This window comes from Sphaeramia orbicularis, chromosome 13 (assembly GCF_902148855.1).
Source record: "Sphaeramia orbicularis chromosome 13, fSphaOr1.1, whole genome shotgun sequence".
Classification (NCBI taxonomy): Eukaryota; Metazoa; Chordata; class Actinopteri; order Kurtiformes; family Apogonidae; genus Sphaeramia; species Sphaeramia orbicularis.
The window spans coordinates 1,271,022-1,343,110 of record NC_043969.1 but is presented as its reverse complement, the minus strand read 5'-3'; the positions used below and the strand labels follow the sequence as shown (position 1 = coordinate 1,343,110).

General features: G+C 40.0%; 2 protein-coding genes and 2 long non-coding RNA genes across 8 annotated transcripts in view; 1 reads left to right on the top strand and 3 right to left on the bottom strand.

The window, feature by feature from the left end:
• Window positions 1-528, bottom strand: part of bcas3 (BCAS3 microtubule associated cell migration factor) — a 521,508-nt gene extending 520,980 nt beyond the window's left edge. For 3 of the 5 annotated variants that reach the window (XM_030152118.1, XM_030152121.1, XM_030152122.1), the window contains exon 1: window positions 423-528. The gene's annotated coding sequence lies outside the window, so the exon portion shown is untranslated. Of the gene's footprint in view, window positions 1-411 lie in introns of all 5 variants that reach the window. The other 2 variants (XM_030152119.1, XM_030152120.1) reach the window with 2 other exon arrangements.
• Window positions 529-20,680: 20,152 nt separating this feature from the next.
• Window positions 20,681-41,613, top strand: LOC115432065 (uncharacterized). Its single transcript, XR_003937162.1, has 3 exons — window positions 20,681-20,747; window positions 21,102-21,192; window positions 41,465-41,613. It is a non-coding gene; the product is annotated as an uncharacterized LOC115432065 (long non-coding RNA).
• A 25,901-nt stretch (window positions 41,614-67,514) lies between these two features.
• Window positions 67,515-71,359, bottom strand: LOC115431708 (uncharacterized). The gene is made up of 5 exons (XM_030152330.1): window positions 71,345-71,359; window positions 70,929-71,172; window positions 70,101-70,421; window positions 68,007-68,092; window positions 67,515-67,909 (listed from the first exon to the last, which is right to left on the bottom strand). The coding sequence occupies exons 1-5, from the start codon at window positions 71,357-71,359 to the stop codon at window positions 67,835-67,837; spliced, it is 741 nt and encodes a 246-aa protein (XP_030008190.1). The 3' UTR covers window positions 67,515-67,834.
• A 452-nt stretch (window positions 71,360-71,811) lies between these two features.
• LOC115432206 (uncharacterized) overlaps window positions 71,812-72,089 on the bottom strand; it is a 5,817-nt gene continuing 5,539 nt past the window's right edge. Inside the window, exon 3 of the long non-coding RNA XR_003937174.1 lies at window positions 71,812-71,853. This is a non-coding gene — a long non-coding RNA (uncharacterized LOC115432206). The remainder of the gene's footprint in view (window positions 71,854-72,089) is intronic.

Here is a 72,089-nt window from a genome sequence, read left to right as displayed (position 1 = left end):
TCTCTATCATATCAGGGCTTGCACGTCCCCTAACAAAGCATGTGTGGATTGTTGCGATATCAACGAACCAACGCTCATGCAACGATGTATACAACTGCAGCAGCACAGGCTAGAAGCTATAGAAGCTGTTAGCGTTTCCATGGCTTGAGATGAGCCTCTGCAACGTGCCACAATGAAAACCCTAATATTAGATCACCTATTCTGCACTACTATCAAACAGCAACACATATGTGAGGGCAATGTGTGACAGCTGTCAGCTCAACACAAAACCGTTAAGTATTGGGTAGCTGAGGACACACTGAAGCTATCTGAGCTAGCTAGCCATAGCTGATAAAAACTCCTTTAGTGATAACACGCCACAGAGAATTAGGTAACGCAAAAGGTGAGCTTGTCATGTAAAGATGACATTCCTCCATACTTACGAACCGAGGGGTTGAACTCTCACAGTCGCCAAGCTTGTGAACTTAAGAGGTGGTCTGAGGAGATCTCCTCAAAAACACAAACAGACTAGATTTGCGGAAGTGTTTTGTAATTGAAAGCCAATCAGAACGCAACTTCGCTTTCCTAAAGCCAATAAACAGGCTGCAAAGGCGGGCCTTAAGAACACGTCAGCTTTTAGAAACAAATTGGTTACCCTGCAGCAGACTAAATAAATAAATAAATACCCTCCAGCAGACTTAGGTCAGAGACATAGCAATTAAACGCAGTAAAGAAATTAAAAAAGCAATTAATGCAAAGGAATAAGAACTTATGGAAAATTTGAAAACTTTACTGGAAGTAGTACATCTTTCAGATAATGACAGATTGAAATTAATACAATTACAGGACGAAATTGATAAACTATGTACAGATGCTGCTAAAGGAGCTTTCATACGTGCAAAATGGGTAGAAAATGGGAAAAACACACACACACACACACACACACACACACACACATATATATATATATATATATATATATATATATATATATTTATTTTTTTTTTTTTTTTTTTTTTTTTTTTCATTGGAAAAACGCAACTGCAGTAGAAATAATCTGTGAACTTTGAAAATTGTTGATAATATTAGCACCGGTCCTAAAGAAATAGCAGACTATGCAGGATCATTCTATAAAAAATTATATGAATCTAATTTTGACTCCCAGTCCTGTGAAACTTTTTTAGGTAGTATTCAAAACCATATTCCCACTATTTCAGACTGATTCAAAACAGACTGTGAAAGACCTTTTTCAGTTATTGAATTTGTTGAAGCCTTGAAACATATGAAATTTGGAAAATCCCCTGGAATTGATGACCTGCCCTAACAGTTTTACTTCTGTTTTTGGAACCTTACTGAAGCCCCTCTTATGGGAACGTATAGAGAATGTATTAATAAAGGGGAAATGACAACAACTATGAAACAAGGTCTAATTAGCTTGATATCAAAACCTAATAAAGATCCTCTATCAGTTGAAAATTGGAGACCAATTACCCTTTTGAATGCAGATTACAAATTACTGGCACTTGTATATGACAAACGTTTCAAAAGAAATCTTGAAGAAATTAGAAATGAAACTCAGTCTGCTTCATGTCCAATCGCCACATTAGTAACAATATAAGACTGATTTTTGGTTTACTTCATTATTCAGAATCTGTGGAGTCAGAAGCAGTTGTTTTACTTGACTTTTACAAATCATTGGATACAGTGGAAAACCTGTTTAAATATAAAATCTTAAAATTATTTGTATTTGGGGAAAATTTTAGACATTTTAGACAATTTTTCAGACATTAAAATGTTTTACAAGGACATCAATAGCAGTTTAATGATTTATCCCAACACCTCGCAGAGATTTCCAGCTAATCAATCTGTACGTCAAGGTTGTCCAATTTCTCCCTTTTTAGTTTTAATTGTTGTATAATTACTTCTTTAACCTCATAAGACCCAGGAAATGTCAGCAAAGTACAAGCTTTTTTGTTTTTTTATTAATAAGTGCCTCTATTGGAAACATCATGATGCAACAGTTTGTTCAGATGCAGTTTTTAAAATTTTTATGGAATGTCCTTTGTGGTGGACAGTTTTCTTTCTTTTTTTTTTTTTGTATAAAGTTGTGAAAGTCTTGTCCACAAATGTGGACAGAAAACCTGTAGCTGAGTCTTAGGAGGTTAAAGGTCCTGAATTCTCCCATAATACGTGGCTTATCTATTTTTCAAAGGGAAATCCATATCACTCAACTAGCTGACGATACAGTTTTGATTTTAAAGAACAAACATCAAACTGAATCTAGTACACAAATAATTAATGAGTTTTCCAATGCTTCAGGGTTGCATCTTAATATTAAAAAATGTGAAATGATAAGTTTGACTGAGTCAGATGACAATATCATTTGCAACATTTCCGTGAAAAAAAAAACAGTAAAATACTTGGGTATTGAAGTAACTAAAGATATGATCTCCAGGCAAAAACTTAACTTTATCCCTAGACTTAAGAAGACAAAAATATTATGAAGATGTGGCTGCAAAGGGATTTGTCTATATTTGGGAGAATTCTTTTGACCCAGGCTGAAGGTATTCCAGGACTTGTTTACCCTGCTCTATCAATGTTTGTTCAGGATTGTCGTGCCTGCCACCAGATGTTAGTCTGGCTTTGTCTGTCTTGTGTGTTTGTCTGTCACTTCCTGTTTTATTTTGTTAAGTTCTCCTCGTGTGTCATGTCTGGTGTCTTTGCTTCCTGTCCCTAATTGTGTCCACCTGTGTGATTACCTGTCCCCGCCCTGATTTGTTCCACCTGTGTCTCTTTGTCTTCCCTCCCTCTTGTGTATTTAAGCACTGTGTTTTCCCTTGCTCATTGCTAGTTCGTATTTTCCTTGTGAGATACTTACCAGTGTTTTTTGGCTCCTGTCTGCCTGCCTGTGTTTGACCTGGTTTGCCATCTCTGTTTTTTGCCTGTTTGCCTAACTCCTGTCTGTGCTTCTGCCTCCAACTGACTGAATGTGTGTTCGACCTTATCGCCTGTTTAACGGTACGTGAGCTAGCCTGTTCCATATGTCCTGTTGCCTTTCCGTCTGCCTGTCCGTGTATGACCTGGTTCTGCCACTGACCTCCCTCTGCTTTTCCCTAGTCGGATTCCTGACATGCTTTACCGATCCGGACTGTGGGTTTTCGTCTCCGGTCCGATTTACTATCCCCGAGAAGAACCCGGGACTCTGTGTTCTCAAGATTTTGTTCATATTCATTATCAGAGAACTGTCAGTGAACTTTGCGTTTAATAAACACTGTGAACTTTTACGTCTGTCTCTGGGTCGTGCATGTGGGTTCAGTTTACGTACTCAGTCCATTACAAGGATGCAACATCCAAAGAAATCAATTGAATCCTTACCAACTTTGCCTGGAAAAATAAGCACCATCATCTAAAAAGATACTCTCAGGGCCTAGGGATCAAGGTGGATTCGAACTTTTGAATTTTTCTGATTTGAACAACATGTTTAAAATAAACTGGATTAAGGAATGTCTCACAACACCAAACTCCATGGGGTACTTGACCCCAAATAATATTTTTAGACGTTTGGGTGGTCTTTCTTTTCTTCTGACCTGCAACTTTGATGACACAAAATTACCTGCAAAGTTGTCTAAGTTTTACCAGCAAGCTCTCTTGGCAAATTATGTTATCATTTTTTCCTCTCATAAGACTATTATTTGGAATAATGGAGACATTTCTTTTTTGTTTTGTTTTTTAAATCTTTTTATTTCACACAAGAGAATCCTCCAGATACAGTACAAAGTCATACTGGGTCTCACTTTTTACAATTCTCCTTTGTGCATTCTTCCCACCTCCCATCCCTAAAGAAATAAATCAACTAAACACACAAAAGTAAAAGGCCAAAAATATACATGTCTACAGAAAAAAAAAATTATAATTTTTAAAAAATCATTATCATTCTCACAATAACATTAATAAGGGTAACAACATAAGCATGAGCATAATTATGCATGCTGTAACATAAATCGCAATAATAGGGCAATGTTCACGATCTACAAACTCAAACTTTCTCCATACCCGAAAGTAAAGGCAACCAAAATTCATTAAAGAGATGGCCCCGATTGTATTTATCCAACATCAGTTTTTCTAAAGGTAAAAAAGAAGACAGTTGATCATGGAAGATCTTAAAAGATGGAGGGGAATCATTCTTCCAAAATATAAGTATGCATTTCTTTGCGAAGTAAGTGATCAAAATTAGTATCCTGCATTTTTTATGATCTAACTGTAAATTATATGTGTCATTTAATAAATACAAACTGCTACTTAAATCAAATTGTAAATCCAAGACTGATTGAGTGAAAGAGTGAATTGAGTTCCAATAACTTTTTAAAAGGTCGCAGTCCCAGAACATGTGCATGAATGTCCCTTCCCTCTTTTTACATCGATAGCACACTGATGAGATATCCCTTGATATTCTATGCATTTTTATTGGAGTTAGGTAGATTTTGTGAATGAATTTAAAATTGGCTTCCTTAATTTTATTACTTGTAAAACAAAACTGAATTCTTTCACAGATGTTTAACCAGGCATTATCTTCTAATGTTCTGCCTAACTCCTTCTCCCAGATTTTTTTAACAGTTGGAAGGAAGACTGGTCCTCTCTTATCAGAATATTATAAAATTCACTCATCTTTCCTTTTATTGTGTCTGAGGATAGCAAAGTGTCCTCCAATTCAGATAATCCAAGACGTAACTTCTTTTCCTTAATAAGACTACTTGTGATGCTCCAAATTTGTAAATATTTTAAAAAGTGTTTATTAGAGATGTTAAATTCCGATCTTAGATCTTTCAATGATTTTAGCTGCATGTTCACATTTAACAAGTCTTTGAATTGTATTAAACCAGAGTTTGTCCACTGACATGTATTAACCCAAGTGATTTGAGTGTTTAGGTCTGGATTTTGAAAGATTGGAGAGTGTATAGAGCTACAAGAGATGATTCCATTTTTTTTCCTACAGTCTTTCCAAGTTTTCAAGGTATTGATTACAGAAAAACATTTGTCCATATTTGTTATCTTCTCAAAATGATTTATAAATAGGAGGGAAATAAGAGGCAGAGGTTCGAATGGTTTTGATTCCATCTGGATCCACAAGGATTCTTGTCTTCCCATTGACCATGAAATCAGATTCCTTATTTGGGCTGTAAAATGGAGACATTTCTGTTGGGAAGAAATCTATTTTCAGTGAAAATTGGTTTGATAAAGGTGTTATTTATGTGTGTGATCTCTTTGACAACAATGGTTGAATGCTTAGTTATGAACATTTTCTTCTCATTGATTCTTCTCCCATAAAAAATAAGGAAGTCAGTCAGGTTACAAAAGCTATCCCTCATGGTCTGCGCTTTCTTATGAAAAGTCATCTCCAATGTGAAGAAGTGATAAGAATAGAGTCACATTTAATGATTAATGGTACTGGCATTTTGGATTCTAATAAACATTCTTAGAAATATATAAGAAACACATTCTATGAAAGGTGGAAAATAACTCCAAGAGGGAAAGCTTTTCAGGACAATGTCTTTTCATGTATTGGATGGCGAAGAGCATGGCTGTTACCATACAAATACTGCATCAACAAGAAGATAAGACAGATTCATGTCAAGATTTTACACAGTATTTTTAGCACTAATGCATATCTTTCTAAATTTTTAGATCTAGAAATTAAATGTAACTCATGTAATAATGAGCCTGAAACTTTACTACACTTATCCTATCAGTGCAACCGCTCTATTACCCTCTGGACTAAATTGGAAAGATATATATTGTGTAAAGTCAAACACCCCATTGTAATTGATAGTAAGCCTGTTATTACATGTTTCATTCACCAAGAGAGCAGCACTGAGTACACTGTTAACTTATTTATAATGTTTGGTAAATTCCATATCCATAACTGTTTATGTGTCAGCTTTATCGAAGCAAATGTGTCGCATCAGAGACTGAAAGGTTGTATTTTGCAATAAGTTTTTTTGAATGGTTGTATTTCATAATTTGAATTTTTTTATGGTTGAATTATTTTTTTTTAATGGTTGTATTTCACAATTTGATTTTTTTGATGATTTTTTTTTTTTTAATTGTTGAATTTTTACACATAGAGTTTCATATTCTGAATTCAATTATTTAAAAAAAAAATTATTTCAATATTCTCAAATACAATATGTTACAAATTCACGTGACGCTCAGGAAGTGGCGCAGGCGCGGTGATTCACACATGAAACGGTTGAATATAGATAGCCTATGAATTTCACAAAATCACCCCCCGTTTTTGCCTAAAAAACTTAGTTTCACCATTATCTCCTGCCTGTGTGTCTGTGTGTGTGTGTGTGTGTGTGGCAGCTTCCAGCGCGATGACGTAGGCACGTCCGGCTGCGCTCCAGTTAAAGCCTTCCCCAGGTGAGTTGTTGTAGAGCTGAGCTCTGCCAATAAAAGTTCATTAAAGTTATTATTCATGACTTAAAGAAGGCCAAACTCCTGTAACGTGTTGTTTGTAATATCCGACTCATCCTATAATAATTATGTTGAGTTTTCAGTTTGCTAATGTTAAATTTTTAATGAGTTTAGCATCCTTAGCTAACGCTAGCATGGGAAGTTAGCCCTCATGCTACCCTCTGAATGTGCTGCTGGTTAATGCTGAAATTTTGGCCGATTTCCAAACGGTTTGATTTGTTGAAAACATCACACATGTAGGTATGATACTAGATGCTTTGGCGTTTTAAAAAGATGTCGGCTTTAAAACTGAATCCAAATTCTATGTAATGTTTCCAACACACAATGTCCTGACAGAATCGTTGTGGGATAAAATACGGACCTTGTAAAATTTGGACCTAGTTGGAATTTGGGCATGCGCGAGCGCAGCCTTACCGGATGTCAGGTTCAGCGACCCCTAACCCAGCCTAAAAGCGCGCAATTCTACTCGCAAGGTACTTATTTCATAAGCCTCGCTGAACCTGACATCCGGTAAGGCTGCGCTCGCGCATGCGCAAATTCCAAATAGGTCCAAATTTTACAAGGTCCGTATTTTATGCCACACCGTAAATGATGGCGGACCTCTGTGGCGCTTATGGATGTTCTAACGAGTGGAACATAAACACCAGATCTGCTGGAATCACCTTTCACAGGTAAGGTGTAAGGAAGGAATACATTTGAGTGAGTAGGTTGGTAGTGATATAAATCAAGACTGGACTGACAGAAACCCTCTGCTCCGCATCCGGGCTCTACCAGCTCAATTTACTTTATGATACATACTAATCTGCCTTGGCGGAGGTCTGCGCTCTCCGAGTGTTTTTCTAGTTTCAATCGTTTTTCAATGGTTGATTGCATAATGCACCAAATTATAAAATTTTCTTTAAAAAAAAAAGTGCTACAGTCACATTTTGCAATAACTGTTGCAATACGTAATAAGTTATTACCTCCGCCAAGGAGGTTATGTTTTTGCCAGGGTTTGTTTGTTTGTTTGTCTGTCTGTTTGTCTGTCCGTTAGTGTGCAACATAACACAAAAAGTTATGGACAGATTTGGATGAAATTTTCAGGGTTTGTTGGAAATGGGATAAGGAAGAAATGATTAAATTTTGGTGGTGATCGGGGGTGGGGGGGCCCACGGGGGGGCCCATTTCCAACAAACCCTGAAAATTTCATCAAAATCTGTCCATAACTTTTTGAGTTATGTTGCACACTAACGGACAGAGAAACAGACAGACAAACAAACAAACCCTGGCAAAAACATAACCTCCTTGGCGTGGGGGGGCCCACGGGGGGGGCCACTGATTAGTCTTGGCGGAGGTCTGCGCTCTCCGAGTGCTTCTAGTTACAAAATGCAGCAAAGTTTATTACAAAATACGTTCAAGAATTTTATTACCAAATGCAGTGATATTACATAATGAGGTGAAAAATTATTACATTATTACATATTGCACTGTTATTACATAATGTGGAGCTACAATCCCACAGCTGCTTACAAGTGAGATAAAACTGAGGTTAAAATGCAATGGTATTTATCTATATTCTGCCTCTTGGTAAAAAAAAAAAAAAAAGAAAAACAGACCTTAGGTTGCAGTCATTGATCTGTTAGAATACAGCATTTAATAGATGGCAATTAATGGATGTATTCAATATGAAGGCCTATGGATTATGGACTAACCCTTTATGTGAATGGTGAACATTCTTTTTTGTTGTAGACAATTTTTTTTCTATCTCTGGAGACCTTTCTCACATTTCTAAGGTTTTCCAAAGACAGTTGTTTGAAAAGATAGGTAGAAAGGTGTAAATAACCAATGTCTATGATTCATATAACTTTGTAAGTATTGGATAACTACTTAATGCCACACGTTTCTAAACTTTTTTTCTGTCTGCATGTTTAGGAATTAAGTACTTCCAGATGCTTAATACTTTTCTTAAATTTTGTATTATGTTTCTTATTTTTAGCAGCACCATCAAGGACCACAAAAGCTTAGAGGAAAGCTGTAGAGAGCCTGCCGGTGGATTGACCTCAGCATTTCCATGAGGCTGACCCTCAGACTAATGTTGCAAGTATTTACATGTGATAATTCTCAAACACATGAGAGCATCAAGGCCCTGGTCACATTCAAACCTCCATCACAGTTGCTTTCTGCCACTCATTTTAGACCCACTCAAATCCACTTGAGCATCAATTTAAACCTACTGTAATTGTTGAATATGTGTTTCTGACACTAAGACGCTCATACCCAAGGTGCCCACAGTGGGACTGAGGGATGAAATGAGGCATGTGAGCCAGCAGTGGAAGTGAGGAGGTAGAAACATCAATCAATATTTTCCTCCCTTTTTCCATTAGGACCACAGTTCTGCTTTAGGTGATTCTCCCACTGCTCTGAAGGCCAGACTTATTGAAGCTCTGGTTAGAGTGGACAGTCTGAAGAACAGCATGATCCAGGAGCGAAGGATGAAGAAGAGTATGGATGATCCCGTGGAGGATCTGAGGGACAGAACCTCATATATGATGAGCTGAAAAACAGACTGGAATGATCCTCTGGTCAAATGGAATACTGATTTGAATATTTCATATAGGTTCTTAATGTTTATACTCAGTTAGACTCCTCCTTCCTTATTATTCAAAGGGGTTTTACCAGTTAGTTTATGCTAACTTCATTTCAGAAGTTAGCATAGAGAGAGTTCACCCTTTTGCTCCACCTTCATTGTCTGAAGGCAGATGTTTACTGGACACAGTCTGTCCATCTTCCTCTGCTCCATCCATCCCCACACATTACTGCAGTATTCTTCATGTTGCCTACTTGTTAAATACATGAACTACTTTAGTCCTACAGATTAGGTTTTGTCACAGACAGTCAAAAATAAAGCTCATATCAAATCATCACACCACATTACGCATTCTGATGCATTTTAAGGTTTCATATATTCCATTTTTTATTTATTTTTTATAAAGGTGAGGAAAGCAACACGGGGCAACACGGTGGTGCAGTGGATAGCACTCATGCCTCACAGCAAGAAGGTCCTGGCTTCGATTCCAACACCAGTCAACGGGGGTGGGACCTTACAGTGTGGAGTTTGCATGTTCTCCCCGTGTCTGTGTGGGTTCTCTCTGGTACTCTGGCTCCTCCCATCATCCAAACACATGCACTGATAGGTTAACTGGTTAATCTAAATTGCCCATAGGTGTGAATGTGACAGTGATTATTTGTCTCTATCTGTTCAGCCCTGTGATGAACTGGTCACATGTCCAGGGTGAACCCCGCCTTTGCCCATAAATAGCTGGGTTAGGCTCCAAGCGACCCCCGTGACCCTAGTGAGGATAAAGCGGGTTCAGAAAATGAATGAATGAATGAATGAAAGCAGCAGAGCAGGTGATTGGCTAGGTCCAATTAGGACAAACTCCCAAGGTGTCAGTATTAGCGCATGTTGTCCAGGAAGAGATTGACACAGAGGATGTAATTTTGCTCAGGGAACATATTGAAGAAACAGGATTTGGCATTGATAACCACCATTCACACCTACTGAGATGAGTACCTATGTTTCTCCAAATTAGGCTGCACCACTTTGACTGTAACAGTGACTTCAGGAATCAATTTATTGAACAACTTCAATGATAAATTGAAGGAAGTTACATCAAATAACACATTTAAAAGGTCAATAAAAAAAATGTTAAGAAAATATGACAAAAGTATTAGTTCAAATGTGTTACAGTATGATCAGTTTGATGTAAAACACTGTCATGAAATGGACAGAGTTTATTTCTGATGTGAGCAGCATTTTATGTTTTGTGCAGGCTTAGTCAGAATTTATTTGGTTATGTATAAGGTTTGTTAGGCTTATAGGAGCTGACATGGGAATGTATGGTTAGTAAAAATATAAGGTAAGGGGGAGGGAGTAAATAAGTTGAACTTCATCCTGCTCCTTTTTGAATAGGTTTTTTTAACATTGATTTTTCTTGTACTGGTTTTAAATGTTGATATTCGAAATAAACAATCAATCAAAGCTGTGCAAAACAGTTCTGTTTTCAGGGGTTTCAGCTTCCATAGGCCTGATTAATGAAAGGCAGCTCTGGTAAACATTCTTGTAAATTTGTAAATATTTTCTAGGGGGATTCTTTATGTTCTTGCACTCATCTCAAATATGTCAAAGTTATAATAAGGCAGTGATTATAGCAATATTAATTATGATTTTGGTTATAATAATAGTCAAATTATAATAGCACTATTTGTGATAGTGATAATAGTATTTTTATGATAATAATAATCAAATGCAATATATACCCTGAAAGCAATTCTTTAAAATAAAGACCTGAACACACCTTGACATTTTCTGAGTTCCTTTTGTTCTATTTATGTCTGTATCTGTCTATCTGTCCTCCATGTCTGACATTTGTAACAAACAACCCGTGTAAATATATGTTAACAATTGAGCGATTGATGATCCCTCTAATAGTGCAAACCAACACCTCTTTCCTCTACAGACTCAATGCACAGTGGCAGTGAGTAGCACTGTGCTACGATGGGCACCCTGTAGGCACGTTACTCTAATGGGCAGCAGCAGTGCATATATATGTCTGTGGCTTGATATGACAAAAAATTGTAAACTGTGCTGTTCTAAATTTTAAAAAAGTATATGTCTATGGCACTGCCATCTGAGCGTCACATGATATCTGGTGCGACGCATGATTGGGTGAAAGTTAGATCGAGTGGGTCGGTACTGTGTTGGTTTTGCCTGGTCAAGATGTTATGTCGAATTTTTTTAGGTTGAATTTTTTTAGATTGAATTTGAAACATTGTATTTGAGAATATTGAATTTTTATTTATTTATTTATTTATTTTGAGTAATTGAATTCAGAATATGAAACTGTAAAAATTCAACAATTAAAAAAAAAAATTCAACTATAAAAAACATCAAATTATGAAATACAACCATTAAAAAAATAACTACAAAATACAATCTCTGATGGCACACTTTGCATTGATATCTGTGTCTCATTGTTGGTGAAAATAACTCAATGACTGAACTCCGCCCACATCGTTGCGGGGCCAAACCCACTTCCTGTCTGACATCTGGCTCCTCCTGGGCCCCGCCCCTCTCCGGTGTCAGGCAGCAAACCAGCGCTTAAGTTTGATTGACAGCTAGTTGACCGTTTCATCTCGGGAGGGGGGCAGGACACTTGTAATTTTGATTGGGTGTAAATTTAGACCAGTTCAACTAAATGACCAATCAGCTTTGTGTTCTTATATTATTGACCCTCGGTGACCCACCCGTAGGCCGCGAGCACCGTGTTGGAGACGTGTGGACTAGTTCTATTTTTAGAACAGGCCTACCGATTCGCGTGGCCCCTTTGGACGCGCGTGCACCGGGTTGATCCACACTGTTGGCGCGGAAGCCCAGCGCATTTTCTCTGCACTACCAGCACTGGTGAGTGTGCTGCAGACGGCCTGCAGGCTTTAAACACATTTGGAGACCACAGGTGAACATGGAGGCACACACGAACAAGTTTGGACACAGCACACCTGACGCGCGTGCACCGGGTTGGTGAGCCCGCATTAGGTCCACACCGGCCCATACCCTCATAGTATTATAAGGAGGACGGACCCGACCGAGACCCCCCCAAACACACACACACACACACACACACACACAGCATTTGAAACATGCGCGTGCATCCCCGTTGCCAGGTTACTGGACAGAATGTAAAGAGTGGACGGTTCTTCTTCTTCCCTTTTCCATGTGAGCTAGCCACAGTAGTAGCAGTGTAGGACAGTACTGTACTAAGCTAACAGACAAAACACTTAAAAAACACCGGAAAAAAGTCAGCCACAGACGAAAAACTTCAGGACCAGGACCAAGACCAGACAGCGTCGAAGAACCAGGACCAGGACCCGGATCCGGACCCGGACCGACCGGGAGGAAGTTTTCCGCCATGGCAAAGGTAAGAACAACAGTCCTTTTATACCAGTCATGTCACCTAGATAACACTGAGAACAGGATGAAAACAGGACAAACTAATGGAAACCTGTGTCAGACTGGATCAGATTACCAAACCGGTACGCACAAAACATGCTAATATCTGTTTGTTTACTCTACTTAACCAGGAAATATGAAGACCACAGAAGGGTACCTGTAGTTTAAATAACAATATGCAGGTCTGATGGGTAGTTTGAGTAATCAGAGTAGCACACTTAAAGTTTCAAATGACAATATGCAGGTCTGATGGGTAGTTTAAGTAATCAGAGTACCACACCTATAGTTTTAAATAACCATATGCAGGTCTGATGAGTATTTTAAGTAATCAGAGTAGCACACATATAGTTTTAAATACCAATATGCAGATCTGATGAGTATTTTAAGTAATCAGAGTAGCACACCTATAGTTTTAAATACCAATATGCAGGTCTGATGAGTATTTTAAGTAATCAGAGTAGCACACCTATAGTTTTAAATACCAATATGCAGATCTGATGAGTATTTTAAGTAATCAGAGTAGCACACCTATAGTTTTAAATACCAATATGCAGGTCTGATGAGTATTTTAAGTAATCAGAGTAGCACACATATAGTTTTAAATACCAATATGCAGGTCTGATGAGTATTTTAAGTAATCAGAGTACCACACCTATAGTTTTAAATAACCATATGCAGGTCTGATGAGTATTTTAAGTAATCAGAGTAGCACACATGTAGTTTTAAATACCAATATGCAGATCTGCTGAGTATTTTAAGTAATCAGAGTAGCACACCTATAGTTTTAAATACCAATATGCAGGTCTGATGAGTATTTTAAGTAATCAGAGTAGCACACCTATAGTTTTAAATAACCAAATGCAGGTCTGATGAGTATTTTAAGTAATCAGAGTAGCACACATATAGTTTTAAATACCAATATGCAGATCTGCTGAGTATTTTAAGTAATCAGAGTAGCACACATATAGTTTTAAATACCAATATGCAGGTCTGATGAGTATTTTAAGTAATCAGAGTAGCACACCTATAGTTTTAAATACCAATATGCAGATCTGATGAGTATTTTAAGTAATCAGAGTAGCACACCTATAGTTTTAAATACCAATATGCAGGTCTGATGAGTATTTTAAGTAATCAGAGTAGCACACCTATAGTTTTAAATACCAATATGCAGGTCTGATGAGTATTTTAAGTAATCAGAGTAGCACACCTATAGTTTTAAATACCAATATGCAGGTCTGATGAGTATTTTAAGTAATCAGAGTAGCACACCTATAGTTTTAAATACCAATATGCAGGTCTGATGAGTATTTTAAGTAATCAGAGTAGCACACCTATAGTTTTAAATACCAATATGCACGTCTGATGGGTAGTTTTAGTAATCAGAGTAGTGTACCTACATTTTTAAATAACCATATGCAGGTCTGATGGGTAGTTTTAGTAACTTTTTAGTAAGTTTAGTAATTTCTTAGTAAGTTTTAGTGATTACTAAAACTACCCATCAGATCTGCATTTGGTTATTTAAGACTATAGGTGTGCTACTCTGATTACTAAAAATATCTATCAACCTGTATACAAAATTACTCAATTTACCCAAATAATACTCTAAAGAAAAGTAAAACTGATAAAAAAAAATAGAGATTTATTAAATAATCAGGCAAGTCTGAGATAAAACTAAGACTGATATTAGGATAAACTGAAGTAAATTTATGTAAATAACACTTACAGCAGGTGTAAAAGTGATGAAAAACTGATGTAAACCTTGTCGTATTATTTAATCAAACTCAAAATAAGGCTGACATTGAATAAAATCTGAGGTATATTTAGAAGAATAATTAATGGTACATGAAACTAAGACAAACACCACAGCAAAAATCACCCAAAATCACTGAATTTATTAATTAATTTTTAATTAATTTATTACTTTTGTTCCACATTCAATTTGTTGTGAATCCGTTCTTTATTCCAAAATCCATTTCCTCTAACTGTGCAGCAGTACAACAGGACAGATCAAAAATCACAATGAGTCATTTGTATGAAAAAGTGTGAAAAGGTTGAATACTGACTTGATTTGTGTGTTTTCCAGACCCTGCGAGGTTGGACCCGGCCCCTGCTTCGTTGGCCTCAGGCTCTGTCACCCATTCCTGAGGAGACCCCTGCCTCCGGCTGTCCAGCGCAGAGCCGCATCCCACGACCCATACGCTCTTTCCTGCGGTGTCTGCGCTCCAGCCGCAAGTACCAGGAGTACGTCCGAAGCAGAGCGGCGAACGCCCACCTTCAGCCTCCGGCTGTCCCCAGGACCCCGGCGCCCCCCCGCCTTCCGCCACCGGCTGTCCCAAGGACCCCGGCGCCCCCCCGCCTTCCGCCTCTGGCTGTCCCAAGGACCCCGGCACCCCCCCACCTCCCGCCTCCGGCTGTCCCGAGGACCCCAGCGGCCCCCCACCTCCTGCCTCCGGCTGTTCGGAGGACCCTGGCGAACCCCCGCCTTCCGCCTCCGGCTGTTCGGAGGACCCAGGTGGCCCCCTGCCCCCAGCCTCCGGCTGTGCCAAGGACCCCGGCGGCCCCCCGCCTTCCGCCTTTGGCTGTCCCGAGGACCCCGGTGGCCCCCCGCCTTCCGCCTCCGGCTGTACGGAGGACCCTGGCGAAACCCCGCCTTCCGCCTCCGGCTGTTCGGACGACCCAGGTGGCCCCCTGCCCCCCGCCTCCGGCTGTGCCCAGGACCCTGGTGGCCCCCCACCTTCCACCTCTGGCTGTCCCGAGGACCCCGGCGGCCCCCCGCCTTCCGCCTCCGGCTGTACGGAGGACCCTGGCGAACCCCCGCCTTCCGCCTACGGCTGTTCGCAGGACCCAGGTGGCCCCCTGCCCCCCACCTCCAGCTGTGCCCAGGACCCCAGCGGCCCCCCACCTTCCACCTCTGGCTGTCCCAAGGACCCCGGCGGACCCCCGCCTTGCGCCTTTGGCTGTATGGAGGCCCTGAGTGCCCAGGATGGAGCAGCACCCCCCTGCCCGCCACCCATTGGTGGCCCTCCGTCTCTTTTCTTTTACCGTCTCTCTCTCTCTCTTTTTTTCTTTCTCTCTCTTTCTCTTGTTCTTTCTCTCTTTCGTTCTTTTTCTCTCTTTCGTTCGTTCTTTCTTTCTTTCTCTCTTTCTTTCTCTTTTTCTTTCTTTCTTTCTCTTTCTCTTTCTATCTCTTTCTCTCTCTTTCTTTCTCTCTTTCGTTCTTTCTTTCTCTCTCTGTGTTTCTTTCTCTCTCTCTCTCTCTCTTGCTTTCTTTCTTTCTCTCTCGCTCATTCTCTCTTTCTTTCTCTTTTTCTTTCTCTCTCTTTCTTTCTTTCTTTCTCTCTCTCTTTCTTTCTCTCTCTCTCGCTTACTCTTTCTTTCTCTCTCTCTCTTTCTTTCTCTCTTTCTTTCTTTCTCTTTCTTTCTTTCTCTCTCTTTCTTGCTCTCTCTTTCTTTCTTTCTTTCTTTCTCTCTCTCTCTCTTTCTTGCTCTCTTTCTTTCTTTCTCTCTCTTTCTTTCTCTCTTTCTCTCTCTCTCTCTCTTTCTTGCTCTCTCTCTTTCTCTCTCCCTCTTTTTCTCTCTCTTTCTTTCTCTCTTACTCTCTTTCTCTCTTTCTTTCTCTCTCTTTCTCTTTCTTTCTTTCTCTCTCTCTTTCTTTCTTTTTCTTTCTCTTTCTTTCTCTCCTTCATTCTTTCTCTTTCTTTCTTTCTCTCTCTCTCTCTCTTGCTTTCTTTCTTTCTATCTTTCTTTCTTTCTCTCTCTTTCTTTCTCTCTCTCTTTCTTTCTCTCTTTCTCTTTTTCTTTCTCTCTCTCTTTTTTGCTCTTTCTCTTTCTTGCTCTCCCTCTTTTTCTCTCTCCCTTTTTCTCTCTCTCTCTTTCTTTCTTTCTTTCTTTCTCTCTCTGTCTCTCTCTCTTTCTTTCTTTCTCTCTCTCTCTCTCTCTCTTTCTTTCTTTCTTTGTCTCTCTCTCTTTCTTTCTTTCACCCCAACTGGTCAAGGCAGATGACCATCCTCCAGGAGTCTGGTTCTGCTCCAGCTTTTCTTCCTTGTTAGAAGGAAGTTTTTCCTGGCCACTCTCACACTAAGTGTTTGCTCCTGGAGGATTCTGTTGGGTTTCTGTAGATTAGCTCAAGAGTCTAGTTTACAACAAATTAATTTCATTTGGTCTGATTTGGTCTAATTTGATCTGATCTGATTTGATCTGATTTGGTCTAATTTGATCTGATTTGATCTGATTTGGTCTAATTTAATCTGATCTGATTTGATCTGATTTGGTCTAATTTGATCTGATTTGATCTGATTTGGTCTAATTTAATCTGATCTGATTTGATCTGATTTGGTCTAATTTGATCTGATTTGGTTTTATTTGATCTGATCTGATTTGATCTGATTTGGTCTAATTTGGTCTGATTTGATTTTATCTGATCTGATTTGGTCTAATTTGATTTGATACTTATTTCAATAAACTGCTTAAACTTCATCTTGTTCTTCTGTGTTTTGTTTGCTTGCTTTAATCGTACATGTCATTTCATGAGTGGATGGGACCTCACTGATCTCGTGCTTCGTAGTGGAAGATAGTGTTTAACCCTTAGCGCTCTGTCCATACTTTTCAGTTTGCCTTTATATAACACATCAAAATGGTAACCACATTTGTTATATATTTTTCAGCACTGTTTCACCTCCATGATATAATAATTCCTTTACACTTTACCTTATGTAACATATTGGACCCAATAATACCCAAAAATAGAATACAATTGGAAAAAACTCTATACTATTTATTCCACAGAAATTCCTAATCATGGTCAGTGATCTGTTTTAGAAGTAGAAAGAGTAAAGCAGGTTTGTATCTGAACAGATAAAGCTGTCTATCTATTAATCCTATCTCCAGGTTTTCATGGTTGATGAATCTCAAACAAAACCTTTTTTCTTTTCTCATGCTTCCATCACCCTGGAGGGTTAAAGAGCAGAGTTGAAGTGTTTGTCAAGGCGTCCACAAACTGTAGATTTACAAACTGTACATTTAGTGTTCAAGTGTAAACTGGTGAGGAAGGAAGTAGTTCATGCTGCTGTAATAGTTGGAAAAGCTCTTCCAATATTTAACAACAGTTGTGTCTGTAGCAGCTATTTGCCATCAAAATTAAATCAGCTTAAAGGTGACTGAACTTCAGACTTTAACACAACTCAAATACCCACTAGATGCACCATGGGTTTGTGGTTCACACAGTCAGAAATACAATGTCCATATCATAGATGTAGTTCAAGTGGTTTATTTTCAAGATTTTGTGGCAAACAACAGCTAAGGCCTTTTGTGCTGTCTGTCCTGCTCATTGTGTTGTGGATCCCATCATACTGATGCTCTGCAGCCATGTCAGCGTTTACACTAATGATCCCTGTGCAAAAACTAGGAGCACTATTATTTATTGGATAGTTTATCATCACACTAAAGAGGAAAGAACAATATAGAATTGTTATTTCTTTATAAAAATGCTTCTTATTGTAAAAGTGTTGATGTAAACAGTGCTGTGTGCCATTCTTCATGTATGTATTGGTGGAACAGAAGCAGGATGGATCAGCACCATACTCCAGATTGAACCTGTACAAATAAAACGTGATATGGAGGAGAGAATCTGGGAAGAAAAACTGGGGAATCCAAAAGAATAGAAGATTGGTTTTTCAAGTAAATTCAGTTCAAATAGAACTTGTCCATTTGTGACATGAAAATCTAGCATTAATTGTGCTGAAATTGTTCATTTTTGAGCTGAAAACATAGTTCATATGAGCATCAACATGTTGAACAGAACTGAAATCCTGTCCATTTGAAAAACTGTCGTTTACCAACACAAAGTTCCTTTGGATTCACTTACACTCACAGAAATGATTCATGGCAGAGTTAATTTTTATGCATTTACATCTATTTGATTTTCTTTAAAAACTCATATTCTTTAAATGTTTGCATTAAAATTAATTACAATCTGCCTAATTTAATCAGTTGTAAAATGTATTAAATGTAATTAGTTAATACATGCTAACATGGTTTAAATAATAAAAGTTGTAAAGCAAACAAGATCCTTTTGTTTAAATTTTATGTGATTGGTTTTCATAGAAGTTATGAGAAGTTTGAAATGGGGAAACCGGAAACGACTTCCTGCACTTCCGGTGGACGTCAGCACTCAGGCCCTGGTGGGATTAGGCGGTCGTCCATGTGATGGTAAGTAATCTACGTCCAGTTAGCTCCAAATGTGTCTAAATCGTGCAGTTTATATCACATCAATGTCAATTCATTTATGATCAAATCTACATATAGTTCGTGAGTATTTGAAGCAGTTTTATCTTGGTCACGTCGCGTGTACCGGACAATACCGGCGCCTGCTAGCATCATAGCTAATAACAAGCTAGCTATTTCACGGCATTTTAGCTAGCTTGGTCATACAGCTTGATACTGGACTAAACTAAGCCTTGCAGTCGGTTATCATGACTGACAGAAGACAGAACTGATCTACATGGACCTTCATGTTTGGGTTCATAGCTTATCTCCTCTTTCTGGTTTATGACTAGTGTGTGTGTTTGTGTGTATGTGCCCTTCCCGTGCGTGCGGCTGTGCGCGCCGCGGCCTTACGCGGTTACGCGCCCGACTGCACAAGTGCTTTATTTGGACCCGTTTAGCATCTTATTTGTATCTGTGTGGTACAGTACGAAGATAACATTGAATGAATGAGTAACACCCTTGGTATTTGCAAAGCCACTGTATTTTAAATCCCCTCAGAGAGGATCTGGAACGGAATAGAATTTCTGTTTCAGTTGACGTAATTTCTTCCAATCAAAAGAGAACATGATATTGGTGGGAGGGGGTTGTGGACGCAGGTTTGACCACGTACAGATTATTTTGTCTAGCATATACGACATCATGGACACGTTTGTAGAGGAAGGTGCTGAAGTGGGAACTATTGAGAGATGTGTGAAAAATAGATGGAGGTGGGCGTGGCTTGATGAGAAGGGAGACGATGGAACTGCAATTAGATCATGGTGCAAAAAAATGAAGCAGCCTGGTGCGTGCATGTGCAGAGTTTGCCACAAGAAAATTCTGTATGGTTCCAATGGTAAAAAAGTCCTGATCCGCCATCAATCTGAGAAGCTGAAGATTAGTTGGTTAGGGTTACGTTTACACAGACATTTTCCCCAAAATTCATGTGCATTTGGGGTTGGAGTTATGTTTTAGGAGTTCCTAAATTGTTAAATAAAAAGTTTTTCACTCATTTTTTGCAGTAAGATTTTCTTCTAGTTATTATTTTCACTTGCTTCAAAGGTTTTCATACCCTTTGAAATTAACCAGAGCACCAAAATTGACCTGAAGCTTTAAAAATTTTCTGGGGGAGGACCCCCAGACCCCCCACCAATACCACTCATGACATTTTTTCTATCCATGTTACTAATCTTCTACACCTGTACACTCTCCCATTCAGTGTGTTTTACAGTATTGCCAAATTTGACTATATATACTTGTACGCTATAGTAGTATCGTATTGCATCATTTTTAAAAGTGGCCAATGATTTTGAGCAGAAGAAAATTTTTGATGCACACACTCCACTACTTCCTGACTGGAAGACTGCATCTTTATTTCCTGTACCATACTATTGTTTGAAGTGATTTATCAGGTGCATGCTGGGTGTGCCCAGGCTCAACTCAAACATGTGAGAACAAGACTACTACACTGAAGGATAATTGTCAGATTTTTAATTGTTGTCACCTTAGAAAAGTGCACAATATTCAAGAGTAGTACTGCACACCTGATTAATGACTGAAACTTATAGTATAAACAGGAAATAAAGATCTTCCTGTCAGGAAGTAGTGGAGCTTGTGCATCAAGTCTGTTATCCCAGTGAGGAAGGGAAGAAGGAGAGAGAGAGAGGATGGCATGAGTGAGAAGGTTTGGAAAGAGAGAGGAGGTGAGTAGAGATGGTGGAGGGTAGAAGAGAGGGAAAGGGGGTTGGAGAGGTTTACCTCCTTTCCTTCAGTCCATTTTCCCTGCATCAATGAACAGTTTCTTATTTGACTCTAACAGCTACTGGCTACGTATTTACATCACTGATCTCTGAACAAAATGAGTGGGAGGTTGCTGGTTGTGTATTTTAATATATCTGTGTATTTATAGTTTGTTTGTTAGTGTGTTTTGTTAACTGCACTTTTTTACGGCAGGTCAAAGGCTTCATTGGGAAAAGAGCAGTGTCTGCATTCTCCCCAGAAATCCCTCCGTCTTAAAGAAGCACAGAACCTTACCCTCAGTGGAGGATCAACCCATAAACATGTGAGAACAAGACTACTACTTTAAAGGATAATTGTCACATTTTTAATAGTTGTCGCCTTGATAGAAAAGTGCACAATTTGAGAGTAGGCTGTGTATAATCTCATGTTAAAAAGAACACAAAATGCATCCTTGTCTTTTTTTTTTTTTTTTTTTTTCTTTAGGAGGTGATCAAAGGTCATAAGGTCATTGTTACCTTGAAGTTGAATTCATCACATTCTCATGAGCGCATATATACAGTGCCTTAAAGAAATATCTTCAAATTAACTCTCAGTTGGCCTAAGGATGAGCTACTTAGATTTCGGTGGTCAAGGTTAGGGTCACACAGCCCATTGTTGTGTTCTCTTTATATTCCAGGACACTGAATCCAGAGGACATTGCAGAGAAGACCATGGGCATCTATACAGTCCGAGCAGAGGGTCATGGTTCTGATGGATGCTTTGCTGATGTCGGTGTTGTGCTGGAAGGTGTGGAAGTTCTCCGTAACCTGCAGAGTGTCAGCCATGCATGCGTGATGCTTTATGGACTGATCTACGAACTCAACTTGAGCTATCCAAAAAGCCTGAGGGGTACCAGAAAATCCTGATGGACCTGGACTGAGCCAAGCTTTCACCAAAAGTACAGACACTGAAACTCAAATTGCTCCAGTGACTGGTAATAATGCACTTACACAGCCCCTACCTGATTTTTCTTCTTTTATTCCCCCCTTTTTCCCAGACAGGATCTTGTGTTTCAATGATCCCTTAGTTCTTAAAGGGTGCTTCAGGGAAATAGCTGTTTGATAAATGTGTATCTGTAAAAAAATTTTTTTTTCTTTTTTCATTTGGAGGTCTGATTGTTCTTATGCATCATTAAGATTGTTTGTACTGAATGGAAAATATGACATAAATGTGATACATTTGAATTAATTTGGTTTATTACATAAGCATAAATAACATGTAATTCAAACAAATATGCTATTTATCTTCTATAGATAACCTGATTATGATGCAATTCAAACAATAAACTCTATGTATCTTAAATAAATACTCTCATTATTATTGATTTAGAATAATTATACTTTATTAATGCTATATACATAAACCTGAGGATTATGCATTTCAAATAAATAGGCTTTATTCCACTATGCATATTCTGCCTGTACATTTAAGTTAGCTGCTGTTTTATAACTGTGTTCATTTGTAATGGTTTGGTGCCCTCTTGTGGTGAAAATAAATAGTGTTTTTGAGTTTTTACACAGAGTGTTCAGCGCATGTGCGGGGAATACTGCATGACGGGAATGTAATGAAGCGGGTTTGTGCAGAACATAGTACTTTTGTCTCAACATGTGTGGCCTTGGACATCATTTGTCTTTTTACACGTTCTAAAAGTGATGTCGGAAGACAATAAACAAGAGAAAAGGACTATCTTGTCATCATTGGAGCCTACATCACACGTGTTAGCTAGCTGTCTAGCATACGAAAAGAAGAGACTGGATGCGAGGGCAGTAAAATGCATATGCATTATGTAAGGTTTATTTGGTAGGTTTGTGTCAGAATTATCTAAAAAAAAAGTAAATGGGAATTTGTCATGTAAAAAAATTACATAAATCTTCAAAGTTGGGGTTAAATATTTCTGTGAGTGTAGATCGATTTCTTATGCACAAAGACACAAATAAGACCTCTAAGCACATTTTAGCCAAAACAGAAAACTGGACTCATTTGTGGAAGCACCCAAACTGAAAGGCTTCACTGAGTTATTCCAGGAGATGATTTCTCTTTAGTTTGTGGTCAAACTTTAACAGACGTTTCACTGAAATTCAAGAAACTGAACCATGAAATATCTGAACAATCCATCAATGACAAATAAGCACTGGCAAGATGAGCAGCTCAAAGATAAAATATATTTAATGTATTTTAAAAGCATGCAGTAGATTTGTTAAATAGTAAATTTGATGTTTTTTTTGTGGTTTTTCATTATGTTGAACTTTTCAGTCCTGTCTCTACTGTCTGCTAGTATAATGAACATGCTGATCTGAAAGAATTCTTTCTTTTCTTGATATGAAAGAAGCCAAACAGTGTGTATTCAAATCCAGAGGTGCTGGTGAGTTTCCTGTGGTCACATTCCAAAGGTTGGATGGGTTCAGTTTGAGTCTGGTTCTCCTGTTCCTCCACCAGCACTGCTCCTCCTCCACAGCAGGGCAGTGTCCAGTACACCTTCATGTGGACGCACTTTTCTTCTCCAACAAGAACCGACAGGAAAGAGCCGGTGCAGATGTATGTTGGTGTTTCCACTCTTTTTCCTTGAACAGACTTATTTCCATATCACAGTTCATTCCACAGGTATTCAGAGGCTTCCAAACATTTTTTCAAATAGTGTCTCTTTTACTCACCTTGAATAGGAAGTTTTTTCCAGCTCCAGTCTGAGCCCGGTAATAAATGACCACAAAGGTCCCAAAAATCTAGTGTGTTATTGCCTGGACTCTGGTCTGAGCTGTGAATGAAACCAAAAACAGCATGAAGTGAAGACCCAAGAACTGTTTGGCAAAGACAAAAAGGATACAAGAAACAACAGTGGTTTGTTTTTACCTGATAACACAGAATCTCCAGTCCCTCAGTGACCTCCTCAATGGGACCCAATCCTCCACAAGTGACCTGTTGTGATGAGGTCAAGCTGACCCTGAAGTTTGGATGCAAGTGGTCAGCCATCAGATGTTCACAGGAATAAACTGTTTTGTAAAATTAACCCTTTCATGCATACTGGTCACTCCAGTGGACAGTTCTTCTGCAGCTGTTCTCTGGTATATTCATGGGTTTTGTTGTTTTAGTTCCATATCAGCCAACACAGTGGACACTTATGCACCATCCCATAATACACTGACATTCAGACCATTACTGTAACTTTGCTGTTCTTGATAAACCTGATCTGCACTAACATGTTTGGGTGGAAATCAATAGCTAATTGCTATTAGACTGTAATTAACAGTTTTTTAATGAAAAAGATTTTTTTTCATATCATCTCCATGAAGTGAGTACTAACTAGTATTAGAGTATGTTCACATGTGAGAAAACATCAGATTAGCTGCATGAAAAATGTTTTTATTTCATAGTTTTCACACAGTTTATCACTTTCTGATGTTGGGTTGTAAATGTTTCTTTGCTTCAAAAATTTCTTCAAAAATTGTTCCCAGTTCCCAGGTTCAGCTGAGTTCACATTCAAGTGCTGATAATTAACCCTTTCATGCATGAATTATGAGAACCTTAATCAAGATTTTTTTCCTGAGTGTTTTTATTCCTATTTAGGCATGAAAAAAAACAAAAAACAAACAAACAAAAAAAAACAATGCGACTGAATATTTTTATGAATCTATTTTTCATGGAGTTACAAAAAATTCCACTCAGCTGGACACCATGTGTTCAATTTTTGCAGCAAAGACACATATATTTAAAACCATCATCAGAAAGTGATAAACTGTGAAAACTATGAAATAAAAACATTTGTAATACACCTAATCTGATGTTTTCTCACATTTTATCATACTCTAACACTAGATTTTACTCATTTCATGGAGATAATACATAAAAAAACCCAAAAACTTCTTTTTTGAGAAAATTAGCTGTTGATTTAGACTCAAACATGTTAGTGCAGACCAGGTTTATCAAGAACAGCGCAGTTACAGTCAGGGCCGGACTGAGACTCATTTTCAGCCCTGGAGTTTCATACCTCAGACCGGCCCACTTTAGATCACGACCGATTATTATTAAAATCATGCAATTCTAACCTTACATGTTAGGTCTACACACTGTTCTGCAAAGCCTTCTAATTCAGTGTATTTTCTAAAATATTTCCAATTCAGCGCAAGTAAAGGTTGCTTCACAATGTGGATTTATTTCAAAAGTGAGTGCACATTGACATCTCCAACATTATTATTCCTCACAACACAACAATAACAGAATCTATATTTTTGTTCTTATAAGTGTTAACATTTTTCAAACCTTTACAATGTTTGAAATGAAAGTATAAAAATATTAAAAATTAAAAAAAAAAAAAAAAAGCTTGCTGCACTTTCTAATAACTATCATCATTGTATCCTCTGCAACAAAAGATTTCCATCACAACTTACTTGCGGTTTGTTCCATCGATGCTATTGAAAATTTTTGGTTCAGTGATATTAGGGGTTTGATGAGGATGATCAGAAAAATATGTGTATCCTGTGACTGAGGGTGAGCAAAGCAATCAAAGCTAACAACAGGCTCCTCTTCATCTGTCTCCTTTGTGCCTAGTGGTTCAGGGTTGTGCTGCTGAGCTGCTCCTCTGTCATCAGTAGACTCTGCTCTCCCTTTCACACTTCCTCCAGTTTCTCTAGACTCACCTGCACCTGTATCACAATAAAAAATAATATCTACAGACATTTGGACTTACTGAACCAGTTCAGATCTTTACACTGGCTAAATATGCAGCTTTATTTAATATTACTTTATGCTATTGCCTTTCAGTTGTGGGCTTTGTGTATTTACTGTCTCACTTTTAATAATAAAAATTAAAATAGGTCAGGACTATCATTTGGGTCTAGAAAGTGGTTTCAGGAGAACTACTGCTTGTTCACACAGTCTGTTCCAACAGCTCACCTTCTCCTTCCATCCTGACAGGAACAATCCCCTCATCACTACTGGCTCCTGGCTCTGCTTCTGACACTAAAGCACATTTTAAAAATGCTCAGAATTCTCAGCACAAATCTTCTATTTTCAAAGCCTTGGTGTCAGTTTCATTCATGTAGTGCTGAATCCTGGAGCATCTCAGATACCTTTCATACTGAACAGGCCTACACCATACTCTTCATTGGAGCCTATTTATTAATAATCTTCCCTCTCTGAGCAGTCCTACCTGCCCACTCTGGACTTGTGGTGCTCATGGCTGCTGTCTGCTGCTGGATGTTCTTTCTGACTCTGAGGAGCTACAAGACAAAGTTTCCCACTTTCGTGGCGTCGTATCACACTATTATTTAAATGACATAACGTTATGTTACACGCCACAATGCCACACAATTCATTGACTCGATAATTAACTAGCTTGAAAGGTGGTTTACCCGGTTCATCGTCCTTATTAGTTTTCAAACGGGAGGTCGTTTTTGTGACAAAGTTGCAGATTTTGTCACATTTGGCTGCGTTTGCTTCCAGAGCTTTCCTCTTTTTAATTCTTGTCTTCTCTACACCACCTTTGCTCTTTCTATTATCCATGTTTCAAACAGCAAACACAGCTGAGCATCGACATAGCCTACAGAGCACAGATCATAAAAGCTCCACAGCTACAGTATAGAGCTACTAACCGTATGCAAGGACATGTTACGCCAGGTCACGGTGTGTCCGCAAAAAAAACAGGAAGAAAACAAACAGTTTGCTAGCAGAGGGGGTGGGGCCCAGGAACAGCGGCTGTAGATTACGTGATCAACTCAGTGCTATGACTGAACACCGGCCCCCAAAAAATAAATAAATAAAATATTAAATACATATTTAAAGTGAACTCCGGCCCTCGCGGCCCAAATATTATACCGGCCCACCGGGAATTGTCCCGGTCCTCCCGATTAGCCAGTCCGGGCCTGGTTACAGTACTGGTCTGAATATCAGTGTAGATGATGCATGAGCGTCCACTGTGTTGGATGAAATCCTCTTCAGATCCAGGAAAGTGAAAATCTTTAGCTTTTTTACATTAAACAGTCATCTTGATTGGAAACTGCAAAATGCAAGTTTTTTCAGATACATTTTAAAAATGATTTTCATTGATTTAGTTTTTAATGGAATGTCCTTTGCAATGAACAGTATTTTTATTTATTAAAAGTGTCAAACCTTTGTCCCTACAGAGGACAAAAGCATTGCTGGGTCTCAGGAGGATATGGAACTAAAACAACTAAAGCCATGAACATACAAGAGAACAGCTGGAGAACAACTGTCCAGTATAGTGACCACTATGCATGAAAGGGTTCAAGGTGACCAGAGGAAACCTGCTGTACAGTACATATAGTGGTTCTGTGTTGGCAGAAGGGCTTCTTTAGTTTGGTTCAGGGGCCGTTCCAGACTCAGAAATGCTTGAATTATTATCCCAAAGAAAATGGTTTCAGTTGTTCATCTAACTTTGTGCACACATTACATTTCCATTGCAATAACATACTTTTCTCCAACATGCTATAGATGTCATTCATCAACCTGAAAAACATCATTTTCCCATGAACGGACTGTTCCACACACAGAGCTGAAAAGCTGCATGAAAACATGCAGGTATATCATATGAAATCAAGTGGTGTTTTGAGGAAAAACACTGAAATAAGCTGGAACAAGCAGCGCTGCAGACCACTGTCACCAAATATTTCAGTCTAGATTTGTGAAACTTCGTCCCATCCAACATTTATTTCCAGACGTCTTAGTTAGCGCTGCTGCCGTCCACACTTCCATTCAACTCTGTGAACACACTCCTGCTTTTTCAGTCACTTTGTGTGTGTTTGAAGTTCATGTGTTTGAAGCTGATTTCAGTTTGGGAGGATGTGAATGGAAAACAGCGGTGCTAAAAAACAAACACTGCTTTAACCCTTTCATGATGAATTATGACAAACTTAATCAAGACTTTTTTTTTCCTGAGTGTTTTTATTCCTGTTTAGACCTGAAAAAAACAATGCGATGGAACATGTTCTTCTGAACCTGTGGTGCAGTGCTATATCTGCTGTTCCATCTTTCTACCAGTAGGTGTCGCATATGAGCACATATCTGCTGTAGGTGATCTGCAGGTGACTGTTGACTGGAGTAAACATACATGTCCTCCTCTGCTCCTTCGGCCTTCCTGTCTGTTTTCCTTCTGTACAACACAACATATTAGCGACGAGGTATGGCTTTGTTCGGGATATCGCCACCTCCGGCGTTTTTCCAGACTCCGGGTGTGCCCACGGTTCCTTTTGAATCCTGGATCCGTATGTTTGACAGCTACATGCTAGCTTTAGCCGACAAGATGGAGGACCAGAGGACACGTGCTGTTGATCCACACTGTTGGCGCGGAAGCCCAGCGCATTTTCTCTGCACTACCAGCACTGGTGAGTGTGCTGCAGACGGCCTGCAGGCTTTAAACACATTTGGAGACCACAGGTGAACATGGAGGCACACACGAACAAGTTTGGACACAGCACACCTGACGCGCGTGCACCGGGTTGGTGAGCCCGCATTAGGTCCACACCGGCCCATACCCTCATAGTATTATAAGGAGGACGGACCCGACCGAGACCCCCCCAGACACACACACACACACACACACACACACACACACAGCATTTGAAACATGCGCGTGCATCCCCGTTGCCAGGTTACTGGACAGAATGTAAAGAGTGGACGGTTCTTCTTCTTCCCTTTTCCATGTGAGCTAGCCACAGTAGTAGCAGTGTAGGACAGTACTGTACTAAGCTAACAGACAAAACACTTACAAAACACCGACAAAAGGAGCCACAGACGAAAAACTTCAGGACCAGGACCAGGACCAAGACCAGACAGCGTCGAAGAACCAGGACCCGGATCCGGACCCGGACCGACCGGGAGGAAGTTTTCCGCCATGGCAAAGGTAAGAACAACAGTCCTTTTATACCAGTCATGTCACCTAGATAACACTGAGAACAGGATGAAAACAGGACAAACTAATGGAAACCTGTGTCAGACTGGATCAGATTACCAAACCGGTACGCACAAAACATGCTAATATCTGTTTGTTTACTCTACTTAACCAGGAAATATGAAGACCACAGAAGGGTACCTGTAGTTTAAATAACAATATGCAGGTCTGATGGGTAGTTTGAGTAATCAGAGTAGCACACCTATAGTTTAAATACCAATATGCAGGTCTGATGAGTATTTTAAGTAATCAGAGTAGCACACCTATAGTTTTAAATAACAATATACAGGTCTGATAGGTAGTTTAAGTAATCAGAGTAGCACACCTATAGTTTTAAATACCAATATGCAGGTCTGATAGGTAGTTTAAGTAATCAGAGTAGCACACCTATAGTTTTAAATAACAATATGCCGGTCTGATGAGTATTTTAAGTAATCAGAGTAGCACACCTATAGTTTTAAATAACAATATGCCGGTCTGATGAGTATTTTAAGTAATCAGAGTAGCACACGTATAGTTTTAAATAACAATATGCAGGTCTGATGGGTAGTTTGAGTAATCAGAGTAGCACACCTATAGTTTTAAATAACAATATGCAGGTCTGATAGGTAGTTTGAGTAATCAGAGTAGCACACCTATAGTTTAAATACCAGTATGCAGGTCTGATGAGTAGTTTAAGTAATCAGAGTAGTGTACCCAAAGTTTCAAGTACCAATATGCAGGTCTAATGAATATTTTAAGTAATCAGAGTACCACATCTATAGTTTAAATAACAATATGCAGGTCTGATGGGTAGTTTAAGTAATCAGAGTAGCACACCTATAGTTTTAAATAACAATATACAGGTCTGATGGGTACTTTGAGTAATCAGAGTAGCACACCTATAGTTTAAATAACAATATGCAGGTCTGATAGGTAGTTTAAGTAATCAGAGTAGCACACCCATAGTTTTAAATAACAATATGCAGGTCTGATGAGTATTTTAAGTAATCAGAGTAGCACACCTATAGTTTTAAATAACAATATGCAGGTCTGATGGGTAGTTTAAGTAATCAGAGTAGCACACCTATAGTTTTAAATAACAATATGCAGGTCTGATAGGTAGTTTAAGTAATCAGAGTAGCACACCTATAGTTTTAAATAACAATATGCCGGTCTGATGAGTATTTTAAGTAATCAGAGTAGCACACATATAGTTTTAAATACCAATATGCAGGTCTGATAGGTAGTTTGAGTAATCAGAGTAGCACACCTATAGTTTAAATACCAGTATGCAGGTCTGATGAGTAGTTTAAGTAATCAGAGTAGTGTACCCAAAGTTTCAAGTACCAATATGCAGGTCTAATGAATATTTTAAGTAATCAGAGTACCACACCTATAGTTTTAAATACCAATATGCAGGTGTGATAGGTAGTTTGAGTAATCAGAGTAGCACACCTATAGTTTTAAATAACAATATACAGGTCTGATGGGTACTTTGAGTAATCAGAGTAGCACACCTATAGTTTAAATAACAATATGCAGGTCTGATGGGTAGTTTAAGTAATCAGAGTAGCACACCTATAGTTTTAAATAACAATATACAGGTCTGATGGGTACTTTGAGTAATCAGAGTAGCACACCTATAGTTTAAATAACCATATGCAGGTCTGATGGGTAATTTGAGTAATCAGAGTAGCACACATATAGTTTTAAATACCAATATGCAGGTCTGATAGGTAGTTTAAGTAATCAGAGTAGCACACCCATAGTTTTAAATAACAATATGCAGGTCTGATGGGTAATTTGAGTAATCAGAGTAGCACACCTATAGTTTAAATAACAATATGCAGGTCTGATGGGTAATTTGAGTAATCAGAGTAGCACACCTATAGTTTAAATAACAATATGCAGGTCTGATAGGTAGTTTTAGTAATCAGAGTAGTGTACCCAAAGTTTCAAGTACCAATATGCAGGTCTAATGAATATTTTAAGTAATCAGAGTACCACACCTATAGTTTAAATAACAATATGCAGGTCTGATGGGTAGTTTGAGTAATCAGAGTAGCACACCTATAGTTTAAATAACAATATGCAGGTCTGATAGGTAGTTTTAGTAATCAGAGTAGTGTACCCAAAGTTTCAAGTACCAATATGCAGGTCTAATGAATATTTTAAGTAATCAGAGTACCACACCTATAGTTTTAAATACCAATATGCAGGTCTGATAGGTAGTTTAAGTAATCAGAGTAGCACACCTATAGTTTTAAATACCAATATGCAGGTCTGATGGGTAGTTTGAGTAATCAGAGTAGCACACCTATAGTTTAAATAACAATATGCAGGTCTGATAGGTAGTTTTAGTAATCAGAGTAGTGTACCCAAAGTTTCAAGTACCAATATGCAGGTCTAATGAATATTTTAAGTAATCAGAGTACCACACCTATAGTTTTAAATAACAATATGCAGGTCTGATGGGTAATTTGAGTAATCAGAGTAGCACACCTATAGTTTAAATAACAATATGCAGGTCTGATGGGTAATTTGAGTAATCAGAGTGGCACACCTATAGTTTTAAATAACAATATGCCGGTCTGATGAGTATTTTAAGTAATCAGAGTAGCACACCTATAGTTTTAAATAACAATATGCCGGTCTGATGAGTATTTTAAGTAATCAGAGTAGCACACCTATAGTTTTAAATAACAATATGCAGGTCTGATAGGTAGTTTGAGTAATCAGAGTACCACACCTATAGTTTTAAATAACAATATGCAGGTCTGATAGGTAGTTTGAGTAATCAGAGTAGCACACCTATAGTTTAAATACCAGTATGCAGGTCTGATGAGTAGTTTAAGTAATCAGAGTAGTGTACCCAAAGTTTCAAGTACCAATATGCAGGTCTAATGAATATTTTAAGTAATCAGAGTACCACATCTATAGTTTAAATAACAATATGCAGGTCTGATGGGTAGTTTAAGTAATCAGAGTAGCACACCTATAGTTTTAAATAACAATATACAGGTCTGATGGGTACTTTGAGTAATCAGAGTAGCACACCTATAGTTTAAATAACAATATGCAGGTCTGATAGGTAGTTTAAGTAATCAGAGTAGCACACCCATAGTTTTAAATAACAATATGCAGGTCTGATGAGTATTTTAAGTAATCAGAGTAGCACACCTATAGTTTTAAATAACAATATGCAGGTCTGATGGGTAGTTTAAGTAATCAGAGTAGCACACCTATAGTTTTAAATAACAATATGCAGGTCTGATAGGTAGTTTAAGTAATCAGAGTAGCACACCTATAGTTTTAAATAACAATATGCCGGTCTGATGAGTATTTTAAGTAATCAGAGTAGCACACATATAGTTTTAAATACCAATATGCAGGTCTGATAGGTAGTTTGAGTAATCAGAGTAGCACACCTATAGTTTAAATACCAGTATGCAGGTCTGATGAGTAGTTTAAGTAATCAGAGTAGTGTACCCAAAGTTTCAAGTACCAATATGCAGGTCTAATGAATATTTTAAGTAATCAGAGTACCACACCTATAGTTTTAAATACCAATATGCAGGTGTGATAGGTAGTTTGAGTAATCAGAGTAGCACACCTATAGTTTAAATAACAATATGCAGGTCTGATGGGTAGTTTAAGTAATCAGAGTAGCACACCTATAGTTTTAAATAACAATATACAGGTCTGATGGGTACTTTGAGTAATCAGAGTAGCACACCTATAGTTTAAATAACCATATGCAGGTCTGATGGGTAATTTGAGTAATCAGAGTAGCACACATATAGTTTTAAATACCAATATGCAGGTCTGATAGGTAGTTTAAGTAATCAGAGTAGCACACCCATAGTTTTAAATAACAATATGCAGGTCTGATGGGTAATTTGAGTAATCAGAGTAGCACACCTATAGTTTAAATAACAATATGCAGGTCTGATGGGTAATTTGAGTAATCAGAGTAGCACACCTATAGTTTAAATAACAATATGCAGGTCTGATGAGTATTTTAAGTAATCAGAGTACCACACCTATAGTTTAAATAACAATATGCAGGTCTGATGGGTAGTTTGAGTAATCAGAGTAGCACACCTATAGTTTAAATAACAATATGCAGGTCTGATAGGTAGTTTTAGTAATCAGAGTAGTGTACCCAAAGTTTCAAGTACCAATATGCAGGTCTAATGAATATTTTAAGTAATCAGAGTACCACACCTATAGTTTTAAATACCAATATGCAGGTCTGATGAGTATTTTAAATAAAAAGAGTAGCACACCTATAGTTTTAAATACCAATATGCAGGTCTGATGGGTAATTTGAGTAATCAGAGTAGCACACCTATAGTTTTAAATAACCATATGCAGGTCTGATGGGTAATTTGAGTAATCAGAGTAGCACACCTATAGTTTAAATAACAATATGCAGGTCTGATGGGTAGTTTGAGTAATCAGAGTAGCACACCTATAGTTTAAATAACAATATGCAGGTCTGATAGGTAGTTTTAGTAATCAGAGTAGTGTACCCAAAGTTTCAAGTACCAATATGCAGGTCTAATGAATATTTTAAGTAATCAGAGTACCACACCTATAGTTTTAAATACCAATATGCAGGTCTGATGAGTATTTTAAGTAAAAAGAGTAGCACACCTATAGTTTTAAATACCAATATGCAGGTCTGATGGGTAATTTGAGTAATCAGAGTAGCACACCTATAGTTTTAAATAACCATATGCAGGTCTGATGGGTACTTTGAGTAATCAGAGTAGCACACTTATAATTTCAAATGACAATATGCAGGTCTGATGGGTAGTTTGAGTAATCAGAGTAGCACACCTATAGTTTTAAATACCAATATGCAGGTCTGATGAGTATTTTAAGTAAAAAGAGTAGCACACCTATAGTTTTAAATACCAATATGCAGGTCTGATGAGTATTTTAAGTAATCAGAGTAGCACACTTATAGTTTTAAATAACCATTTGCAGATCTGATGGGTAGTTTTAGTAACTTTTTTATAAGTTCAGTAATTTTTTAGTAAGTTTTAGTGATTACTAAAACTACCCATCAGATCTGCATTTGGTTATTTAAAACTATAGGTGTGCTACTCTGATTACTAAAAATATCTATCAACCTGCATACAAAATTACTCAATTTACCCAAATAATACTCAGAAGAAAAGTAAAACTGATAAAAAATAGAGATTTATTAAATAATCAGGCAAGTCTGAGATGAAACTAAGACTGATATTAGGATAAACTGAAGTAAATTTATGTAAATAACACTTACAGCAGGTGTAAAAGTGATGAAAAACTGATGTAAACCTTGTCGTATTATTTAATCACACTCAAAGTAAGGCTGACATTGAATAAAATCGAGGTATATTTCGAAGAATAATTAATGGTACATGAAACTGAGACAAACACCAAAGCAAAAATCACCCAAAATCACTGAATTTATGTAAATAATACTCAAAAGGAAGTAAAACTGATAAAAACAGAGATTGATTAAATAGTGTGACAAGTTTTAGATCAAACTGGACACCCACATTTCCTGAAGGAAATGTAGTTCCTGGTGTTTGTCTCTTGCTGGATTTGTGGACTTGTGTCTCGGTGCGATGTGCCTCTGAAAGTTCTGTTGTTCCACATTCAGTTTGTTGTGAATCCGTTCTTTATTCCAAAATCCATTTCCTCTAACTGTGCAGCAGTACAACAGGACAGATCAAAAATCACAATGAGTCATTTGTATGAAAAAGTGTGAAAAGGTTGAATGCTGACTTGATTTGTGTGTTTTCCAGACCCTGCGAGGTTGGACCCGGCCCCTGCTTCGTTGGCCTCAGGCTCTGTCACCCATTCCTGAGGAGACCCCTGCCTCCGGCTGTCCAGCGCAGAGCCGCATCCCACGACCCATACGCTCTTTCCTGCGGTGTCTGCGCTCCAGCCGCAAGTACCAGGAGTACGTCCGAAGCAGAGCGGCGAACGCCCACCTTCAGCCTCCGGCTGTCCCCAGGACCCCGGCGCCCCCCCGGCTTCCGCCTCCAGCTGTCCCAAGGACCCTGGCGCCCCCCCGCCTTCCGCCTCTGGCTGTCCCGAGGACCCCAGCGGCCCCCCACCTCCCGCCTCCGGATGTTTGGAGGACCCAGGTGGCCCCCTGCCCCCAGCCTCCGGCTGTGCCCAGGACCCCGGCGGCCCCTCGCCTTCTGCCTTTGGCTGTCCCAAGGACCCCGGCGCCCCCCTCCCTTCCGCCTCCGGCTGTACGGAGGACCCTGGCGAACCCCCGCCTTCCACCTCCGGCTGTTCGGAGGACCCAGGTGGCCCCGTGCCCCCAGCCTCCGGCTGTGCCCAGGACCCCGGCGGCCCCCCGCCTTCCGCCTTTGGCTGTCCCGAGGACCCCGGCGCCCCCCCCGCCTTCCGCCTCCGGCTATACGGAGGACCCTGGCGAACCCCCGCCTTCTGCCTCCGGCTGTTCGCAGGACCCAGGTGGCCCCCTGCCTCCCGCCTCCAGCTGTGCCCAGGACCCCAGTGGCCCCCCACCTTGCACCTGTGGCTGTCCCAAGGACCCCGGCCGCCCCCCGCCCTCCGCCTTTGGCTATCTGGAGGCCCTGAGTGCCCAGGATGGAGCAGCGCCCCCCCTGCCCTCCACCCATGGGTGCCCATTCGTCTTTTTTCTTTTACTGTCTCTCTCTCTTTCTTTCTTTCTTTCTTACTTTCTTTCTTTCTCTCTCTTTCTCTCTTTTGTTCTTTTTCTTTTTCTCTCTTTCGTTCGTTCTTTTTTTTCTTTCTCTCTTTCTTTTTCTTTCTCTCTCTCTCTTACTCTCTTTCTCTCTTTCTTTCTCTCTCTCTCTTTCTCTTTCTTTCTGTCTCTCTTTCTTTCTTCTTTCTTTCTCTTTCTCTTTCTTTCTCTCTCTCTTTCTTCTTTCTCTCTTTTGTTCTTTCTCTTTCTTTCTTTCTCTCTCTTTCTTTCTTTCTTTCTTTCTCTCTCTTTCTTTCTTTCTTTCTTTCTTTCTCTCTTTCTTTCTCTCTCTTTCTCTCTTTCTCTTTCTTTCTTTCTTTCTCTCTCTTTCTTTCTCTCTCTCTTTCTTTCTTTGTCTTTCTTTCTCTCTTTCTTTCTCTCTCTCTTTCTCTCTCTCTTTTTCTCTCTCTCTTTCTCTCTCTTTCTCTTTCTTTCTCTCTCTCTTTCTTTCTCTCTCTTTCTTTCTTTCTCTCTCTTTCTTTCTCTCTTTCGTTCTTTCTTTCTCTCTTTCTTTCTTTCTCTCTTTCTTTCTCTCTGTCTTTCTTTCTCTCTCTCTCTTTCTTGCTCTCTCTCTTTTTCTCTCTCTCTTTCTTTCTTTCTCTCTCTCTCTTTCTCTTTCTTTCTTTCTCTCTCTCTTTCTTTCTTTCTTTCTTTCTTTCACCCCAACTGGTCAAGGCAGATGACCATCCTCCAGGAGTCTGGTTCTGCTCCAGCTTTTCTTCCTTGTTAGAAGGAAGTTTTTCCTGGCCACTCTCACACTAAGTGTTTGCTACTGGAGGATTCTGTTGGGTTTCTGTAGATTAGCTCAAGAGTCTAGTTTACAACAAATTCATTTCATTTGGTCTGATTTGGTCTAATTTGATCTGATCTGATTTGATCTGATTTGGTCTAATTTGATCTGATCTGATTTGATCTGATTTGGTCTAATTTGATCTGATCTGATTTGATCTGATTTGATCTGATTTGGTCTAATTTGGTCTAATTTGATCTGATTTGATCTGATTTGATCATATTTGGTCTGATTTGATTTGATACTTATTTCAATAAACTGCTTAAACTTCATCTTGTTCTTCTGTGTTTTGTTTGCTTGCTTTAATCGTACATGTCATTTCATGAGTGGATGGGACCTCACTGATCTCGTGCTTCGTAGTGGAAGATAGTGTTTAACCCTTAGCGCTCTGTCCATACTTTTCAGTTTGCCTTTATATAACACATCAAAAATGGTAACCACATTTGTTATATATTTTTCAGCACTGTTTCACCTCCATGATATAATAATTCCTTTACACTTTACCTTATGTAACATATTGGACCCAATAATACCCAAAAATAGAATACAATTGGAAAAAACTCTATACTATTTATTCCACAGAAATTCCTAATCATGGTCAGTGATCTGTTTTAGAAGTAGAAAGAGTAAAGCAGGTTTGTATCTGAACAGATAAAGCTGTCTATCTATTAATCCTATCTCCAGGTTTTCATGGTTGATGAATCTCAAACAAAACCTTTTTTCTTTTCTCATGCTTCCATCACCCTGGAGGGTTAAAGAGCAGAGTTGAAGTGTTTGTCAAGGCGTCCACAAACTGTAGATTTACAAACTGTACATTTAGTGTTCAAGTGTAAACTGGTGAGGAAGGAAGTAGTTCATGCTGCTGTAATAGTTGGAAAAGCTCTTCCAATATTTAACAACAGTTGTGTCTGTAGCGGCTATTTGTCATCAAAATTAAATCAACTTAAAGGTGACTGAACTTCAGACTTTAACACAACTCAAATACCCACTAGATGCACCATGGGTTTGTGGTTCACACAGTCAGAAATACAATGTCCATATCATAGATGTAGTTCAAGTGGTTTATTTTCAAGATTTTGTGGCAAACAACAGCTAAGGCCTTTTGTGCTGTCTGTCCTGCTCATCCTGTCTGACTGTCTGATAGAAAACCATAGGCCCACCCAGGTGCATGCTGGTCTTTCTTTGGGCTCCCTGTTTATACCCAGGTGCCCACGGTCTAAACCAATAAGAAAACACAAAACAAAAAGGTGCTAAATAGCAAAGAATGAAAACAATAACCATAACAATCAAAAAATAGATTCTAAATATTAAACAAACAAAAAATAAACAATTAGTAAAAAAAAAAAAACAACCTAAGTCAGTAAACAAACAAGGTACACTAACTTTAAACATAAAACTAAACCGACAAATAGCTCCAAGTGTCTTTTCATGACACTGTTTGTAAAATGTTGGTGGTATCAGTCCTCACAGGTTGGAATACGTCATTAAGGTTCAGTTCATGTGGAGAAACGTGAGACAGAAACAGGATGAAAAACTGGAGTCTGAAAAGGAACTCTGAAAAGTCCAATGTCTGACTAAGAAGTAGAGGAACAGAGAGGAAGTATAAAGTTCTATACAATGGAAATAGTCCAATATCTCCAAAAAACATGATATATGATGTGGGATGTGTGATAGGACTTTGTTCTATTTCACTACTGAGGCTTTTACTAAACAGCTAAAATTTCCTGAGGGGGTCCAATGAGTGTCCATTTTTGTAAAAAAAAAAACAAAAAAAAAAACAGTTGTCATAAAGTCATAGAAGTGTGTGTAAATGATGCTAATCCATTTGTGCACAGACTACTGATATTCTCTGACAGTGGAAGCTCTATTTTCATAAATATTGGATTTGGAATAGCACGTGTATGTGAAAACTTTTGCTGGTGGACGGACGTGACATTACCCATGATGCTCTGGTCAGTCCCAGTACTTTATTAGGAATAAACTTCTAGACTTCCTATTGCTAATTGTGCTCTTCTTCATAAATGTTCATATTGTGGATCTAAAACAATCCCAGCTGACACAAAAACACTAAATGTGTCAGTGGACGGATGTGACATGGTTGTTGTGGATCCCATCATACTGATGCTCTGCAGCCATGTCAGCGTTTACACTAATGATCCCTGTGCAAAAACTAGGAGCACTATTATTTATTGGATAGTTTATCATCAGACTAAAGAGGAAAGAACAATATAGAATTATTTCTTTATCAAAATGCTTATTATTAGAAAACTGTTGATGTAAACAGTGCTGTGTGCCATTCTTCATGTATGTGTTGGTGGAACAGAAGCAGGATGGATCAGCACCATACTCCAGATTGAACCTGTACAAATAAAACATGTGATATGGAGGAGAGAATCTGGGAAGAAAAACTGGGGAATCCAAAAGAAGAGAAGATTTGTTTTTCAGGTGAATTCAGTTCAAATAGAACTTGTCCATTTGTGACATGAAAATATAGCATTAATTGTGCTGAAATTGTTCATTTTTGAGCTGAAAACATAGTTCATATGAGCATCAACATGTTGAACAGAACTGAAATCCTGTCCATTTGAAAAACTGTCATTTACCAACACAAAGTTCCTTTGGGGATTCACTTACACTCACAGAAATGATTAATGGCAGAGTTCATTTTTATGCATTTACATCTATTTGATTTTATTTAAAAACTCATATTCTTTAAATGTTTGCATTAAAATTAATTACAATCTGCCTAATTTAATCAGTTGTAAAATGTATTAAATGTAATTAGTTAATACATGCTAACATGGTTTAAATAATAAAAGTTGTAAAACAAACAAGATCCTTTTGTTTAAATTTTATGTGATTGGTTTTCATAGAAGTTATGAGAAGTTTGAAATGGGGAAACCGGAAACGACTTCCTGCACTTCCGGTGGACGTCAGCACTCAGGCCCTGGTGGGATTAGGCGGTCGTCCATGTGATGGTAAGTAATCTACGTCCAGTTACCCCCAAATTTGTCCTAATCGTGCAGTTTATATCACATCAGTGTCAATTCATTTATGATCAAATCTACATATAGTTCGTGAGTATTTGAAGCAGTTTTATCTTGGTCACGTCGCGTGTACCGGACAATACCGGCGCCTGCTAGCATCATAGCTAATAACAAGCTAGCTATTTCACGGCATCTTAGCTAGCTTGGTCATACAGCTTGATACTGGACTAAACTAAGCCTTGCAGTCGGTTATCATGACTGACAGAAGACAGAACTGATCTACATGGACCTTCATGTTTGGGTTCATAGCTTATCTCCTCTTTCTGGTTTATGACTAGTGTGTGTGTTTGTGTGTATGTGCCCTTCCCGTGCGTGCGGCTGTGCGCGCCGCGGCCTTACGGTTACGCGCCCGACTGCACAAGTGCTTTATTTGGACCCGTTTAGCATCTTATTTGTATCTGTGTGGTACAGTACGAAGATAACATTGAATGAATGAGTAACACCCTTGGTATTTGCAAAGCCACTGTATTTTAAATCCCCTCAGAGAGGATCTGGAACGGAATAGAATTTCTGTTTCAGTTGACGTAATTTCTTCCAATCAAAAGAGAACATGATATTGGTGGGAGGGGGTTGTGGACGCAGGTTTGACCACGTACAGATTATTTTGTCTAGCATATACGACATCATGGACACGTTTGTAGAGGAAGGTGCTGAAGTGGGAACTATTGAGAGATGCGTGAAAAATAGATGGAGGTGGGCGTGGCTTGATGAGAAGGGAGACGATGGAACTGCAATTAGATCATGGTGCAAAAAAATGAAGCAGCCTGGTGCGTGCATGTGCGTGGTTTGCCACAAGAAAATTCTGTATGGTTCCAATGGTAAAAAAAGTCCTGATCCGCCATCAATCTGAGAAGCTGAAGATTAGTTGGTTAGGGTTACGTTTACACAGACATTTTCCCCAAAATTCATGTGCATTTGGGGTTGGAGTTATGTTTTAGGAGTTCCTAAATTGTTAAATAAAAAGTTTTTCACTCATTTTTTGCAGTAAGATTTTCTTCTAGTTATTATTTTCACTTGCTTCAAAGGTTTTCATACCCTTTGAAATTAACCAGAGCACCAAAATTGACCTGAAGCTTTAAAATTTTCTGGGGGAGGACCCCCAGACCCCCCACCAATACCACTCATGACATTTTTTCTATCCATGTTACTAATCTTCTACACCTGTACACTCTCCCATTCAGTGTGTTTTACAGTATTGCCAAATTTGACTATATATACTTGTACGCTATAGTAGTATCGTATTGCATCATTTTTAAAAGTGGCCGATGATTTTGAGCAGAAGAAAATTTTCAGTCAGATGAAAAATTTTTGCTTTAATCCCTGGTTTAGACCTGTGTGAGCTTTACCTGAGTGGGGTAAAACCAATGTGAGTCGGCTTTAGACTGAACAGGCTTGATGCACACACTCCACTACTTCCTGACTGGAAGACTGCATCTTTATTTCCTGTACCATACTATTGTTTGAAGTGATTTATCAGGTGCATGCTGGGTGTGCCCAGGCTCAACTCAAACATGTGAGAACAAGACTACTACACTGAAGGATAATTGTCAGATTTTTAATTGTTGTCACCTTAGAAAAGTGCACAATATTCAAGAGTAGTACTGCACACCTGATTAATGACTGAAACTTATAGTATAAACAGGAAATAAAGATCTTCCTGTCAGGAAGTAGTGGAGCTTGTGCATCAAGTCTGTTATCCCAGTGAGGAGGGGAAGAAGGAGAGAGAGAGAGGATGGCATGAGTGAGAAGGTTTGGAAAGAGAGAGGAGGTGAGTAGAGATGGTGGAGGGTAGAAGAGAGGGAAAGGGGGTTGGAGAGGTTTACCTCCTTTCCTTCAGTCCATTTTCCCTGCATCAATGAACAGTTTCTTATTTGACTCTAACAGCTACTGGCTACGTATTTACATCACTGATCTCTGAACAAAATGAGTGGGAGGTTGCTGGTTGTGTATTTTTATATATCTGTGTATTTATAGTTTGTTTGTTAGTGTGTTTTGTTAACTGCACTTTTTTATGGCAGGTCAAAGGCTTCATTGGGAAAAGAGCAGTGTCTGCATTCTCCCCAGAAATCCCTCCGTCTTAAAGAAGCACAGAACCTTACCCTCAGTGGAGGATCAACCCATAAACATGTGAGAACAAGACTACGACTTTAAAGGATAATTGTCACATTTTTAATAGTTGTCGCCTTGATAGAAAAGTGCACAATTTGAGAGTAGGCTGTGTATAATCTCATGTTAAAAAGAACACAAAATGCATCCTTGTCTTTTTTTTTTTTTTTTTTTTTCTTTAGGAGGTGATCAAAGGTCATAAGGTCATTGTTACCTTGAAGTTGAATTCATCACATTCTCATGAGCGCATATATACAGTGCCTTAAAGAAATATCTTCAAATTAACTCTCAGTTGGCCTAAGGATGAGCTACTTAGATTTCGGTGGTCAAGGTTAGGGTCACACAGCCCATTGTTGTGTTCTCTTTATATTCCAGGACACTGAATCCAGAGGACATTGCAGAGAAGACCATGGGCATCTATACAGTCCGAGCAGAGGGTCATGGTTCTGATGGACGCTTTGCTGATGTCGGTGTTGTGCTGGAAGGCGTGGAAGTTCTCCGTAACCTGCAGAGTGTCAGCCATGCATGCGTGATGCTTTATGGACTGATCTACGAACTCAACTTGAGCTATCCAAAAAGCCTGAGGGGTACCAGAAAATCCTGATGGACCTGGACTGAGCCAAGCTTTCACCAAAAGTACAGACACTGAAACTCAAATTGCTCCAGTGACTGGTAATAATGCACTTACACAGCCCCTACCTGATCCCCCCCCACCCCCCCCCCCCCCCCCCCCCCCCCCCCCCCTTTTCCCCAGACAGGATCTTGTGTTTCAATGATCCCTTAGTTCTTAAAGGGTGCTTCAGGGAAATAGCTGTTTGATAAATGTGCATCTGTAAAAAATTTTTTTTTTTTTTCTTTTTTCATTTGGAGGTCTGATTGTTCTTACGCGTCATTAAGATTGTTTGTACTGAATGGAAAATATTACATAAATGTGATACATTTTAATTAATTTGGTTTATTACATAAGCATAAATAACATGTAATTCAAACAAATATATGCTATTTATCTTCTATAGATAACCTGATTATTATTCAATTCAAACAATAAACTCTATGTATCTTAAATAAATACTCTCATTATTATTGATTTAGAGTAATTATACTTTATTAATGCTATATACATAAACCTGAGGATTATGCATTTCAAATAAATAGGCTTTATTCCACTATGCATATTCTGCCTGTACATTTAAGTTAGCTGCTGTTTTATAACTGTGTTCATTTGTAGTGGTTTGGTGCCCTCTTGTGGTGAAACATAAATAGTGTTTTTGAGTTTTTACACAGAGTGTTCAGCGCATGTGCGGGGAATACTGCATGACGGGAATGTAATGAAGCGGGTTTGTGCAGAACATAGTACTTTTGTCTCAACATGTGTGGCCTTGGACATCATTTGTCTTTTTACACGTTCTAAAAGTGATGTCGGAAGACAATAAACAAGAGAAAAGGACTATCTTGTCATCATTGGAGCCTACATCACACGTGTTAGCTAGCTGTCTAGCATACGAAAAGAAGAGAGTCGATGCGAGGGCAGTAAAATGCATATGCATTATGTAAGGTTTATTTGGTAGGTTTGTGTCAGAATTATCTAAAAAAAAAGTAAATGGGAATTTGTCATGTAAAAAAATGACATAAATCTTAAAAGTTGGGGTTAAATATTTCTGTGAGTGTAGATCGATTTCTTATGCACAAAGACACAAATAAGACCTCTAAGCACATTTTAGCCAAAACAGAAAACTGGACTCATTTGTGGAAGCACCCAAACTGAAAGGCTTCACTGAGTTATTCCAGGAGATGATTTCTTTTTAGTTTGTGGTCAAACTTTAACAGACGTTTCACTGAAATTCAAGAAACTGAACCATGAAATATCTGAACAATCCATCAATGACAAATAAGCACTGGCAAGATGAGCAGCTCAAAGATAAAATATATTTAATGTATTTTAAAAGCATGCAGTAGATTTGTTAAATAGTAAATTTTATGGGTTTTTTTTTTTGTGGTTTTTCATTATGTTGAACTTTTCAGTCCTGTCTCTACTGTCTGCTAGTATAATGAACATGCTGATCTGAAAGAATTCTTTCTTTTCTTGATGTGAAAGAAGCCAAACAGTGTGTATTCAAATCCAGAGGTGCTGGTGAGTTTCCTGTGGTCACATTCCAAAGGTTGGATGGGTTCAGTTTGAGTCTGGTTCTCCTGTTCCTCCACCAGCACTGCTCCTCCTCCACAGCAGGGCAGTGTCCAGTACACCTTCATGTGGACGCACTTTTCTTCTCCAACAAGAACCGACAGGAAAGAGCCGGTGCAGATGTATGTTGGTGTTTCCACTCTTTTTCCTTGAACAGACTTATTTCCATATCACAGTTCATTCCACAGGTATTCAGAGGCTTCCAAACATTGTTTCAAATAGTGTCTCTTTTACTCACCTTGAATAGGAAGTTTTTTCCAGCTCCAATCTGAGCCCGGTAATAAATGACCACAAAGGTCCCAAAAATCTAGTTTGTTATTGCCTGGACTCTGGTCTGAGCTGTGAATGAAACCAAAAACAGCATGAAGTGAAGACCCAAGAACTGTTTGGCAAAGACAAAAAGGATACAAGAAACAACAGTGGTTTGTTTTTACCTGATAACACAGAATCTCCAGTCCCTCAGTGACCTCCTCAATGGGACCCAATCCTCCACAAGTGACCTGTTGTGATGAGGTCAAGCTGACACTGAAGTTTGGATGCAAGTGGTCAGCCATCAGATGTTCACAGGAATAAACTGTTTTGTAAAATTAACCCTTTCATGCACAGTGGTCACTCCAGTGGACAGTTCTTCTGCAGCTGTTCTCTGGTATATTCATGGGTTTTGTTGTTTTAGTTCCACATCAGCCAACACAGTGGACACTTATGCACCATCCCATAATACACTGACATTCAGACCATTACTGTAACTTTTCTGTTCTTGATAAACCTGATCTGCACTAACATGTTTGGGTGGAAATGATGATGATGATGAAATTCTTTATTCAGTCATCTCATAATAATACAACCAGTGTCAACAACAACACTTAAACATTACAAACATTACCAACAGGTTAATGACTGAACAGGCCCAGGCAGAAGCAGAATGCGTCTATTAATGCCTGTCCTACAGAACAAATTCAGTTACCCAGCATCCAATATAGGAAAAAGAAAAAACAATGCATCCAAGCAAACAAGTGGAACATAAAAAGGTGAAAATAAACCGGAGAAATAGAAAACTGAACCACCAAATTAATGATAATTTAATGTAGAATCAAAAATAAATGATTTACCTATTACTTATTAGAGCTTAACAATTGTATCCTTCAAAAATTGCCATACGTACCATTTTTTTAAATATTAAAAATGGGCTCCACATTCTTAAATCCATGCTGGACTCATTCCATAGTTTAACTCCAATAACACATATATATATATATATATATATATATATATATATATATATATATATATATATATATATATATACATCTGCTTTTTTTCTCCTTTTTTGCTTTTTGTTCAACAAATTTACAAACATCTCATGAATCCTATTTAGACTCATGTGTTGTGAAGAACCTTTGTACACAGACAGTCACTTTAATTTGGCTTCATATATTATTTGCATTATTTTATAGTAAACCAAATCATTAAATTTCATAATATGGGATTTCATAAACAATTCATTTGTATGTTCATAGTAACCGGTCTTAATAATAATACATATGGCTGGTTTTTGTTGGAGGACTCTAGTATTTACAGTTGTTTTATATGTCCAGCCTCACATTCCCACACAATAGGACATAGAAGGAAGTAGAAGTGAACAGTCAATTATATGTAGTGCCTCATGGTTGAGTAGATTTCTGGACTTATACAAGACTGCTATAAATCAATAGCTAATTGCTATTAGACTGTAATTAACAGTTTTCTTAATGAAAAAGTTTTTTTTTTTTCATATTATCTCCATGAAGTGAGTACTCACTAGTATGAGAGTATGTTCAAATGTGAGAAAACATCAGATTAGCTGCATGAAAAATGTTTTTATTTCATAGTTTTCACACAGTTTATCACTTTCTGATGTTGGGTTGTAAATGTTTCTTTGCTTCAAAAATTGAACCCATGGTGTCCAGCTGAGTGGACATTTTTGTAACTCCATGAAAAATAGGTTCATAAAAAAATTTCAATCGCATTGTTTTTTTTTTCATCCTAAAGAGGAATAAAAACACTCATATCTTGACTAAGGTTCTCATAATTCATGCATGAAAGGTTTAAGAATTACTTCCATTCCTGCACTGATGTGGAAAAAAGGAAAATGAGGAAAATCTACTCTTCTGGATGTGAAAATTTGCTCAGCTTTTAAATAATTTATAACAAAACCAGAACTTTACTACAACATATAAACTGAACTTCATGTAAACTTCATCCAAATCTACTGGTGTATTAAGGATCAAAACAAAAAAAGAAAACATTATTGGAATTATTAACAACAAATGGCTAAATGCTGTAGTCTCATGACGGTGGAGTGAGTGAACAGACTCAAAAACAGAATCATAAATTATATTATCTTCCTCTCCGTGTCAAACCAAATTCCTGAACAACCATGCTGATTGGTCCGTCACCAGGTCAATGCTGGGACATCCTTTGCAAATGACATTTACAAAGAAAGATGATCTTAAAGAATGAGCCTAATGGACTTGTTTTGACACTTAGCTGACTTTTGCCTCTCAACATCTGTGTCCCATTATTGTTGCTTATCCAGAGGTGAAGATGAACCCAGAAACGAACAAAGGACTGAATGATAAAATCCCTATATGTGCCATGTAAATAATGTATTACATTATGTGTTAATGTTGATTAACTTAGCACGTTAACTCTTTTATGCATGTAATACTTAAGCCATTTGCCTGACCTGTGGTTTCACATATGTGTGTCCTGATCATGTTCACGGTGAATTATGTGAAAGTAAGAGTATCACTGCTTATAGCATGTCTGAATAATCATGCTATTATTTTACTGATGCTTAAGTGAGGTTACAGGTGATGTATAAAGTTTAAGAATCTTATCTGAGGATGCAAAGTTTTCTTACAAGGCTGCCCACAGTCTTCTCCCCCTCTGTCTTCCCAAGAGGGAAGAGAAACGTGATATTTTTGAATATTCACGAGGAGGCGTTTTCCCGCCGAAAACAGACAAAGAAGGCAACGCCCCAAGGCATCGATAACTCATCTATATGCACGAGGAAGGCGTGGCAAGCTGGTTTTTGGACAAACTATAAAAGTAAATGAAAAGAACTTTTCAGCAGAGTCCTGTCCATCTTCCGGGCCCTCACCTACGCAAAGAGTCCTGTCCATCTTCTGGGCCCTCACCTACAAAAAGAGTCTTTTCCACCTCTCCCAGGCTCTCCTTGACTTAAAAGAACTCAGACTCTCAGCAGACCTGATATTTTCTGGTAGTTTGTTCCAGATATATGGAGCATAGAAACTGAACGCTGATTCTCCATGTTTAGTTCTGACTTGCATGTATCTACAGTATATGTTCCAAAAACAGAAACATCAACACAATACATTTATTAATCTATCATTTGTTTAGTTCAAAACTTGACTTATTAATAGTAATGGATTGGATTCATATAGCGCCTTTCTAGACACCCAAAGCGCGTTACATTATTGATTCGCTCTCACATTCTCCCTCTGGTGGTGGTAAACTACACTTGCAGGCAGACTGGGGCAGACTGACAGAAGCATGGCTGCCGTTTTGTGCCTACGGCCCCTCTGACCACCACCAAACATTCATACACCAGTGTGGGTGGCACTGGAGGCAAGGAGGGTGAAGTGTCTTGGCCAAGGACACAACGGACTGACTAGGACAGAGCGGGATTCGAACCGCCAACCCTTCGGTTATTGGACGACCTGCTCTACCAACTGAGCCACGGCCGCCCCATGTTAATGCCAATTGTGCTTTGCTCTCAGAAAGCAAGAACAAAAAAAAGTGACTTTTTTTAAAAGCTGGTGATTCTTTTCATTGATACCACAAGATTTCTCCTCTTGTGTTTTCTTTTTTTTTCACTTTAAAATCTACAGTGTACTTTTGGATTCTCACACAAGATAACCCTTGTTAACGTGCACAAAAACAGAAAAAATACCCCCAAAAAAACACAACCAAAGAACACTACAGTGCATTAAAAAGCACCTGCTCCACTGAAACAGGCATTCTGTTTTTAATCCTACAAAGTTCCATAGTTGGGAATGAATGAATGTTTTTATTCTTGTGTCTTGCATACAGACATGCCCAGCCCTTCCATGGGCTTAGAAGACACCAAAAATAATAAGCAAAGATCACATACCAGACAATAGGCACAGTATATCAACAAAACAAAATACTGACCTATTTAAACAAACATATCTGCCACTTTTTCCAGGCTTTACAAACAAATAATGCTAATTTAAATCCATTAGAACTAAACAACCATTTCATCTGGTCATCATCAGTGCTCCAGAACAGATCAAAAATAATAAAAATGTCATCAAACACAGAGGCTCTCAGTTCATCATATAAAGGACAATACAAAAGAAAACGGGATTCATTTTCCACTTCCCCCAAATCACACAGTCCACAAAGTCTGTTTTCTTCTGGGGTTTGGGTCAATCTCCCAGTTTCTAAAGCCAAGGGAAGGATTCCTGTACGCAGCTGAGCAATCAGGGACCTTTGATTCCTGCTCAAGTTTGCGCTGACATAAAACTCTGGGACGTTGTTAATGCAACTTCAATAGCAACCCCCATGCCAAGTTGACAAAAACTATCTAATATTTCTACCAACCCCATTAGGTATTCTGCATTATCACGTGGACCTTCTGGGGGACAGATGAGATCCATTCAAGAGGAAACAGATTTAGCAGATCTCCAACACAAACAACTACCTGTCTCTGCAACACCAGTCACTCACTCCAGTGTAAAAGACAGTTCCCAGGTTCAGCTGAGTTCACATTCAAGTGCTGATAATTAACCCTTTCATGCATGAATTATGAGAACCTTAATCAAGATTTTTTTCCTGAGTGTTTTTATTCCTATTTAGGCATGAAAAAAACCAAAAAACAAACAAACAAAAAAAAACAATGCGACTGAATATTTTTATGAATCTATTTTTCATGGAGTTACCAAAAATTCCACTCAGCTGGACACCATGTGTTCAATTTTTGCAGCAAAGACACATATATTTAAAACCATCATCAGAAAGTGATAAACTGTGTGAAAACTATGAAATAAAAACATTTTTAATGCACCTAATCTGATGTTTCTCTCACATTTTATCCTACTCTAACACTAGTTTTTACTCATTTCATGGAGATAATAAATAAAAAAAAAACAACTTTTTTTTTTTTGAGAAAATTAGCTGTTGATTTAGACTCAAACATGTTAGTGCAGACCAGGTTTATCAAGAACAGCACAGTTACAGTACTGGTCTGAATATCAGTGTAGATGATGCATGAGCGTCCACTGTGTTGGATGAAATCCTCTTCAGATCCAGGAAAGTGAAAATCTTTAGCTTTTTTACATTAAACAGTCATCTTGATTGGAAACTGCAAAATGCAAGTTTTTTCAGATACATTTTAAAAATGATTTTCATTGATTTAGTTTTTAATGGAATGTCCTTTGCAATGAACAGTATTTTTATTTATTAAAAGTGTCAAACCTTTGTCCCTACAGAGGACAAAAGCATTGCTGGGTCTCAGGAGGATATGGAACTAAAACAACTAAAGCCATGAACATACAAGAGAACAGCTGGAGAACAACTGTCCAGTATAGTGACCACTATGCATGAAAGGGTTCAAGGTGACCAGAGGAAACCTGCTGTACAGTACATATAGTGGTTCTGTGTTGGCAGAAGGGCTTCTTTAGTTTGGTTCAGGGGCCGTTCCAGACTCAGAAATGCTTGAATTATTATCCCAAAGAAAATGGTTTCAGTTGTTCATCTAACTTTGTGCACACATTACATTTCCATTTCAATAACATACTTTTCTCCAACATGCTATAGATGTCATTCATCAACCTGAAAAACATCATTTTCCCATGAACGGACTGTTCCACACACAGAGCTGAAAAGCTGCATGAAAACATGCAGGTATATCATATGAAATCAAGTGGTGTTTTGAGGAAAAACACTGAAATAAGCTGGAACAAGCAGCGCTGCAGACCACTGTCACCAAATATTTCAGTCTAGATTTGTGAAACTTCGTCCCATCCAACATTTATTTCCAGACGTCTTAGTTAGCGCTGCTGCCGTCCACACTTCCATTCAACTCTGTGAACACACTCCTCCTTTTTCAGTCACTTTGTGTGTGTTTGAAGTTCATGTGTTTGAAGCTGATTTCAGTTTGGGAGGATGTGAATGGAAAACAGCGGTGCTAAAAAACAAACACTGCTTTAACCCTTTCATGATGAATTATGACAAACTTAATCAAGACTTTTTTTTTCCTGAGTGTTTTTATTCCTGTTTAGACCTGAAAAAAACAATGCGATGGAACATGTTCTTCTGAACCTGTGGTGCAGTGCTATATCTGCTGTTCCATCTTTCTACCAGTAGGTGTCGCATATGAGCACATATCTGCTGTAGGTGATCTGCAGGTGACTGTTGACTGGAGTAAACATACATGTCCTCCTCTGCTCCTTCGGCCTTCCTGTCTTTTTTCCTTCTGTACAACACAACATATTAGCGACGAGGTATGGCTTTGTTCGGGATATCGCCACCTCCGGCGTTTTTCCAGACTCCGGGTGTGCCCACGGTTCCTTTTGAATCCTGGATCCGTATGTTTGACAGCTACATGCTAGCTTTAGCCGACAAGATGGAGGACCAGAGGACACGCGCTGTTGATCCACACTGTTGGCGCGGAAGCCCAGCGCATTTTCTCTGCACTACCAGCACTGGTGAGTGTGCTGCAGACGGCCTGCAGGCTTTAAACACATTTGGAGACCACAGGTGAACATGGAGGCACACACGAACAAGTTTGGACACAGCACACCTGACGCGCGTGCACCGGGTTGGTGAGCCCGCATTAGGTCCACACCGGCCCATACCCTCATAGTATTATAAGGAGGACGGACCCGACCGAGACCCCCCCAAACACACACACACACACACACACACACACACACAGCATTTGAAACATGCGCGTGCATCCCCGTTGCCAGGTTACTGGACAGAATGTAAGAGTGGACGGTTCTTCTTCTTCCCTTTTCCATGTGAGCTAGCCACAGTAGTAGCAGTGTAGGACAGTACTGTACTAAGCTAACAGACAAAACACTTACAAAACACCGACAAAAGGAGCCACAGACGAAAACTTCAGGACCAGGACCAGGACCAAGACCAGACAGCGTCGAAGAACCAGGACCCGGATCCGGACCCGGACCGACCGGGAGGAAGTTTTCCGCCATGGCAAAGGTAAGAACAACAGTCCTTTTATACCAGTCATGTCACCTAGATAACACTGAGAACAGGATGAAAACAGGACAAACTAATGGAAACCTGTGTCAGACTGGATCAGATTACCAAACCGGTACGCACAAAACATGCTAATATCTGTTTGTTTACTCTACTTAACCAGGAAATATGAAGACCACAGAAGGGTACCTGTAGTTTAAATAACAATATGCAGGTCTGATGAGTATTTTAAGTAATCAGAGTAGCACACCTATACTTTCAAATAATAATATGCAGGTCTGATGAGTATTTTAAGTAATCAGAGTAGCACACCTATAGTTTTAAATAACCATATGCAAGTCTGATGGGTAGTTTGAGTAATCAGAGTAGCACACCTATAGTTTAAATACCAATATGAAGGTCTGATGAGTATTTTAAGTAATCAGAGTAGCTCACCTATAGTTTAAATAACCATATGCAGGTCTGATGGGTAGTTTGAGTAATCAGAGTAGCACACCTATACTTTAAATACCAATATGCAGGTCTGATGAGTAGATTCAAGATTCAAGAGTTTTATTGTCATATGCACAACAGAACAGGTAGTTATACTATGCAATGAAATTCTTATTCTGTTCATCTCCCTAAAAAAACACAACACACTAAAAAAATGAATAAGAGTAGGGGAAACAATAGCAATAATAAAAATCAACTATAAAATAATTAAAACAGTAAAACAATTAGAAAACCAGCAGTAGAGTGTTCAGTGCATCAGTATGTGCTTGTGTTGTGTGGGGGATGTTTAAGTGATTCATTGAGAAGCCTGATGGCCTGTGGGTAAAAACTGTTTGCCAGCCTTGTGGTCTTAGACTTCAAACTCCTGTAACGTCTGCCTGATGGTAGGAGTGTGAAGAGTGAGTGTTGTGGATGTGTACTGTCTCTGATCAGGTTGTGTGTTCTTCGTAAGACTCTGGTTTTGTAAATGTCCTGCAGTGAGGGGAAGGCTGCCCCAGTAATGTGCTGTGAAGTCTTGATCACCCGCTGGAGTGCCTTCCTGTTTTGTGCTGTGCAGTTTCCGTACCAGACTGTGATGGAGGCGGTGAGGACACTCTCGATAGTGCATCTGTAGAAGCAGCTGAGGATTTTGGTTGACATGCCAAATTTCCTCAGTCTTCTCAGAAAGTACAGTCTCCGTTGGGACCTCTTGATAATTTGTTGGGTGTTTTGAGACCAGGTGAGGTCCTCGCTGATGTAAGTGCCAAGAAACTTGAAGGTTTTCACCCTCTCCACCTCAGTCTCGTCAATATACAGGGGTTTGTGTGGCTCCTTTTCCCTTGTTCTTAGGTCAATAATCATCTCTTTGGTCTTGTCTGTGTTGAGATGAAGGTTGTTGTCGTGACATCAAGTCACCAGGTCTGCCACCTCTCTTCTGTATGATGTTTCAACCCCACCAGTGATCAGGCCAATGACTGTAGTGTCATCCGCAAATTTAATGATGCTGGTGTTGTTCTGGGAGGCCACACAGTCATAGGTGAAGAGCATGTAGAGGAGCGGACTCAGCACACATCCCTGTGGTATCCCAGTGCTTACTGTTCTTGAGCTGGATGTGCGGTTGTGGACTCTGACTGACTGAGGTCTGTCTGTTAAGAAGTTCAGCACCCAGTTACAGAGGGAGGGTTTCAGTCCAAGTGTGAGGAGCTTGTCTGTGAGTTTGTGGGGGCTAACTGTGTTGAATGCTGAGCTATAGTCTATAAAAAGCATTCTGACATATGTGTCCTGTCCCTCTAGGTGTGAAAGGGTTGTGTGAATGGCAGTGTTGGCTGCGTCATCGGTGGACCGGTTCTGGCGGTATGCGAACTGTAGAGGGTCCACAGTGTCCGGGATGCTTTTTTTGATGTGGGTCATGACTATCCTTTCAAAGCACTTCATTGTGATTGGGGTGAGTGCTATGGGGCGATAGTCATTTAAGCAGGTCACATGACTTTTCTTGGGTATGGGCACTATGGTGGTGTACTTAAAGCAGGTGGGTACAGAGGCTTGTGCAAGGGACAGGTCGAATATGTCAGCAAATACATCAGCTAGCTCTGATGAGCAAACCCTGAGTGCACGGCCTGGGATGTTGTCTGGGCCTGCTGCTTTTCGTGGATTTGTTTTACTCAGAACCCTGCGCACATCTGCTGATGTCACCATGAGAGGTGAGTCCTGTGTGCTCCTCATGCCCAGCGTCCCTCTCTGCTGGTCAGAGTTTTGACCTTCAAAGCGAGCGTAGAACTCATTCAGCTCATCTGGCAGTGTGGTTTGGCTGGATGTAGTTGCTCTGCTCCTTTGTCGATACTCTGTGATGTGCTGAAGCCCCGCCCACATGCGTCGGGGGTCTGGGGTGGAATAGTAGCCCTCCAGCTTCTGTCTGTACTGTCTTTTGGCCTCTCTGATGGCTCTCCTCAGGTCATATCTGGCCTTTTTGTATTCCTCAGTGGTGCCAAAGACAAATGCAGACGAACGTGCAAGTAACTTGGCCCTTACATCACAGTTTATCCAAGGTTTTTGATTGGGGTATTTTCTGTAGTGCTTTGTGGTGGTGACAGTCTCTATGCATGTGCTAATGTAGCCAGTAACCGCAGAAGCATATTCATCCAGATCAACAGTACAGTCTTCCTGTAATGGGACTAGTACAAAGGCTGAACCCAAATGCAAGACCAGAATGCAGATGACCAATTGAGAGTGTTTATTAAACACAATCACAGTAGTAAAAACACAGCACAAAATAGTTAACACGTCTGTGAAGGCGTGTGATTCTGGACTCTTCGTCCGGGCTGTGAACGGGGAATATGGATGGTCAGCACGGCCGAGCCGGAGGATTCCCGTCAACACCCCGACTAGGGCAAAACAGAGGATTGTCAAAAAACAAGCCAGGTCATACACAGGAGGGCAATTCAGGAGGCAACGGAACATGAGGGAAAGGCTACTCACGGTCAGGGTCCAGGCGAGGGTCAAAACACAAGGTAACACGTTGGAGGCTGAGGTAGTCAGGGAATAGGCAGAATCAGAAGTCGAAGTACGAACCAGGTCAGAACCAGACGAGCAGGCAGACAAGGAACAGGCAGAATCGGTGGTCGGAAGGCAAAACGGGTCAAGAACGGGCAGACAGACTGACAGGTATCCAAAAACGCTGGTAAGTGAGCACACAAAGGTAGAACACAAACTGGCAAAGAAACAGGGGAAAACACAGGGTTTAAATACACAAGAGGGTGGGAAGACAATTGGACACAGGTGGAGATAATCTGGGAGGAGTCAGGTAATCAGGAGCAGGTGAAACAATCAAGGAGGGGAAGTAAAGACACCAGACATGACACAAGAGGGAAACTTAACAAAATAAAACAGGAAATGACAGAGAAAACATAAAAGACAGACACAGTCTGGGAGCAGACATGACACTTCCCTCCCAGCTGCAGTTCTAAACACATCCCAGTTTGTACAGCTAAAGCAGTCCTGAAGTACTAAATCAGTTTCCTCATTCCACACTTTAACTGCTGTACTTACTGGGGGGGCTTGCTTGAGGAGCTGTCTGTACGTTGGATACAGGAATATGGACATGTGGTCAGCTTTTCCAAAATGGGGTCTTGGGACAGCCTTAAAAGCACCTTTCACGTTGCTATAGGCGTGGTCCAGAGTATTGTTTTCCCTCTTAGGAAAGCTTACGTGCTGGTAGTATTTGGGGAGAACAGTTTTGAGGTTGCAGTCGTTGAAATCTCCAGTTATGATGAATACAGCGTCTGGTTGTTTGGTCTCTTGTTCGCTGATGACGTCATGCAGGTAGCCCAGTGCGCTAGTAGCGTTAGCTCGTGGTGGTATGTAAACAGCTGTTAAAAACACGGCGCTGAGCTCCCGAGGCAAATAAAAAGGTCTGCATTTCACCATCAGCAGCTCAATGTCCGGTGAGCAGCGTTTCTCAATAATCCGTACATCTGAACACCACCGTTTATTTACGTAAACACAGACGCCGCCGCCTCTATGTTTACCTGATGCTGATGTCCGGTCTCCTCGGTAAGTAGCGTGTGTTTCCAGATGGATCGCCGAGTCTGGTATATCCTCCGTAAGCCAGGTTTCTGTGAAAGTGAGCACTCAGCACTCTCTGATCTCACGTTGGGTTGTTATTCTTGCCCTCAGCTCGTCCATCTTATTTTCTAGAGAGCGGACGTTGGCTAGAAGCAGGCTTGGTAGTGGTGGCCTGGTAGCTCTAGCTTTTAGCCTAGCATGCAGGCCACCCCTCTTGCCTCGTTTCCGTCTCAGCTGCTTTGTTCTCCGGCTGCTCAGCGCATCAGGTGCCCGGGCTGCTGCGTCCTCCCGACGTAGAAGAAAGCTAAAGTCCGAGAGGCTGAGTGAAAGTTCGTGATGAACTTTACCGATGTTTAAAAGTGTCTCTCTGCTGTAACTTACAGCGTAAATGCGCTGTGTGTTCAATATGAACAATAAGATAACAATAAATAAAAGAAAGGGGGAGAGTGAAACAGAGACGTCTGCCACGGAGGGCGCCATCTTGAGTATTTTAAGTAATCAGAGTAGCACACTTATAGTTTCAAATGACAATATGCAGGTCTGATGGGTAGTTTAAGTAATCAGAGTAGCACACCCATAGTTTTAAATAACCATATGCAGGTCTGATGGGTAGTTTTAGTAATCAGAGTAGTACACCTATACTTTAAATACCAATATGCAGGTCTGATGGGTAGTTTGAGTAATCAGAGTAGCACACCTATAGTTTTAAATACCAATATGCAGGTCTGTTGAGTATTTTAAGTAATCAGAGTAGAACACATATAGTTTTAAATACCAATATGCAGGTCTGATGGGTAGTTTTAGTAACTTTTTAGTAAGTTTAGTAATTTTTCATAAGTTTTAGTGATTACTAAAACTACCCATCAGATCTGCATTTGGTTATTTAAGACTATAGGTGTGCTACTCTGATTACTAAAAATATCTATCAACCTGCATACAAAATTACTCAATTTACCCAAATAATACTCAAAAGAAAAGTAAAACTGATAAAAAATAGAGATTTATTAAATAATCAGGAAAGTCTGAGATAAAACTAAGACTGATATTAGGAAAAACTGAAGTAAATTTATTTAAATAACACTTAAAGCAGAAGTAAAAGTGATGAAAAACTGATGTAAACCTTGTCGTATTATTTAATCAAACTCAAAATAAGGCTGACATTGAATAAAATCTGAGGTATATTTAGAAGAATAATTAATGGTACATGAAACTGAGACAAACACCAAAGCAAAAATCACCCAAAATCACTGAATTGATGTAAATAATACTCAGAAGGAAGTAAAACTGATAAAAATAGAGATTGATTAAATAGTGTGACAAGTTTTAGATCAAACTGGACGCCCACATTTCCTGAAGGAAATGTAGTTCCTGGTGTTTGTCTCTTGCTGGATTTGTGGACTTGTGTCTCGGTGCGATGTGTCTCTGAAAGTTCTGTTGTTCCACATTCAGTTTGTTGTGAATCCGTTCTTTATTCCAAAATCCATTTCCTCTAACTGTGCAGCAGTACAACAGGACAGATCAAAAATCACAATGAGTCATTTGTATGAAAAAGTGTGAAAAGGTTGAATGCTGACTTGATTTGTGTGTTTTCCAGACCCTGCGAGGTTGGACCCGGCCCCTGCTTCGTTGGCCTCAGGCTCTGTCACCCATTCCTGAGGAGACCCCTGCCTCCGGCTGTCCAGCGCAGAGCCGCATCCCACGACCCATACGCTCTTTCCTGCGGTGTCTGCGCTCCAGCCGCAAGTACCAGGAGTACGTCCGAAGCAGAGCGGCGAACCCCCGCCTTCAGCCTCCGGCTGTCCCCAGGACCCCGGCGCCCCCCCGCCTTCCGCCTCTGGCTGTCCCGAGGACCCCAGCGGCCCCCCGCCTTTCGCCTCCGGCTTTTCGGAGGACCCAGGTGGCCCCCTGCCCCCAGCCTCCGGCTGTGCCCAGGACCCCGGCGGCCCCCCGCCCTCCGTCTTTGGCTGTCCCGAGGACCCCGGCGGCCCCCCGCCTTCCGCCTTTGGCTGTCCCGAGGACCCCGGCGGCCCCCCGCCTTCCGCCTTTGGCTGTCCCGAGGACCCCGGCGGCCTCCCGCCTTCCACCTCCGGCTGTACGGAGGACCCTGGCGAACCCCCGCCTTCCGCCTCAGGCTGTTCGGAGGACCCAGGTGGCCCCCTGCCCCCGGCCTCCGGCTGTGCCCAGGACCCCGGCGGCCCCCCACCTTCCACCTCTGGCTGTCCCAAGGACCCCGGCGGCCCCCCGCCTTCTGCCTCCGGCTGTACAGAGGACCCTGGCGAACTTCCGCCTCCGGCTGTTCGCAGGACCCAGGTGGCCCCCTGCCCCTGGCCTCCGGCTGTGCCCAGGACCCCGTTGGCCCCCCACCTTCCACCTCTGGCTGTCCCAAGGACACCGGCGGACCCCCGCCTTGCGCCTTTGGCTGTATGGAGGCCCTGAGTGCCCGGGATGGAGCAGCGCCCCCCCTGCCCTCCACCCATGGGTGGCCCTCTGTCTTTTTTCTTTCACTGTCTCTTTCTTTCTTTCTTTCTCTCTTTTGTTCTTTTTCTTTTTCTCTCTTTCGTTCTTTCTTTCTTTCTTTCTTTCTTTCTTTCTCTTTCTTTATTCCTCTTTCTATTTCTTTCTTTCTTTCTTTTTCTTTCTCTCTTTCGTTCTTTCTTTCTTTCTCTCTTTCTCTCTTTCTCTCTCTTTCTCTTTCTTTCTCTCTCTCTCTCTCTCTTACTCTCTTTCTCTCTTTGTAATTACAGGATGAGAACTCAAACTAAACATAGTATTTACAAATTCTGCCGTTTTTGCATGTTCATTCCATTTCAACAGATCAATGTTAAAGTCACCACAAACCAAAATCACCTTATCACAATATTTTTCATATAAATCAGTAATCTCCTTATTAAACTTCTCAATGCATGCACTTTCTGTCTGGAATCAAATAAAGCTGTAGCTCTAGTTTGTGTTTCCTCCTCCATCTGTTCTCAGTGTTTATTTCAGACACAAAGTGTCTCACATTTGTAGTTCCAGAACAACCAGCAGACTTCAGCACCGAGACGACGGAACCACTGAAACTGAGATGAAGACTGCACTGCGCAGGCGCAAACACTCACCAACAACAACAGGACATAAACAATGCTTTTATTCATGTTCTGCTGCTGTTCGCTCATGTTTTTACATATTTATAGTGTACACAACATAGAAATATGAATAATACAAAATAAATGTGACACAAACCGCTGAAGCAGATGGATGAACCCTTTGTACTTGTTTCTGGTCGGATCAGTTGGTGATGGATCTACATCCGGTTGATGGAAACGAACGTTCCCACTTTGGACATGCGCAGAATGGAGGTATACACTTGGAGCAGTTGTTGTATTTAAGATAAATTGTGCTAAGATAAACCCTATGGAGCAGCTCAGTGTTGCTTTTACAGCTGATATACAGAAGTAGACTACATGTGAGGAATAGTTTCACAGTTATTTGAATATTTCAGTTTGGAAGAAATTAGCACCATAATGCTAATGGTGCTAGCTGAACACTGCTGTATTTACATGACTTTAGCACTCACAGGCATTTTGTTTAGGAAATGTCATTTAGTTCATTTGTATAATCTTTATAAAAAGAGCATGCTGGGATATAAATGCTATTTGTATTCTGTGTGTGAAGATGAGATTTTACTACGGTATGTAACTTTTATTTTGTAGGAAGAACCGGAAATGTTAGTTTGAAGTTATTGTGTCTGCTTTTACTTCCGCGCGACAACGTAACGTCTTGTCAAACTCACGGGAGAGGAAGGCTTCACTGTGCGCAGGCGCAATGAGTCGCCACCGCCAACAACAATAACAACAGTAGCTAACCGGACAGAAGCTCCAAGCTAACGGCGAAAAGTTGGACTGAACATTTGTGGAACAGTGGGAGCCCACGTTTGAACCTGCAGCTGCGGGTAGTTTTCATGAAAATAAGTGTTGAAACAGAACAGATCCAATGAGTCCCATGGACTCCACACAGTCTGCGTGTGCTCAGGAGCTAATGCGGCTACATTAGCTAAGGTGGCTAAAGCTAACATGTGTGCATGTATACATGTATGTGCAGTGTGTGTGCTTCAGACTGGTCTGCTCTAGTCAAATATTCAACTAATCAGACCGCTGCAGATTCTGTCCAATACTAACGATTAACAAGTTCAACATACACCAAACTGTTTTTATTCAACTTGCTGAATTAGTCTCCATATTTGTGCGAATCCCCTCCCTTGTTTGAGGTTGTGGCTGTCAGATTAGTGCATTAGAGGAATGCATTTGCACTGCACATGTTTCAATCAGCTGGAACTGAAATGTTTCCAAACTACAAATGATGCCGGTTTTCAACTGGAACAAACACAAACATACAGCCAAACTGCTACACACACTAATCTGCACTTTCCGTACTTCATTTCATTCTTTACATAAATAAATATGTTCATTTTGTTACATCTTCGTTTTTTCTGTCATTAATTTAAGGTTTGCACAAAAGAAATGACAAGTGTTGACTTCACATCTTTTTCCCTCATAGTTTTAATAATTATTTCCAAAACTGTATTCATTTCTGTCTTTTTTTTTTGTTTGTTTTTTAATTCAACTTGTGAAAAATTACAAACTCTCAACCAGGATAATAATACAGTAATACAAATGAACATAAATAAAATCAACACAAAAATCATGGGGATATGTAGGCAAGAGGACAAATCCATTCAAATACAACACAGTGCACATCATTAGACATTTTAAATTAACGTATAGGAGCAGAGATGCAACACACAAGACTTTCAAAATCAAAATACGTAACGAGCAATGTTCTGGTTTATTTTCATTTTAGTTTTGTTTTTTTCTAATTTTCTTCGGGACAAGACAAACATTTGAACGTAGACAATCCTGCTCCATATAACTGGTATTTGTGGTGTGTGCTGACAGGCCAAATGTCCCAGCAGATGTTTCCAGTCCCATCAGTAGCTCTGTCAGTGGGCCTCACTTCCACACATACATGCCACAGATACATGGACAAAGTCAGAGCTGGAACATATGACAGCAGCAACACATACTGGACATACACCAACCTCTGTTTGAATGGCACTGACTTAGACCACAGGTGTCAAACATGTGGCCCGGGGGCCAAAACTGGCCCACCAAAGGGTCCAATGTGGCCCCTGGGATGATTCTGTGAAATGCAGAAATTACACTGAAGATATTAACAATCAAGGATCTTCCAATCATTTTAGGTCAATTCAATCTCAAGTGGGTCAGAACCAGTAAAATACTATCATAATAAACTATAAATAATGAAAACTACAAATTTCTTTCTTTGTTGTTGTTGTATAAAAAAAGTAAAATTACACAAAAATGTTTACATTTACAGACTAGCTTTTTACAAAAAATGTGAATAACCTGAAATTTCTTTAGAGAAGTCTGTGAAATTGTACCAATATTCTGCCTGTTATTAAATATTTTCTGTATTTGTAGATCCACTATGATCTGTACGTTGTGATGCACATGTGTCAATGATAAACTAAGGCATAATATTGTTCAGATTGCACTTACTTTTCTTAAGAATTTTCAGGTTCATATTTGTTCATGTTATGTTCAAGTACGGTTCGTAAATGTAAACATTTTCATTACGGAATTTGACTTTTTTCAGAAAAAAAGCTGTGGAGTGACATTATTTATAAGTTCTTATCCTTTTATTTATATTATTTGACTGGTCCGGCCCACTTTATAGGCTGAATGTAGAACTGAACTAAAATGAATTTGAGAGCCCTGAGTTAGACCGTCATTGTTTAAACCAGGGCTGTCAAACTCATTTTAGTTCAGGGGTCACATTCAGCCCAATATGACCTGAAGTGGGCCGGACCAGTCAAATAATACCAGTGAAAAAAGTAACATTACATTATGATCATGTTTACATCTTCATCATTTCCTTAACAATTTGAATAACGTGAACAACTTGAAGTATCTTAAGAAAAACACGTGCAGTTTTAACACTATTCTGCCTCAGTTTATCATTTACACATGTGCGTTATATCTGACAGATCACAGTGGATCTACGAACACACAAAACAATTAGTAACAGACAGAATAGTGTTCAATTTGTTCTTACTTCTCTTAAGACATTTCAGGTTGTTCATATTTTTGTTCAGGTTATTCACATTTTTTGCGAAATTATACTTTGTTTTAGTGTAAATACATGAAAATATTTACATTTACAAAGAGAAAAATTTGTTCTTATGATAGTATTTGACTGAATCCTGCCCACTGGAGATTGAATTGGTCTGAATGCGGAACCTGAACTAAAAGGATTGTAAATATCTTAGTGTAATTTTTGCATTTCACAGATTCATCCCAAGGGCCAGATTGGACCCTTTGGTGGGCTGGATTTGGGCCCCGGGCCGCATGTTTGACACCTGAGGTTTAAACCATCTGTAATCCAACTAATGCTGGTGTCTAATTTGAGAATGTGTGTGTGTTTGTATCCAGGTGGAGTCCCTGAATGCAGCACTATACGGACAGTGAAGGACATGAGCCCCAGTGACCCATGGACTATGACAGGAAGGACACTTCACTGACACAACGCACTGCCACAGTAGATGGTAGACGTCCACCTGGAATGCAGCAGGTCCTGTTTGTAAAGCTCCTCTTCCTGTTCTCTGTTGGATGTTTGTCTCCTCAGTTCAGTGTGCTGTTGTTTCTCACACTTGTAGATTTGCGTCCTCTGTGGATGAGATGATGCAGCTGGAGGAACATCAGACACAAGCCCTTCTGTGTGCTGGGGGGGGGGGGCACATTTAGTCTGGATTCCATTCCACTGTGTGGGAAATGTCCATCTTAGTCTGAGGAAATAATGTTTTACAGAGAAGTTCACAAAGAGTTTAGTACTAGTAATAGTAATAGCATAAGTGGTAGTACTAGTAATAGTAGTAATAGTAGACCACCTCTTCCAAGTGGTCTCAGTTCGGTTGTTTGGTTCATCTGAAATAGTGTTAAAGACTAAATTCAACAATGAATAAAATTAATAAAAAAATAATTTATTCACTCCAAAAGTAACTCGGAAGGGATTTTGGAGTATGATTACTCCAAAAGTACACAGTAAAAGTAGTTCATAGGAGTTGTGCTACTAATTTATGAAGTACTAATACCACAAATACCAAATTCTTAAGGTACTGATTGGAAAAATTAATTTTATTCATCACTGAATTTAGTCTTTTACTCTATTTCAGACCTACACACATTTGTAGCCTGGAAGTGATTTTGGAGTATGATTACTCCAAAAGTACACAGTAGAGCAGAGGTGTCAAACTCCTGTTCTTTCAGGTTCCACATTCAGCCTGATCTGATCTGCAGTGGACCCAATCAGTAAAATAACAGAATAAACTAGAAATAATGACAACTCCAAACTTTTGTCTTTGTTTCAGTGCAAAAAAACACCAATTAAATGATGAAATACTTACTTTTATAAACTATCCCAAAAAAAGTGAATAAGCTGAAAAAAACTGAAATTTAAATCAAAAAACTTTTTAAAAAAAATAAGTGCAATTTTTACAATATTATCCCTCAACTTATCCTTTTCACATGTGCATTCTGGATCAGGGCCTGTATTCCTAAAGGTTCTTAGTGCAGAGGTGCTCCTAGTTTCCAAATTCTAAGAACATTCTTAGAATCATGATGTTTTCTTACAATTTCTCCTAAAAAGGAAGAGTTGATCCTAGTGAAGATAAAAGCTATTCCTAAAGAATCCTAGCCCTTAAGAGAGCTCCTAAGGTGAGAGCTGTTCAGAGCAGGAAGAGGACTTTTAAGGGGAAGAGGAGTTAACTTAGCAGAGGACAAAATGGAAGAGGCAGGAGGGAGATTCTGCATATTCTCTATACATTCACAAAAATACATTTATTCAACATTTTTGTTGTGAAACCTCCTGTAATTACACAAGATATTTGTCAATTAACAAACAAGTCTGGTTAAACTGACAGAACAAATACTTCTGTTACCGTTAATTGTCAGTAATTTTATCTGGTTTTAATTATTTTTTCTACAGTATTAAACTTTAAATTAACAGTTTAATCTCATAAATAAAAAAAAATATTTGTGAAATTGTGATACATTTGCAAATGTATTTTAAACTATTTTTCTGTGAAAAAAGAAAAAAATTCTTTAAAAAAAATGGAAATTTTCTGGTTATTCACAGTTCCAGTTTTTTTTTTTTTTTTTTTTTTTTTTTGTGTTATTTTCCATTTGACATGGAAAATCACAGTCTGGTTTTATCATTTCATTGATATTTTCCTGTATCTGGAAAATACAGGAAAAAACTGTCAAATAAATGGTGAAAATTCAGTTAAATTACATATTTTTTACAGTGTGGACCGAGCAGGACTCCTGTTTGTGGTTGATCTCATTCCAGATGCTCTTACTTCTCCAACCCAACGCCACAATGCAACACCACCCAAATGAAAGACATCCCAACACTGAGGGATCTGACAACAATGATGACCTGGGTCTGTCCCAGCCCTCCATGTGCAGGGTCTTAACCTCCTGGGGACACTCAGTAATCACAGACACTGATGAAAGCTCAGACACTTTACCTTCGTTAAAACCAAACTGAGGTGAAATGTTGAAAGTGCAAAAATGACCAACATGCCAATGAACATGCCACTGGGCTCTGGTCTTTCTCTGGGCGCATGCGCACGCAGCGACCGGCAGCAAGTGAGAGTTTTGGCGTTTTGGCATCCTGTGTTTGTCCTTTTTAAGTGTTTTTATGTGCTCTTGTGTTTTTACTTTTTGGTCGAGTGTCGGTTTTTAAGGTGCTCTTGGTTCCACTAACGCCATGGATTCCTTTTATTTGATCATGTTTGGACTTTGACTTTGCTGGTTTGTTACCTGTGAGGTGAGTGTGGCTGTGAGTCAGCTGAGGACTGTTTACACCCAGAACAGCTGATACTGCTGAACTGATCAGATGGTGGTACAGACCTCACCCCACGGTTAACGGATTTTATATTGAAAGATTTTAACAGAATGAGGGACAAGAGGAGGAGAAAAAGAGGGAGACGCGGAGGAGTCAAAGTACGCCTGAGGAGACAGCAGCTCAGCCGGACCCCTCTGCCCTCTGGCATCCTGGGAAACGTCCGCTCCCTGAGGAACAAGAGGGATGAACTCCAGGGGAACGCCAGGTTCCAGAAGGACTTCAGGGACTGCGGTGTGATGGCCTTCACCGAAACGTGGCTGACGGAGCAGGACCAGGACACCGACCTATCAGTCGACGGATTTGGAGTTCCATTTCGTTTGGATCGGGACTCCGGGACTGCACGCCATACATAGAACTTTTATCAGTTCTCCCCTCTGCCTGCAGCGCCATCACAGAGGCTGCAGTCCCTCTGCCCCGACGCCCCCACCTTTATAATGGGGGATTTGAACCACGTCTGTCTGAAAACAACCCTGAAAAACTTTTACCAGTATATATCCTGTTTAACCAGACGGGATAAAACATTGGACCTGTGTTATGGGTCGGGGGGATGCTTCTAAATCCCTCCCTCTTCCTCCTCTTGGATCTGCTGACCACAGCTGTGTGCATCTCCTGTCCACCTATCAGACTGTTTTAAAACGACAGAAAATAAGGACTAAGGACATGGAGATGTGGTCAGAGGAGTCTGTGTTCTCCTGCAGGAATGTTTTAAATGTACGGACTGGGACGTTTTTACTCAGTCTTGTGGGGATGATCTGGACGCTCTGGTGGACGTCACCAGCTCTTATGTCGTTTTCTGTAAAGACATGATTCTACCTCATAAGCGTATTAAAGTGTACCCTAACAACAAACCATGGGTCACAAAAAATGTTCAAACCTGTCTGAAGAACAAGAGATTGGCTTTGAAAGAAGGGGCTGTCTCTGACCTTCAGTCAGCCACCAGAGAACTGAAAACTGAGATTTTGAAGCAAAACAACAGTTTAAAACCGCTCTGGAAAATAAGATGGCTGCAAACAATCTAGGTTCTGCGTGGACATGTATGAAAACCATCGCAGGCCTTCAAAATCCTCAAACCAGCAGGCAGACCATTTTAGACTGTTTTAATTCAGACAGAGATTTTGCGAATGCTCTTAACAGTTTTTATGTTTGTTTTAATTCTTTTGATTTTAGTAAAGACATTTTAGAGCTGAAACAGGACCTGAAGGACAGTCAGCACTTTACCATTAAACTGAACGATGTCACAAAGGCCTTCAGTTCTGTGAAGATGAACAAGAGCCAGGGTCCTGACAACAGCAGAGGTGGTCTGATTAAATCCTGTGCTGATGAACTCAGTCCTGTATTTCAGTTTATTTTAATAAATCCTTGCAGACACAGCATGTGCCCACTCCCTGGAAGGATGCTGTGGTGGTCCCTGTCCCTAAGTCCAGCCGTCCAAAAACTTTAAATGACTTCAGGCCTGTCGCTCTGACTTCAGTAGTCATGAACGTCTTTGAGAAGCTGGTTAAGACTGTGATTTTAAAGGAGACTGAACATGAGCTGGATCCAATGCAGTTTGCATCCAGGCCCAACAGAGGAGTGGAAGACGCCACACTGACCCTTTTAAACAGGATTTTTAAACATGTGGAGGGTAAAGGGGCATCTGCAAGGCTTTTATTTATAGACTTCTCCGCCGCTTTTAATACAATCCAGCCCCACAGTTTAATTAAAAGGCTTTTAGAACAGTTTAAGATCAGTAAAAACCTGATGGGCTGGACTTTAGACTTTTGAACAGACAGGTCCCAGAGTGAGAATGAATGGGGTTCTGTCAGACCCAGTGTTCTCCTCCACTGGTTCTCCTCCAGCCTGGGTCCTGTCTCCATTCTTCTACATTCTCTACACAAATGTGTGTCAGAGTGAATGTGAAAACAGGAGCATCATTAAGTATGCTGATGACTCAGTCATTGTCAGCCTGCTCACAGAGGGGCAGACCAGTCCAGTCCTGTCACTGATGACTGGGTCCAGTGTGTGAGGAGTCCCACCTTCACCTGAACTGATCTAAAACAAAACATATGATCATCGAGTTTAGGAAAAAACAGGACAGGCACGGAGTCACTGTAATTAAAGGTCAGACTGTAGAGCAAGTGCACTCAGACAAATACCTTGGGACGATAACTGATGAAAAACTGAGTTTTAGTGAAAACTGCAGATGTGTGTGAACAGGACCATCAGCGCCTCCACTGCCTTAGGAAACTGGAACACTTCCACATGGACCCAACCATTTGAACTGTGTTTTATCGTTCTTTTATTGAGTCTGTTTTCTCTTTTTGTCTGGTGCTGTGGTTCGCTCAGACCTCAGTTTCAGAGAAACTCACTGAACCAAACAGTCAGATGGTCCAGTCGCCTGATTGGTCAGTCCCAGTCTGGTCCCTCCTCCCTGTCCACTAAACAGGTCCAGAGGATGGTTCTGATGGTTCCATCAGTTCTGAACAATGACTCCATCCTTTACCAGGTGAAGTTCAGCTCCTTTCCTCTGGACGGAGGTTCTTAGTCCCAGGTTCAGGACACAGCGTTTATAAAAACAGCTGTTCCTGTCGCCGTCACTGAGCTCAAGAAGAAACAGTGACATGGCACTTTACTAACTTTTTTAGTTATTTATTCCATTTCTTTGCTCTATTTATTATCATTGTGACTTCAAATTTTTAAACATTTTTAATGTTATGTTCTTATCCTGGTTTTTATCCCACATTGTTTCTATTTTATCTTTTCTGGTTTTTATGGTGTTTTATTGCATCTTGTTTTTATTTATTGCATCTTATTTATTTTATTTTTTTACTTCTCCATGCTGCTATACAGATGAATGGTGGAACACTGGGCACTTTTTGTCCTGTCTTTTTGTCCTGTCTGTAAGTGTGATCCAGTGCCTGTCTTACATGTTTAATGTATGTGTTGTTGTAACGCCAAGGCAATCACCTAGACTGCAAAACAAATCTACCTTGACCTTGAAATACAGCAGATAGAAATACAACAGATAGAAATACAACAGATAGAAATACAGCAGAAAGAAAAGCAGATAGAAATACAACAGATAGAAATACAGCAGATAGAAATACAGCAGAAAGAAAAGCAGATAGAAATACAACAGACAGAAATAAAGCAGATAGACATACAACAGACAGAAATACAACAGACAGAAATACAGCAGATAGAAATACAACAGATAGAAATACAGCAGATAGAAATACCAAAGAAAGACATACAGCAGATAGAAATACAACATACAGAAATACAACGGATAGAAACACAACACATAGAAATACAACATAGAAGTACAGAAGATAGAAATAGAACACATAGAAATACAAAAGAGAGAAATACAGCAGATAGAAATATAGCAAACAGAAAAACAGCAGATAGAAATACAACAGACAGAAATACATCAGATAGAAATACAGCAGATAGAAATACAACAAATAGTAATACATCAGATAGAAATACAGCAGATAGAAATCCAGCGGACAGAAATACAACAGATAGAAATACAGCAGATAGAAGGGACATGTGCTCAGTAATTCTATGACTTTCCCAATAATTGCTAATATTCTGATATTTGAACTGTCATGTGGTTTGTGGGTCTTCCATCTTCACTTCTTGTGGACACTTCTTCTGTGGAATGGGATTTCATTGACCCTTTCAGTCTGGATTATTTAGACTTAGATGTCTGTTATCACCAGCATCCATCACATCAATGTCAAAACTGTGTCAATCAAACAACAACCGTCCAATCAAATCCTGTTTTTATTGAAATCAGATTAATTTATTCCAGACTTTTATTGACTCACAGATCCAATCAAACTCCAATCAAACACAAACAGAAGCTTTTCTCCGTTTCCATTTCCAAGTGGTGACAGAGTGATCAGATCTAATCTCAGCAGGTCGGTCCGTCGTTGGACAAATGCTGGCGTTTCCGTTCAGTCCACATTTGGACAAATGGTGGAATTTACACAGGAAGCATCAATCTACACACAATTTTTACCCACAATTCAACTCCTCAGTCAACCATGGATGGAGTTTTAGCATCACGCCCAGGGAATCAAAGTCTGTTTTTTTTTTTACACATAAAAAGTCATATTTCAGTCTAAATGTTGTTCTACTGTTTGAATAAAAGCATCATACACAGAGTGAAGAACTCTTTGGACTATTCTGAGTAAAAACTATTTTCAAAAACAACTCAGAATATGATCAGAATGAAGCCGTATTTACATGCGTATAAACTCTGAATAGAAGCTGAGACGCTGATGGATGTTGAAGCGTCCGAACAGAATGAAGGCGTTTATTGGTTCAGCTGTGAAACTGCTGATCCGATCCAAATATCAGCTGGACTCACACTGAACCACTGGGACTCTACAAATGGGAGGTTTCTTCCACAACTCTCATCGCATTTGTCTCCGCCTTCATTCGGATCCGCTTCACGGAGACCTGGAAAAAACATGGCAGCACACATGTCCAGTTCAGACCGATGTGTGAGACTCAGTCTGAAGTCCAATGGATCCACTGAGGACAGATGTGAACGTACCTTATAGAAGAAGAAGAGGCAAAGATCAAATATGAGCAGAGCCGAGACCAGGACCACCACCCTGATGATCAGATTTGTCACCAAGTCTGAAACATAATAGAAACAACCTTTAACCCTTTCATGCGTAAATCAAGAATTTTTTTGTGTTATTATTCGTCCTAAGGCATGATTAAAAAAACCACTGCGATTGAATTTTTTATGAACCGATTTTCATGGAATTGCAAAAATATCCACTCAGCTGGACACCATGAGTTTAATTTTTGAAGCAAAGAAATATATTTACTGATATACTGTGTGAAAACTATGAAAAAAAAATGTATTAAAATGCTGCAAATCTCACGTTTTAACATACTCTAATATCGGTTACTACTCAATTTATGGAGATAATATGCAAAAAAAAACACTTTTTGTTTAAAAAAAACTCCTCATAACAATAACAAGGAATTGATTTACACTCAAACATGTTCCTGCAGATCAAGTTTATCAAGAACAGCAAAGTTACAGCAATGGAATGTATTGCAGTGTATGGGATGATGCATTTAAGTGTCCACTGTGTTGGCTGATATGGAACTAAAACAATACAATCCATGAATATACAAGAGAACAGCTGGAGAATAAATGTCCACTGGAGTGACCACTGTGCATGAAAGGGTTAAAACAACGCCCATGGAACATGTGTTTGAAGACAACGAAGAAATACCAAAGGATTGGAAGGAAGGATGGAAGGATGGAAGGAAGGAAGGACACCTGGACAAGTTTCCAAAGAAGGCAGACCAAAGCAAAGGGAACGACTCCAGAGGCAGAACACTCTCGTCCACACCTGGACAGATTTTCACTAGAACTCTATCAGAGAGGATCAAACCAGCAGCAGAGGACCAGCTGGGTTCAACCAGGCTGGATTTGACCAGAACAGGTCAGGTGTTGGTCCCAGAGCACCCAGTGGATCCTGGTGGAACAGTCTGTAGAGTGGAACCTGCCTGGATTAGTCCACTTCAACTACTGTCCAAAAGCATTTGATGACACAAACCGCTCCAACACTCTGGAAACTCAGGAGACACTACGGAATACCAGAGAAACTAGTCAACGTTGTGAAGGCCATGGACCAGGAACCAACTGCACAGAAAGGACAAGTGTCCCAACCTGTCCACGTACAGACAGGAGCAGCACAAGAGTTCTGTTCATCCTGGCAGTTGATTGGATCGTGGAGGAACCGACCAAAGGAAGACACCTCTGAAACAGTTCCATCTGTTCCTCGACCACAGGACATGTTTTATCTCACACTTGTTTCAGACATGAGAAGTTGCTGGTTGCCTCAGTTGGTCTTAAATTGCTTGTTGCAGCTCAGACCCATGGGTCAGTGCAGTAATTCTCCACTGGACAGATCTGAACTAGTTCTAATAAAACCCTGGTTCAGACGTTTTTCAGACTGAATGTGTCTGTGGACACTCGAGACAGAATGAACAAACAGGACCAGTGTCTCCAACTGGTCCGATCCAGACCAGTTTAGGTTGGACTTTAACCTGTGGACATTGTGGACCTTCAGACTCAGACCCACAGGTTTTAGTGGGACTGGTTTGTAGATTCCATGAGTTGAGTTCTGAGCTGAAGTTGACTTCAAAGTGTTGGTTGATGTTGTTGAAGTGGACTGGTCCTATTGGACAGATTGGACTCCAGTGCATGTGTCCAACTGTGTTGGTCCAGACCTCCATCTGCTGCAGCTCATAGAGTGACTGATACCAGTGGACCCCCTCTAGACCCTGGACATGTGGACCACACACACACATGTACAGATGCACCTTGAACTGTGGACTCTAACTGGGCTTCACATTCAACTGGATGGACTGGCTTTAAACCTGGGTTTAAACCTGGGTTTAAACTCAGCTGTGCTTTGAACTGAGCTCAGATTAAAGGAGTGTTTGTTGGTTCAGCCCAGTCTCTGACAGGTTCAACTGGACCGGCTTTACCTGATCTCAGTTCTACCATCGTGGTTCTGCTCACACCTGTTCACTCTGCTCACTGGGAACGTTGTGGAACATGGTCATGTGACTGTTACTGATGCATTGTGGGTGTTTTGTGTGTTTGTCCTGACGTTACCTCCCACAGTCAGATAGAGGGCGGAGCTCTGAGACGACGTGAAGCTGCGGTTATAAACGTCCACGTGATAAACACATGTGTAGTTCCCTCGGTGGGCGTAGCCCATGGAAGACAACAGGAAGCGAGCGGAGTGATTGACGGCCGGCAGGGTGAGGTTCAGGGGCTTCTCGGTGTCGGAGATCAGCCGGAAGGAGCCTCCCGGGTACTGCGGTCGGACGGAGCAGGTGACGGTGAAGTCGGAGAACACCAGCACCCGGAACCCCTGCCGGTAGACCTCAAAGACCCCGTCAGACAGGGAGATGTTGGGCTGAGGCAGCAGATCTGTCCACACACAGAGACATGATTGGACCAAGCAGCACACATGAGCACAAACAAGCAGTCAGAGAATCCATCCTCCTCAGAGACACAGATGGATCTGATCCACAGGAGTTTGGGATGGGATGAACACTGACCAATGAAAACATGACGAATGGGTCATTTAGAGCACAGCTGACCTTCAAAGGCATTATGGGTAAAAAAGGACACACATGTGGTGCTTTTACAGTCTCACATGTCAACATTTGGTCCTTTTGTCCTAAATGAGACTAATGGGAAATCTGTTTGTGTTTTCAGCCTCATCTGGTCCAAATGAAGACGTTCATTTGGGATCTGGACGTTCCAAAGGTCAAAGGTCAATATTTGACACATTTGACCCAAAAAACAATGAACTGAGACAAAATAATCAACTGATGAAATGAACAGATTCATTCGATGGAACTTTAAACGTCAGAGTCAGAACCATCTGGTCACTGAGAATTCAGTTCAGACACAGTTTGTGTCCGTTTGTACCTGAACACACCACGTCCACACCAGAGGGGAGATTAAAGGAACCATGTAGTCCAACACAGTCCCTGGGTCCAGATGTCAGCTTTACACAAAGAACTGAGACCCTCCACACAGGTCTGCGTGGAGAATCATCTGTTGTGTTGACTGAAACAGCTGATCCACAGTCCAGATACTGACACACAGCAGATCCAGACTTCAGGTCCCAGTCTTTAAAGTGGTCTTCTACTGGTCTCCAGTGTCCCTGGTGCTGGATCTCCAAAGTACCAGCACAGCGGCTCGGCTGTCCCACCAACCTGACCCCACCTGGATCTGAGCAGAGACACAAAGACATGAGTCACACAAACACACTGTCAGATGAAAGACACGCCCCCTTGGTACCTGTAAAAGTCTGTCATATGAAAGCCACGCCCCGCTGGTACCTGTAAGTCTGTCATATGAAAACCACACCCCCTTGGTACCTGTAAAAGTCTGTCATATGAAAGCCATGCCCCCTTGGTACCTGTAAAAGTCTCTTGTATGAAAGCCACGCCCCCTTGGTACTTGTAAAAGTCTGTCATATGAAATCCACGCCCCCTTGGTACCTGTAAACGTCTGTCCTATGAAAGCCACGCCCCCTTGGTACCTGAACAGGTGAGTCCTGCAGCTGTTCCAGGTGAGCAGGTCTTCCCAGCTGAGCTGGACCTCCTACAGTCCAGGACCACAGACTCATTTCCTTCACACTGGAGCTCACTGGTCCAGACTGGAGCCTCCCCCTCTCCATAGAGCCCCCCCTGGAGGAGCCCAGGAGCCCCACAGCCCAGCTCCCTACAGACCACCTGGGTGTCGTTCAGGTCCAAATCCTCTTCGCACACCGAGGACCAGGACTGGTTGGAGCGGACCTCCAGTCTGCCTGAACACATACTGGAACCATGGACCAGTCTGACAGAGTCTGTGGACCCACAACAACACACACACATGTTTAAAGACACAAAAGCCCCTGGACAGACGGCAGTGTGAGGGTGGACAACTGAAGCCTTTCAACCCTCAGCCCAAAATGGACCGCCTGCACTTTTTTATGATCTTTGACGAGAGAAGGACAGAAAATATGCTGGGACTTTGTCCTTTTGTCCATATTTCCAGAACACTTAGAATGTTCACAATCTAGTCATTTCCAATTTACTGCAT

Excerpts from the sequence above, each read along its gene's own strand:
- LOC115431708 (XM_030152330.1), bottom strand. Across the intron at positions 68,093-70,100 it reads CCTCTATCTGACTGTGGGAG|ACTTGGTGACAAATCTGATC; the intron begins GTAACGTCAGGA and ends ATTATGTTTCAG. Across the intron at positions 67,910-68,006 it reads GCCTCTTCTTCTTCTATAAG|GTCTCCGTGAAGCGGATCCG; the intron begins GTACGTTCACAT and ends TGTTTTTTCCAG.